Here is a 70,669-nt window from a genome sequence, read left to right as displayed (position 1 = left end):
AGTGTATTCGGTAAGGACAAGGAGGTGGCCCAGGATGGGCTTCAAAAGGAACTGAATCCAAGGGTCAAGCGGCCCACCAGGCCTCCATGTAGCGGTTCTTTGGCCTCATGACCTTTTCTTCTCAGGCCACCAGGAGGTAATAATAATAATAATAAACCATCACGGTAGCAGCAGGCGCCATGCTATGCAAACTTCAGTACATCACCACATCAGATGGGTAGCATGCAGATGGGGACATGAAGGGCCTGGGAGAGGAAGAGACTCAAAACTAGGATTACCAACCAGCGTCAGTGGCAGGGCCAGGCTGCACAAGATCTGGTTAACCACAGGATGCCTGGCCCTCTCAGGCAGCCCAGAGCAGGTGCACAGCAGCTGCTGTGGTATTCGATCCCCTGGAGCCTCCTGCAGCTACCGCCCCCTCTGCCCACCTGCCCTCCCAACTGTCTCAGCCACACCTGGCACCCACATGCCCTGTGGAAACCGGATTAGGCTTGTCCTGCCCTCCAAGGAGACAGCTGGTCCAGATGGGGGTTGGGAGACGGGGGAGGGGGAGGAACAGAGCTGCGGCCAGAAAGCGGGAGCAGCTCTGGCCGGGCAAGGAGAGAGCGGCAGCCTCTACTGCTGTGTGACCTTGAACTCCTAGGCCTCTCTGGGCTAGGGCTGCTCTGAGCCACCTGGAGCTGGGGCTCCAGTGTTAACTGTAGGCAACTTGTGGCTGCCTGGGCTCATCTGTCCATGCCTGGAGCAGTGCACTGACTCCTACAGGCACCACCTGGTCCTCGCCCAGAGTCTACAGAGCTGACAGGCTGCGTGATCCCAGGCCAGCCTCTTAGTTTCCTCATCAGCAAGTTGAATGGGTTGCGGCTGGGAAGCCCTGTAGGCAGCAGCTCCCTCCTCCACTTGGGGGCTGGTCACGACAGCCCCTCCTTCCCCCCAGGCCTGGACTTTACTCAATGGCCATTTTGTGTCATTGGCAGGGAACTGCTGTTTGCTCAGCAGTCCCCACCCCTGAGACCTCATGATAAAGGACTCTCCTCAGCCCTGGGGCCTCTGTGTCTGGGAGCCAGTGGGTGAGAAGCCCTCTCCTTCAGTCCATCTGGGCCATTGTCCCTTCCTTCCTGTCTGGGTGGGGGTGGGAGGCATTTGTGATCATTTCCTCTCAGGCTTGTTTCCCTTTCCAGAAGCTCAGGCCTGAATCTCAGTCTGGTGCCATTCCCAGCTGTGTGTTCCCATGCAAGTCCCAGCAGCTCTCAGCCTCAGTTTCCCACTCTGTAAAGGCTTAACACCCATCTAGACCTGGGTTCAAATCCCCAGTTCAAATCCTACCACTTACTTGCCTTGTACCATAAGCCTCAATTTTCTAATCTGAAAAATGAGAATATCAATTGTACCAGCTTTGTAGGTAATTAAAAACATGGAGTCTGAAAGCCGTAGGCTGCTTTATAACTGGGTGACTTTGGGTGAGTCACCTGACTTCTCCAAGCCTCGGCTTTCTCCTCTGTGGAATGGAGATGATAATGGGAACCGCGGTTCGTGGTGAGAAGTCACCAGAGAGCTAACAGACTGGCACACACTAGGTGCTCAATAAATGCTGGCTTCGAAAAACAGCTCAGAAATAATGGGGTGAGATGGCCACATATCTCAATGTCCCACCTAACCAAGACTGATGGGGGGCCCAGGGAGCTGCCCCTCCCCCAGGCTCCAAGTGGTTCTCTCTACTTCTGTCTGTTTTTGAGTTTTTCATCATGATTTCGTCCTTGAAGTGTGTTTTTTAACTTCCAAATGTGTGGGGATTTTCCAGTTAGCCTTCTTGTAATTTATTTCTAGATTGAATGCATGTGGTCACACCATGCTCAGAATGAATTGAATGCTTCGCTTCATGGCACAAATGTGGTCACTTGTTTCATTGTCCTTGCAAAGGGTGTGCCTTTTGCAAGTGTGGGCTGCAGGGTTCTAGATGGATCCATTAGAACAGCTTTCTTAATCTAGATGCACATTGGTTTTTTTCTCCTACCTTTTCTATCAATTACTGAGGAAAAAATCTTACAATCTCCCATTATGACAGTGAGCTTCGTCTGTCTCTCCTTGTATTTCTTCCAATATTTGTGTCATATATTTCTAAGTTACTTTATTAGGTGCATATAATTTTTAAATTGTTAGTTTTCGTGATGAATCAAACCTCTCGTCTCTATGAAATGTCTAGTTCTGTAATGATTTTGGCCATAAGCCTATTTTGTCTGCTATTGATATAGCTATGCTGGTTTTCCTTTTGTTGTTATTTGAATGGTGTATCTTTATTTTTGACTTTGCTGTATCCTTTGGTTTTAGAGGCATGTCTTTCAACTGGATCATCTAGTCCGTTTACATTTAATGTAATTACTGATTTACTTGGGTATTTAAACTTACCTTCTTTTGTGCCTTCTATTTATCTTGCTTTTTGTAAGTTTCTTTTTTTCTCTCTTTTCTTACTTTACTCAGATTACTTGTTTTTCCCTCTAGAGTAGTTTGGAAATAAAAATTTAGGGCACTTTTAATGGTTCCCCTAAAGATTATAGCCTGTAATTATTAACTTATTAAAATCTGACGTCTTTCCTCAAGTATCCGTCATCGAGGTTGGTAATAAATGTATGTCCCATCCACATCGACACCTACTCCCCTCTTGGGTTATTTTAAATTTTTACTCTCTTGACCAACTATTTATTTGGAACATATAAACTCCCAGAAAATTTCCAAATATAGTACAATGAATACCCATTTATCTTCCACCCCGACTTTCCAATAGCTAAGCTTTGTCTCATTTGTTTCGTCTAAGCTTTTTTCTGAATCTTTTGATGATTAGTTGTAGACTCTGCACTGTTTTTGCAAACCTATTTTTAAAATGTTTTATCTACCTAGGATGATATATTCTCAGAAAATGTCTTATTTTTTCAAAATGAAAAATCATTTAATGTTTTTGTGATTATAAATTTATGCATGTGCAATTTTTTAAAATACTAGACGATAGGAAGATATAAAGAAAGAAGTAAAAATCACCTCAAATCCTACTCCCTAAAGGTGTTAACTGAGACATATACATGGACATGGGTCAGATTTCTCACTTTCCCAGTGGGACCTGGGCTGTTTGGTCACCTCTCCCCATCCTATTGGTTCTGTTTCTCTGAAGAACCATGACTGATACAGAGGGTAATACTCGTTGTCCCGGATCCCATCTAGGGGATGCAGGCGGGGCTCACCTTCACTGTTGGAAGGTGGTCCGAGGTCACCAAAGGGGGAGGCAGAGCCCAGGCCTACGGACTCCCAAACCAGTGCTCTTCCCACAGAATTGAAGGCAGTGCGGATCCTGAGCAAGGGGCAACTGGTCTGCCTGGGCTGGACCCTTACTGTGTGACGCTGAGTGAGGTGTTGGATAGCTCAGAGCCCAGGAATGGGATCACAGAGTCCACCTTGCAGGACTGTTGTTTATTTTTCATGCAAGTAAGAGCTTAGTTCAGCGCCTAGCACTGGCTCCAGGGAGGAACCTGCGCTGATCTGATAGCAGCTGGGTGGGGGAAGGGCCCAAGGTGTCTCAGGAAGAAGAAGTTTGCAGAGCATGCGGTGGGGGGTCCAGAAGGCACTTGGGAGGGCAGCCTCACTTACAGGGCCCCTCTCCACTGCCCACTGGACCAGGCCCAGGCCCACTGTTAGGCTGGAAAATCTGTTTTCCCATGTAGGACTTCAGGGGAACTGCCCAGGTCTGCTCAGTCTGCAGTGGGAGCCAAGGAGGGAAGCCCAAGATGCCATAATGGCCAGGCTCAGGGGGCCCTCCATCCCAGCCACCTGCCTGGGCTGTCTCAGGTACAGTCAGGTGCATCTGTCACCAGCTTCTCCCCTGTCAGGGCTTCCAGGTTGTCATAACAGCCCTGTTACAGAGCACCTACCTTGCACCTGGCACAGAACGCATATGTACTCTTTGAATCATTCAGCGCATTATGACCCCACTTAACAGATGAGGAAAGTGTGGCTCAGACGGGCAGGGACTCGCCTGAGCTCATGGCCAGATTGGAACCCTGCCCCTGTCCCACCCACGGGCTCAGATTCCAGGCTGCCACACTCCACCCGGCTCTTGGCCTTGGCAGTAGCCTCACCCTAGCCTAGTCCCCGAGATCCGCAACTGACATCCTCCCAGCTGCTTCCACTCCCAGAATTCCCTGTTGCCAGCTGCCAGCCTCTGCATGAGAGCAAGCTGCTTTTCAGCCCATCCATGGTTCTTTGTCCCTGTGCCCATCATGTGCCATTTACCAAGGTGCTTACAGGGCCTCGGGGATCCTGGACACCATTGTTCTAGAAATTGTTAAATGGCTTGGCTGTGCCTCTCCTCTCTCTAATTTAATTTTTTACCCTTCTCAGGCAGTTTTTCCAGAATGTGAGGCTCCAGAAGGGCTTTGGAATAATCACTAATGATTTCGTCGAACATTCAGTAATTGCCAGGGTCTATGCTAAGCGTTTGTCTTGCATCATCTCATCTCATCTGTCCATCCATGATCTGATCATTCCCATTGTACAGATGGGGAAACCGAGGCTCAGGGAGGTGAAGGAGCGCTGCTCAAAGACACAGGAACAGTACTAACCCACATGTACCAGGCACTTTGTGTCAGACACCGTTCCAAGTGCTTTATGCATATCGGGTCATTTAACGTTCCCCTCGAGCCTGTGAGGTCAGTACCATTCTAACCCTCATGTGAGAAGCGAGGAAACTGAATTGCAGAGGGCAGCGAGTTGCCCAAGGCCACACAGCCAGGAAATGGTCAAGTCTGGGTTCCAAGCCAAGGTCTGGCTCCGCAGCCCATGCTCGGGGCTTGTGGGCCTCGAGGACGTGGAGGTGGGATTTGAACCCAGGACCTGCTGCATCCAGGCCCCAGTTCTCCTCTAACCTCCCGTAGGAGGCGAGGAACCAGCCAAAGCCGGCCCCAGGCCATGGGACGGCTCCCAGTACATCAGGGCAAAAACCACAGCTGGGAAGCAGGCCAGCTTCCAGGCGGGCTCAGAACTCCCAGCTGAGTCTGCGGAAGTGGCTTTGGCCGGGACCCCTGAGGAGGTGGGGTGCTCCCCAAGGGTTGCTCTGGGGCAGGGCCTGGAATTGGCAGACATTTGTTCCGACCAAGTGCTTTGCAATAATTACTGCTTCCAAGTTGTTACACTTAATATTTTTAGCAGATGAGCCTCACAACCTCCTTTAAAACAACAACAACAACAACAACAACAACAACAACAACACATTTCTTAAACGTAAAATTCAAAGCCACATGTTCAGAGATGACCTCTCTTTATGTAATCTCTGTGCTCGTGAGAAGTTATTGTCAAAGTCAAATGTAGATCACCCAAAGAAAACTTGCAAAACCATCAGAGCGGTTAAGACCACGGGCTCCAGTGTGAGACAGGACTGTCCAACCAACTGTGTGTCCCTAGACAAGTCAGCTCATCTCTCTGAGCCTGGAGAGACATACACACCTGGGCAGTGGGTCTTCTTATTATCACCAAGAGTGAAAGAGTTGCCAAATAATGCCCATGTGCTTGGGCTGGGCCAGCTGCAAGATGATGAGCTGTATCCTGGTGACCAGAATGTTTTCCTGGAAGGATGAGCGCCCTTGGACCTATCTCTGGGTGCTGTGCCTTAGCTGGGCCTCCCTTCCTTCCACTTCCTTACGCTGAGGCAATGCCCAGCTGGCAGTGCCCCACCCAGGCTGCACTGGGACTGAGTGTGACAGCATCTGTCACCAGTGCATAGAGCTAGCAAGCCCGATACACTTGGTGTGGCAGAATCCTGGCAGGGCCTGGAGCCGGGGTCCTCGGAGCCTATGAGGCAGGAGATGGGAGGGGCGGAGGCTGGCACAAGGGCTCACAATTCCTCCCCTGGGTTATTTCATATTGCGGATGTCTCCCGCAAACAAGCAGTGGAGTTCGCCCTTTTTGCGTCCACACCTGTCCCATCTCAACGATGGTGCTTCCTTCTACCTCTTGTGTCAGCCAGAATCCAGGGGTTTGTTCTCTCTGCCCCTTCACTCCCGCATCCAGGCAACCCCCAGTCTCTTCACTCCACCATTGGACTCTATTAGTTTGCTTGGTCGGCCATAAGGAGGTACCACAGGCTGGTGGCTTGAACAACAGAAATCTATTGTCTCACAGTTCTGAAGGCTGAAAGTCCAAGATCAAGGTGTCTCAGGGTTGGTTCCTTCTGAGGTTTCTCTCCTCGACTTGTAAAAGGCTGCCTTCTGGCTGGGTTTTCACATAGTCTTTGCTGTGTGCTTGTCTTGTCCTAATCTCTTCTTGTAAGGACACCTGTCATAGGGTTAGCCCCCACCCTAATGACCTCATCTTACCTTAATTACATCTTGAAAGACTCTATCTCCACAGTCTCAAGCGTTAGAAGTTAAGACTTCAACATATAAATTTGGAAGGAACACAATTCAGCCCCTAGCAGACTCTCTAGAATCTTCCACTTCCCTGTGCCCACAGCCTCACCCCTGGGCTCTGATCACTCTATCGATGCTCTCTGTACACCCTGAAGCCCACCCTCCCCGCTCCTGCAGTCACCCTGACCTCCATATGCCATTCTCCTGTTGAGAACTTGTAGTGGCCCCATCGACTTTCCCAGCCTCAGCTCAGTCTCTCCACCCCTGTGCCCCACACTCATTGCACAGAACAAGGAGCTAGCAATTTACTAAGGTCTACCACAGGCAGGGGCTGCTCTAAGCTCTTTGTGTGGTTTTTCTGGGTTAATCCTCATCAGCTCTGTGGGGTGGGTGCTGTCGCAGATGAAGAAACTTAATAGATGAAGAAACTGAGGCAGAGAGTAAAAGAGTTACTCCAGATCATCCAGCTAAGAGATGGGTAGGGCAGGAGTCAAGCCCAAGCAGTCTGGCTATACTTCCATGCTCTGCCCCACTGCACTCAATGCACTAGGCTGTGTCAGCCTCTGAGCCTTGGCACAGCTCTTCTCTCTGCCCGAAATGCCTTTCCACCCCTTTTCTGTCTGGCAAACTTCTATGTATCCTTCAAAACCCATCTGAAATTGTCCCTTCCCTTGGGTGATAGTCAGCCTTTGCTCTACTCCATGCCCACCCAGCTCTCATCAGATCACCAATCATAGCTTGAAGTGATTGTTGTGTCTGTGTCTGTCTCCCTGGGGACAGGCACCAGATCTGATCCATTTTCTATTCCCCCACACTCAGGATGGGCCAGGCATGGAGGACATACCAGTGAATGAATGAGTGAATTAACAAATGAACAATTCATAGCATACAAATTATTAACCTGGGCATATCTTTGATATTAGATTCCCATTCTTTATTAAAAGAGCCAGATGTTTCAAATTCCCCAAATTCCTGCTTTTAGAGAAAAAGAAAAGTAGAATATAACCACATGTATCATCTCATGGAAATATACCTTTTGCCTCACTTTTAATCCTGAGCCCAGCCCAGTCTTTCGGGTCTTTGTAAGAAACTCATACCTACTCTTCCAGAGGGAGGAGGAGGTTATCTAAAGCTCCAGGAGAGAGGTCAGGGAAGGGAGGAGGGAAAATAAGACAAGGGAAGGAAGTTTTAGCACCCAATGAACTCAGAATAACGACACTCATAATTATTTAGTGGCAATTGTGGCCAGAGCTATGAAGAGGGTGCTGGTTCTTTGACTTAGCCAGTGAGAACACGGAAGGCTTTCTGGAGGAGGTGATGGATTGGTGTGAAGAGGAGGCATTAACCTGGAGAGATTGAGAAAGAGCACATCAGGCAGAGGGCAAGGCCTCTGGAGAAGGAATTTCGATGTGGCCGCCAGAGCTAACTGTTGGTTCTCCATCCTCCCTCACTGCAGAGAGCAGATTTTTTTTTCTTGAGCAGATTTCTTTTTCTCATGTCACCCCCTCCATTAGCTAGTTTACTAATTTACTCAGATAAATACTGATGGGTCTAAGCCAATCACGGCGGCCCTCTTCTCCTTGCTGTTGTTTGGGGATGGAGGAAGGCACATGGTCCGGTCCTGTGAGGAGGGAAGGAACAGTCGATCTGCAGGAAAACTTCCGGGAAGAATCAGCCAATCTCTTTTCTGCCTCTGGACACTGATGGTGACGATGTGCTGTCCAGAATTGTTGCAGGATGAGACCAATATGTGAGAGTGGCCAAGTGAAAAATGAGAATCTGGGTCCTTAATGATGTCATGGAGCCTTTGAATAAACAACTCTGGACTGTCCTACCCAGGACTTCCTGTTGTTTAAGTGATTTTGAGCTGGGTTTTGTGGATGTCAGTCTAGTTGGAAGTGGGAGATGAAGCTTTGTACTGCAGCGATTGCACAATGAGATGAGCACATGATTTTAGCTGGATCGTGGGTTTCGTGGGGTGGGGATGGGGGCTAATGGAGAGTATGAAGCGGGGCTAGAGCTTCATATTCTCCTTCAAACTGTCCTTTAGCTACACTAGAGCCCGTTAAAGAGAGTAGTTGAAACTGCTGTTGGGACTCGAACGTAGAGAGTGATGGGGGGAGTGCCAGGAGATACGGCAGGGAAAGTGGGTACATCTGTGGGCGTGGAAGCCGCAAGTCAGCCCCAGCTGTCGCTAAGTTGTTCAGGCCCCGTTTGATAGCCAACTAACTCTAGCTCTTCTTCCCATACACTGTGGGAAATCCCCTCTGCTAGTCCCCCAGGTTCCTGGGGGGCTAGATTTTCTGTCATGTCACTGGCTTCCTAATCATCGCTTTGGATTTGTCAATTTCTCCCTGCAGCTCTGTCAAAATTCGTTTTACCGAAATATTTTTCACATACTACAAAATTGAATAGTGTACAATTCAGTGGTTTCCAGTCCATTCACGAGGTTGTGAAACCATCCTCACTGTCTGATTCCAGCACGAACCCCACACCCGTTAGCAGTCATTCTTCAGTCTCCCCTCCCCCAAGCCCTAGAAACCACCCATCTTTCTGTCTCTATGGATTTGCCTATTCTGACAGTTTCATATAAATGGAATCACACAGTGTGCAGTTTTTTGCCCCGGCCTTCCTTTCACACCAAGGGTCCTACCAGATAACGTTTAAACAAGTGCGAGAGCTACCGCCATCACTTCTTGCAACAAATGGCACTTTTCCCCTTGCTATATGTACACAAAATTCTACAGAAGTAAAACCATACCATGCATGTGGTTTAAAAAAAATTTTTTTATGCAGTCAAGTATCAAAGACATCTTTCTGAGTCAACACAGAGCTGCACAACCCTTTCTAATATCTCCAGAATAAGTTATGTGGTTAAAAACATCAGTCTGGCTCAAGCTCAGGGCTCAAGTGCCCGGGAGCCGGAGGAAGCCAGGCTCGTTCCCTTTCCTGCACTTCCAGCTCTTCGTGAGCCTAAGTGGTGAGATGAACATCCCTGTGTGTACATTTCTTTTGAGTAAAGTCCTAGGCATGGTATGCACGTTTGCTTTTTTTTTTTTTTTAATGTTCTGCCCAACTGTCCTCTCTGATCAGGTCAGATCAGATGAGTTGGCCACTAGAGTGAAGCTTTGTGGCCTCTGGACTCGAAGGGTTTTGATCCCTTCTCTACTGCTCATTAGCCATAGGATCGGAACCTAGCTGTGCCTCAGTTTCTTTATCTGTAGATAGGATGGTCTCCTAGGATTCTTGTGAGAATTAAATTAGTGTAATACATGTAAGCAGTGGTTCTCAACTTGAAGTGACTTCTCCCCCCCAGGTGACACTTGGCAACGTCTGGAGACATTTTTGTTTGTAACAACTGGGGTGGGGAACTAGTAACGTCTAGTGGGTAGAGGCCAGAGATGCTGCTAAACATCCTACAATGCACAGGACGGCCTCCTCCCCCTTCCCACAAAGAACGATCTGGTTCCAAATGTCAACAGAGTTGAGGCTGAGAAACCCCAGCGCAAAGGGCCTGGCCCAGACTATGTTTTCATCAATATTGACCGTCATTATTTACACTCCCACCATACCAAAACCTTTAAATCCACATTAACTTCGATGAGGAAGACATAATATGGTAGCTGATTTCTAAGTCATCAAAGGAGCGTTGCCTTATGAGCTCATGGGCCTGACTTCCTGACATGAGCCTCCATTTGACCGTGAGTTTCCAGGGAACTGGCTGGCAGTCGGGTCCAGCTAAGAAACCTTGACCTTGTTAGTAAGAGCTTCCTCCCCCCGCACCCCACCCCAGAAACCACTGTCTCTATGGATTTGCCTGGATTTGTTCCTGGAATTATTTCTTTAAATACGTAGAGGCAGGGACATGGGGTGGGTAAAGGGTGGATGTTGAAGTCAGATCTGGATTCAGATTCCAACTCAACTGCTTCCTTGCTATAAAAACAACTCAGTACTTCCCTAAGCCCCAGGTTTCCCCATCTGTAAAATGGGATTATTGTGAGGATTAAATAAAAGAATGTAGCACCTTGCCTGATTCTTAGTCAATGTTCGATAAATAATAGTTACAATTTATTTAGTGATTACCACATCCAGGTCCTTTGCTAAGACTTTTTATAATTATTCAGATTAATGGTAACTGCTGAGTTAGTCATTGTTATCATCATAGTAAGGTCAAGACCCTGTGTCTATCTGTCCAAGTACAAGGGAAAGCCACTTGTTGAGCTGTCAGTCAACACTCCACAAATGTTTGGTGAGCGTTAATATGTTGCAGGCCAGGTGCGGGGCACTGACAGATAAAAGAAGCTCTTAATTCTCTCCCATTCATATTAAAAAGGTAAACAAATTGAAAAAAAAAAAACATGCACATGATGTCAGGGAAAAGACCGGACGTATTAGCTGTCGCTCGTCATGTAAATGGATTAATTTCCTTTATTAAAACAAGAACAACAAGACAAGTTGAAAAAGCAGGAAAAAGAAAATTTTGTTATGCTATTTAGAGAACTAAAACAAGCTGTGGGGGGGGGAAAAACACCTAAAATCTCGAACGAAGAAGCTCCGTATTTATAAATTATTGAATTGTATTTGAAATGAATAACAAACCACACTGAAGGGGCAAAAAGAACTAACCTAAGCAGTTTTTGAACGCAGAACTCTGATAAGTACCCCCCAGTCTAAAGATGAAAAGAATTGCACATGAATACTGAACTCTACCTAAGGGGCTTGTTTTTCAAAGTAGCATGGATTAGCAATTGTGAAACACTCTCTGTGATTGGAGGATTGAGTAAAAGATAAAATATAGCGAAGATGCTAAGAGCCAGGTTTCTCACTATTGTGGAAGGAGATACAAATAAGCAATAGAAAGGCCAATGAGCTGTGGTTTCGGACTGGAATTGAAGGTATCAGTAAGAACTCCTGGATTTACTTTATGCGTATATGTATTTCCTAGTTCCATCCACTGAGAGGACCCAGAAACAATATACTCTGGAAACAATGAGCCCATCTAGAGCCCGGCTTCTTGCTTCTAAATATCCTCAACCAAGGAATCAGGGCTCCTTAGAGAAATGGCTGATTGCTGTGTGAGAACAGAAAAAGTACAAGGTGAGCCTGGAGCATCTTTTTTATACCAGAAAGTGAGGAAGTGCTTAGTGAATAATAGCGATACATCAAAAAAGACAAAGCTGCCGGTGAAAATGAGCTCTCACTGGCCAAGTCTGGAACAATTTTGATGATAATAAGTTGTGACCCATTGAATAAGATAAGAATCTCTGGGCACATTTTTTGTATGCTCTGCTTTAGAGTAGAATACTGGCCGATAATGATAGAAATTTTAAGTTATAATTTTGATCATCAGAGTAATAATTAATACAGGTAAGAATCATCAAGATGCTAAAACTAGAAGGTGAAAGTATGATGGGAATATCTGTAATAGTCTCAAAGTATTTCCCCACAATTTATTTATTAATTATAAAGAGAAAAGAGTCATTGTACAGTAGATAAAACTGGCAGACATCACCTAAACCGAGTGGTCGAAGTAACCATCACTAATAATAAGACAAACCAACATCAAGTGCTGAGAAAGACATTATCATTTCTGTAGCATCCCTGCTCAAAATGAGGAAATTTTATTTAATCCTCACAATCATCTCGTTTTACAGGTGGAGAAACCTGCGGGCTTAGAGAAATAATGAAATAAAAACTGAGGAATATTCAGTGTATAGCCATGCTACCCTGAACAAGCCCAATCCCGTCTGATCTCGGAAGCTAAGCAGGGTCGGGCCTGGTTAGTACTTGGATGGGAGACCACCTAGGAAGACCAGGTGCTGCAGGCATGAAAAATAAAAAAATAAGGGATTGTAAGCTGACAAGGTCCTTGCAATCTGTGAGGTCAACCAAGGGTTGCCTTGCCTAAAAAAATAAAAAATAATAAAAATAAAAAATAAAGAAAATTGAGGAAAATTCTACAAAACGAATGAACCATACTCTTCAAAAATGGCAATGTCGTGAAAGACAAAGTCTCAGGAGCTGGTCCAGAGTTAAGGGAGACTCAGGGGCGTGATAATTTAATGCGATGTGTTATTCTGGACTGGATCCCGAACTAGAAGAAAATTGCTCTCAAGGGCACGATTGGGAAGTCTTGCCAGATTTGAATTAGATCTGTAAATTAGATATTCTACTGTGTCAATGTTTAATTTCCAGATTTTGCTCATTGTGCGGTGGTCATGTGAACGTCCATGTACTTGGGAAATAGACACTGAGGTGTTTAGGGAAAAAGGGCATCAAGTCTGCAACTTCCCCTCAAATCGTTTAGAAAAAAGATGTACGGAGAGAGAATGCTAAAGCAAAGTTCCCAAAATATGAATAACTGGAGAATCAGGGGGAAGAGTATAAGGGAATCCTTTGTGTTCGTTTTGTAACTTTTTTATAACTTTGGCATTATGTCAAAGTATAAAGTTAAATGAAAAAGAAGAAGGAGGAGAAGAAGAAGACCTGGTTGGATTCTTTTCTTTAAAGAAGCTATTTTCCCTCAAGGAACACATTCAAATGTTTGCCTCTTTAGCAAGCCTAGACTCTTCCTTAGAAATTTCAGTAAAGATGCCAATTTTTCAGAAACAAACTGAGATTTGTTTATGAGATCCTTGTTCCCCAGCCATACCATGCAGGTGGTGCTTCCCAACCACCATCCCTCCTGTCAGGTTCATTGACAAATCCGTTGGATGCTTTTGCATTGGGCCATCTCTGAATCTCCAATGCTCAACCCCACGCTGGGCCAGGGCAGGAGCTCCGGGTAGGAGTTGGTGCAATTGAAAGATTGAAGTATCTGATTGCCTTCAGGGGAATAGCAAGAGTTGGGACTGAGAAGGAATGGAGAGGAACCCCACTGGCCTCTGCTGGGGCAGGAACCCTCGTGCATGTCTGGACCATGGACAAGAAAGCTTTGGACACAGCGGTGTCTGGAAGCCTCCACCCTGTGTCTTGCTGAGGAGGGGATTTGTCTTGGAATAGGCAATCAGGAGAAAAAGTAGGGAAAATTCCCCTCTGCAGGGGCCACTCAGGACTAATCCCATCAGCGTTGTTAGGGGTGAACAGCATGACAGCTTTGCTAAACTGCACGTCAAGGTTCAGTGGAAGTTTATTAGCTCCCTCCAGTTGGTTAAACTCACTAAACAGATGCAGTGAGGTCTCTGTGCTGCCCCTCTCTGATCTTGATATGACCTTGTGGGTCTGGGCACGGGGTTTTCAGTGCATCTTTCCAAGCTGCCTTAAATCTTCATATCTCACTTCTTAAAGGCCCTCAGGTCAATGCGGCTTGAGGTTGGGATATTTGCAAGTGAGTGGCCATGAATGAGACAGCGAGGGTGAATGGAAGCCTTGAAGGTGGCCTTTGGGAGCGTGGTTTGATCCTCAGAGCAATGGGAGGAGCCAGGGGACAGTGATAGGTAAAGTAGTGAAATGGTCAGATTTTCGTTTTAGGAAATTCACTCTAGCAGCTGAAGGTGAGGATCAGAAGGTGGAAAGAAGCAGAAAGATCAGTGTCACACTGATCCAGGCAAAAAACTAGAGTGAGAAGTATTATTTAGACCTTGCCCTAAAATCGAAATGGCGAAACATAGCATACGTTCCAGCACCGGAACTTCTTATTCTTGTGGCAGACATTGCTAATCAATCCGTGTTCTCCCTGGTGCTGGGACTGGTGGGCAGCTCCCATAGACAGGCACTACCAATCAATCCGAGCAGACACACCGGATGAAAGAAATTTGGCCTCCCTGCTCCCTGTCAATGAAGGCAAAGAAAGTCATCCGTTTTGAAGATATGCTCGGGTTTGCTAACGATCCTCTTTGGGTCTGCCCCAACCTGAGGCCACGGGGATCAGACCGAGGGTGATGCTTTACGTTAGTCTTTGAGGTCTGTTACGGTGCATTGTGCCTCACTCTGCTGTGTGCCCTTCACGTTCCCACTTAGAGCTTTGTCACGTTCATTATCTCATTTCAACCTAACACATACCTGGAAAGTCAAGGTTGTCATACCCATTTTATAAATGTGGAAACTGAGAGCAGAGACTTCGAGTCGAGTGCTCACGTTCTATAGGTGGCAGGTAGCAGAACCGGGACTCAAACCGAATATCTATCTGGCTCCAAAAGCCCTGGCTTCTTCCATGAGAAGCTCATGCCAGCTGTTTGCATTTGTCAGGATCTCATGCAGAAAAGCCAGAACAGGTTTGGGCTGACATCTTCGTAACAATGCCTTTCCCTGTTGCTAAAATGCCTGGCTTAAAAAGACCTGGGAAACTTGACTTTTGAATCACCCTTATCTCATCCTCTCTGTACTGAGCCATGTAGAAGAGAGGCACTGGCCCCTGGGTGGGGTTGGGGTGGGGGCTTGCTGAGGGGGTGCAACACAGATGGTGAGGGGTGGAGGCCTCCTGCTGTGGAAGAGAATAAAGTTTCTGTCCTTGTGAGGTTGGAATGAAGGCCCTGGAGCCAAGCAGCCAGAACCAGGGAGGGGCCGGCCAACCTTTGGCACGTGAAATGCCACCCCGTGCTCATGGCGGATAATTCTCGGTAATAACTCATGCCCCCAGCAGGCGTGCATCCTGAAAGCCCTGTCTGTTCTTGCCTCATGGGGTCCCTGCTGGAATGTGAGGGTCGAGGGGTTGGCCACAGACGTGGGCAGAGTTCAGACTGGGCTGGGCGAGCGGGGCAGTGTCTGGGCACCGCCTAGGGCAGAGGAAGCCTTTGTGCTCTGGGCCCTAGGGGCCGCCCCCACCGCAGTCGCCCCGCTGGGGAGAAACAGCTGACACACGCAGGCTAAGGCCTGCTCTGTCTGCTCCCTCTTCTGGGACGCCCGGGGTGGAGGATGCTTTCCTGGGTGTGGCCCGGCATGTGACAAATCTACCCCAACCCCATCATGCCTGGGGTGCTCCTTCTGAGCTGCAGGAGAGTGAGGGGCGGGAGGCTTTGATCCCAGATGCATGGCACAGTCTCCCGGGGAGCTTTGAAAACACACCACCTCTCATTCCTCGTCCCCAGGATCTGCGATGTGTCGGTCTGTGGTGACACTTGGGCAGTGGCACCTTTTAAAACTCCCCAGTGATTCTGGCGGGAGCCGGAGTTGAGAATGACCCGTGTGGTGTTCTGAGAGGATGGCACTGCAGCTCAGCCGCCACCAGCCACGTGACCTTTACCATGCGATGGAGCAGCTGGTGCCTCAGTTTCCGCATCCGTGAAACATGGACAGCAGCAGTGCTACATCATGGGGTTGCTGGGAGGGTTCAATGAGATAATGTTGTAAGGACTCGGCACCGCGACCGGCACAGCACACGCTTAGACATTGTAGCCTCTCTAGATAGCTTTTACTATCTTCTCGGCCAAGGGGAGATTTTAGGGCTTAAAGTCCCCGGGAGAAAGTCAAAAGGGCAGAGAGAAGACCACAGCATCAGAGGTGACGATAGGAGGCTCTGCTGTGACATGAAGGCAGGTTGGGAGGTGGGGGTCCTTCTGTGGCTCCAGAAGCCCACGCTCCTTAGCAAGGACATGGAGCCCCCACGGGCGCTCTGCTCTTGGAGCGCCAAGAATACCATGTGGCGATGATCGCATCTGGCTTCCCCACGTCCCAGCAAGCTCGCAAGTGGGCGGGGTGAGACCTGCTCTGCTAGGTGCCCTCAGGCCGGCACATGGTGTCAATCATGTTGGATAGGCCGCAGTGCACAGCAAGGACCTGCCAGGAGAGCAGGCGGATGCTCTGAACTCAGCATTCACTGGTCACAGTGGCAACAGGAGCGACCGCTTCCAGGACGCCCGCGGCGTGCTGGGCATCTCGCTCCGGGGTTACAGAATCCCGCCAGTGTTGCCACGGCTCTTCCTGGCAGGTGATGCCATTAGCCAAGCTGTTAAGGGTGAGATGTCTGTCCTGTCCTCAGATCCACTGAACTCAATGGCCTCTGCCCTCTGTCGGCCACTGAGAGGCCATGAAACTGAATTGGGGTGCTGAGCCAAGCGTTATGTCCAGCGCTGTGAGAGTATTATTGCCACAGACGACAGAAAGGCCACAGCTCCCTTTGCCGAGCGAGTCCCTGGTTGCAGACCAGGGTGGAGTGCTTAGTCAGGTATTGCCCCCTGAAGATGGGTTTTCTCATTTTCAGAGAACTGTAGGGTAGAGAAAGTCAATGGAAATATCCCGTCTGATCTAAGATTGCATTCTAGAGATTTCCATGTGGAACCTGACTTATGGATGGCCTCAGCAAATATGCTGCACGAATAGATAGAAGAAGTATGTCCTATTCAGTGGCCACAACCTCAGAGCCAAAGGTGGTTGGTGCCTCAGTAGACTGTGCATGAACTTGCCCGAGGATCGCTCATTTATTTGCAGACGTTTGTTGCAGGCGGGGACGGGGATTCCCCTGGGTGCTGATGACATCGTGGGAAACAAGCTCTGCTTTCTGGGAGCTCAGATTCCAGTGAGGGGAGACAGACCCTAAGTAAGTAAACCAATAAATACCTGCTAGTGAAGAGCCAAGAGAACATGTGGCTGGGGATAACTTTAGACCCAGCACTGAGGGATAGCTTCCCCGAGGAGGTGACATCTCAGCTGAGATGGCCAGAGGGAGGCAGCCATACCCAGGTGCAGGTACCAGTGTGCCAGGCAGAGGGACTAGCTGATGCAAAGGCCAGGGAAGAGGGGGCAGTGGGGAGCAGATGAGACTGGGCTGGTGAAGGCCAGAGCAGGGAGGCCACGGTCCAGATGACCCAAAGCCCACTATGTTGGGACTCCTTGGGACTCGGGTCTGCCCCAGTGGGGTCTGCATGGTGAGAGGGACACAGCCCTATGAGCCCTGCCATGGCAAGAGTGGTACTGTGGGGAGTGGGATCCTTGTGATGACCAGGGGCCACAGGGACAGTGGCCAGTTCCCATGTGAGGCAGGGGCTCTGTCGAGGCTGGCCTGCAGCTGGGGGAGGCTGGGGAGGGAAGGCCTGGTTGAGAAGCTCAAATGACTTTTTGTGTGTGTGTGTGTGTGTGTCTGTCTGTCTGTCTGGGGAAAATGGTCTCAACCCAAGTCACCCATCAGTGATTTGAGAGCTCCTTGGAGGTGCCTAAGCCACCGTGTGAAGGGCCATCAAGTCACATGGGAGAAGCTATTCCCTTCCAAATCCATCCCTCTGATGACATCAAGGACAATGTCCACGTGCTGCTGGTTGGCCCTTGACATCCCTTGAGCTTTTGCTAATCTTCTTTACACAAAAAGCGATTGGGCGGGGCTCACAGGCACAGTGTCCCCAGAATGCAACAGTGCTGCTCGTTTTCAGTGTCATATCTGGTCCTTGTATTTGTGGTCACTGGCTTTCTTTTTACTATTGTGCTACTCCTTTAGGAAATTTAAACAAATTTGTTTTTGTTTTTGCTAACAGCTGATAAAGCTTCCCTTTGAAATAAAATTATTTTAGTCAAAAGAATGAAATCATCTGAAAGAGAAATCATAAAGCGTACTAAAGATGGTAAAGGGAAATAGCAAAAATCGCAGAGTCCATAAGTGAATGACGCAAGTTTGGAAAATTGGGACGGCGTGGTGCTCAAGGCCCCAATGCCATGATGCTTTTTCCCCAGGAAAGCATTTCTTTCTGTTCTTACCGCTCCCTCAGCCCCACATTCTCTGAGCCAGGAGTGAGTGTAAACAGCACTTTTCTCTCTGCAGCCCTCATGGGAAGGTGGGGCTTCAGGATAGTGTCTGGAACACCTTGGGAGCTGCTGGCTTCTCTCCACCGGGAGGGGTCTGATTTTTCAGCCTGACTTGGATTCTCCTGCCCTAGTTCATCATTCAGATCAGTTTCTAGCAACAGCGTGGTGACAAGGCCAATTCTCCTAACAAACTAAATATTTTTTAAAAAGTTATTAAGTGTCTGTGTTACGAAAAGGATGGAGACCATAGCATTTAGCCGAGCCTTTTAAGTCAAACTTTTGATCATGTATTTATTTAGCTATATGCCACCTTGTTGCAAAAAAAAAAAAAACTTACAAAAATAGATTAAAATACAATACAATAAAAATAAAGAGATCAGGGTAAAGGTAAAAGCAGAAAGCTAGAACGAAGCCAGAATCCAGTAGGAGACTTAGTACAATTGTTAAAAATAATCTCAAATTTGACTTTGAGCTTCCCAGAGGCCAAAGCAAAACAGAAAACATGTCTAGTTACAAGATCCCTAACAATAGTTAGTTTGAGGTTTTGGTATAAATCCAACTGTCTTAGCATTTTCTTTTCTCTGTTAATTTATACTCGACTTTGTCCCAAATGTGACTGTGACTGGAGGCAGTTACTTCTTGGCTTTGCATTCAAGGCTTTTTAAGAGCTGACCCCAGCCTCCTTCTGGGGGACTCCTGTGTGGACGCAGTTTGTGACCTAGCCACACTGAATAAAAATGACAGCCACCATTTCTGGAGCGCACACAGTTGGCAAAGGACATGTACTGACCAGTCCTGAAACCCCAACCCTGCCACAGACTAAGTTGCTCCGTGACCTTGGGTAAATCCCCTCACCTCAGTTCCCTCACCTGTAAAATGGGCACATTCAGAGTACGCACATCCATTGCTATGAAGACGCCAGAATACGCACAGGGCACGCTGCACACTGCTGATCCTCAGTCCACGATGCTGGTTATTTGACCCGATTTTCAAACCTGGCTCTCTCCTTGACTGCCTACATGACAAGTGACTTCACTTCTCTGGGCTGCAGTGTGACTATTTGTAAAATGAGGAAAATAACTGTACATACCACATAACCCACAGACAACAGACTGAAAACAGAAAGGGCTTAGTGAATGTTTGGAGGCCGCAGCCAGCATCATCTCCCCCAGAAAACAATTTTGCTTGTCTTTTTTCGAAATCGGTCCATTCTATTTTTCCCTTTTCTCAGACTGATGGAGAAAGAGGAGCCTGAACACTTCTCACATGGTTGGGCTGTGATATCACGAAAGACAGTCTTGTAAAACCCACACCCAGGGTCAAGGGAAACGCAGCCCCCCTGAAGAGCCTGTGAGTGGAGCCGGTGGCTGGGTGGGTGGGGGAGGCTGGACGTGTCCACTACTATGAGTCAGACCTTGCTTGGCTGGGCGTAATCATTCCCCTTCATTTCAGGGGTGAGTTACAGCTTAAACAAAACATCACCTGACAATGCTTGACAATACAGGAATCACCTGATGATATAAAGAAATAGATTCCACATAAAATGCATTTCCTTATACTCTTAGGTATGCAGCTAAATTTCCTGACATGGCAGCTGGGCATTCAAATACACAGATATCTGGGTGCTGGCGTGGGGATAGAGTGAGGAGAGTAGAGTCTGGGGGTTGTGTAGGGATCAGCAGTAAATACGCTTCAGAGGTGTTAGGATGGCTTGGGTGCTGGGTAGTCTATTGCCTTCCCAGGCAGAGCTGCCTCTAAGCCGGGAGAGTAAAGGATATAGACAAAACCCTTCTGGAAAGAGATTGGCTGTGTCATGTTCCCACTGTGGTCCCGAGCAACTCTCTAAACCTGTCTGGGCCTATTTCTCCTTTGGTGAAACAGGGAGTTGGACTGGAGAACTTCATCCCAGATCTAAAAATTGTCCAAAGCAGATGAGGGACAGGCTTAAAGGTCTTGTTCCCTGAGCTGCCTGGTTCTAAGGCTCAGGGTGAGCCATCAGCAGCACCAGGTGAGGTGGCCCACCTGTGCTGCCTCAGCCCCAAATTTTGGGCTTGGGGCAGCCTTGGCACCAACATCTCTGAAGACGAGAAAAGCCTTCTGGCTGTTTCTTGCAATCAGAAGGTTCGAAGCCTCCCCTAGACCCGACTGCTCTGATCTCAGCCTTCCCCAGCCCGCCAGGCTGCTGGGCCATCCCACCAAATGACTAAGTCAGGACTGACAAGGACGAGGGAACCTGCTTCATCTTGCCCCACCTCAGCCTCGGGCCTTGCTCATGGCAGACCCGGAGGTATCCCTGAGTGTGTGTATAGGCCGTGAGTTCAAAAGTCCAGAGAGAAAGGACAAAGTGGACCCCAGGCCCAACGACTCTGGAAGGGACTGGGGAGTGGTCTCACAGCCTGGGTATGAGGCCAAAGCCAGCAATTCTGGCTTTGAGGGAGCCTTGGCTGCAGCTGCCTCCAGCCTTCTCAGCTGCTGCTGCAGAAACGAATGACAGCGCTGACGAAGAAGAGAAAATAAAAACGAGAACAGAGGGAGGGAGGACGTGGAATGGGGGCCGGTATTTTTTCTCGGGGTGTGGTTTCAGCTCAGTGGCTGGGTGACCATGGAGGTTTGGAATGTGGTTTGACAGCGGGTGGGGTAGAGTGGGAGGACCGGCCAAAGGCAAGAAGCAAGGACATTAGCCAAGGGGCCCGAAGCCTGGGGCCACCGACAGGTTAGCCGGAACGGAGGCCTGTGGCGGCAAACGTAACTGGGCCTCCACTCGACATTAGGGCATTGGTTCCCAAGGCGCCTGGTGTTGAGGAGCCTTGGAAGGGGTGAGTGGAGAGAACAGAGAAACTGGGGGAGAGGGATGGGGACAACATGGCCAAGTCTCCTGATCTGTAAAATGGGGCTGCTGTGACGGCATGGCCCGCTCCATCCAAACTGAGGCTATTTAGGCAAGGGACGTTGTCTCTCTGAGCCTTGGTGTGCCCATCTGTTAAATGGGCTTAACTCTCTCTGCCTCCGAGGGTGCTGTTGGGAGGATGAAGTGGGTTAGCGCACCTGAAGCTCCTGGCATAGTGCTCTGTGAGTGGAAGCCACGATTATCCCACTGGGTGCTGAGGAAGCTTTAGGCTGGCTCTCGCCACCTGCCTAGCACCCAAGATATTTGCTGATGGAGTCCCTTGCAGAAGACCCTCTGGGGAGCCCCCGTGCCCACTGCCACTCCTCTCTGGTGAGCGCAGGTCCCTGCTCAGACCACGAAGTGGAGGGTGTAGGTGAGCTGGTGGCCGTTGTCCCAGGCATACAGCACCCTCTCCTTGGGGTTGTAGTCAATCTGGGTGGTGTAGGCGTGTTCATTGAGGAAGGGCAGCTGAGGGCGGGCGTCCGTGCCGGTGTGCGTGTCGAAGGCGTAGGCCACCTGGCCTTCCCGCTGGTTGTACGTGTCCACCGCGTACAGGATGCCGCACACCAGGAAGCAGTTCCCGTAGGAGTTCCGCCGCAGCCGCGTCTTCCACGTGGTGTCGCGGTGCACGGAGAGGTCGCCGGGGTCCAGGCGGCTCAGCACGATCACCTCGGGCTGGGCGCTGTCGCGGTCATCCACTGCGGGGTAGATGACCCACAGGCCGCTCTCGTCCACGGCGAAGTCGATGTCCGAGTGGCCGCGCCACTTCCAGGGCGTGGTGTCCTCGTACACCGCATCGGGCAGCAGCGCCCAGGAGGCCACGAAGCGCTGGCGCAGGTCGTACTTGATGATGTTCTTGGTGAAGGCGCGGTTGTAGTAGAAGGCGCCCTGGTACACCACGTGGCCGGTGCCTATCCAGTTGTAGGGCAGCTTGTACATGTTACTCCAGCGGCCTGCGTGGGGAGAGCGTCAGGTCACACCAGAGCCTCCCTGGCAACCCCCAGCCCACCCAGAGGCCAGGGAGGCCACCCAGGGCTCTCAAGTGGCCCAGGGAGCCACGGATACTAGTGTGCTATGGGCCTGAAGCTGGGCCGATCATCTTATCTGTTCACAGTCCCATGAAGGGGGAACTTGATGATCCCAACTGCCAAAGGAAGAAACAGATTCAGAGAGTTCAAGGTCACCCAGTATGGAATGGCACAGCCAGGAATGAGAAACAGGCTGACACCAGCCCCTACGCTTTGTCCCATGCTGTTCCTTCTGTCCGGACTGCCGTTCACCATCTGCTATCTGCCTGGGGAATATATCCTTATCTTTCAGAGCCCTTGGCCAATGTTACCTTCTCCAGGAAGCCTTCTCTAACCACCCTTGCTTGAGTGAGGACCTGTCCTCTGGCCTCCCATAACCCTTTGTCCTGGCACTTTGCACTGGCTTCCTCCACACCAGCCTGTGAGCCCCTTGAGGCAAAGACGAGGTCAGTTAGATCTGGCAGAGGAAGGCTTAAGCTGTTCCAGGTCGTACCCTGTGACCCCACAGCTCTCAGGGTGAGTCCAGACTTTTTCACGTGGCTCAGAAGGGCTGCCTCAGCCCACCCTCTCATTACACTCCCCCTACCTCCTTTCTGTGCCACCGTGCTTCCTCTCACTGCCAGGCCTTCGCACACACTGGGCCTTCTGCCTGGAACTCCTTTCCCTTCTGCATGGCTTACTCATGCTTTTCCTCCAGGGCTCAGCTCAGCATCACCTCCCTTGGGAAGTCTCCCTGATCTCTAGGCTGGGTTCTCAAGCCCCCTAAGCTCTCCCTCTAACATTATGCTAAAATTGTTTCTTTAAGTCTCTGCCTCCCAAATAATACCCTGCGTATCTGGAGGGTGGTTCATGTCTAAATGACCCCTTTTCCCAACTATGCCCCAGATCTGATAAGCAGAATTCTGCCCTTCCCTGCCCAGACCTGCAGCTCCTCTAAGGCCTGGGGCCCTGCTCACCTGTGAAACAGGGTGATAACCCCCACCTCCTGGAGTTATGAAGATAATAGAAGCTGACTCACACAGGGTGATTAGCACATAATAAGCACTAGTGGAAACTGTAAGTTTTGTTTCCCTTGACAGTAAGTGGCACTCGTGAGGGCAGGACCACATCCATCTTGTTTGCTGGGGCATTCCAGCTTCTGGCACAGAACCAGCATGGAGGGGGTGCCCTCAGACTCCCCTCCTTGGGGTGGCTGGCCATTCGGAGCTAGGCCAGGCTGGGGAAGTCTGGATCACAGGAAACCACAAAGCAAGGAGGACAAAGTCTCCAAGGGGGACCCTCCCCAGGCCATCCACACCCTGTCCTGCTCCCATCTCTGGGGTCCCCGACCTTGCTTGAAGTTTTCCAGGTTGCGGAACTCCACCAGGCTGTTCCCATAGTAGTAGTTGGTGATGTAGATCCTGTCATCCCGAGAGGCGGGGTCCTTCATCCAGGCTCCCTCATGGCGCCCGTAGCTGTGGTGCCTCACGGGGGGGTCCACGGCCCGGAGGGTGCCCTCACAGCTGGCCTCGCTGCCTGTGGGGAGCGAGAGGAGCAGCATTTGGACAATCCCGGGGACACTCTCTGGGTCTAACTTAAATCCCTTCTGATGTTTTGTTTGTAGCCTTTTGTTTTTTCCTTCACGATCAAAGCAATGTCTGATCATTGTCAACAGACAAACAAGCAAAACCCAAAAACCAAGAGAAAAAAACACGGAACATCAGAAAAGGAGAATGGAGAAAATAAAAATCATTCAAAGTTCCATTATCCAAAGGTTTTTAGTATGCTGAATTTCCTTCCTCTTCTTTGCATGTACAGTCATGAAGACATACTTTTAAAAACCCTGGTTCTTCTGAATATACAGTGTGGAGTACCCTGTTTTTTCCCTTCACTGAGCAATTCTCACATCATTAAGTGGCCTTTTAATGATGTGATTTCAAGGTTCTACCAGGCCACCAGACAGCTGTGCCCTCGAATTTCTTTAGCCAATTCCCTTGGTGTTAGACCTTTAGATTATTTCCCGTTTTTTGACATTAGAAATAGGCCGCGAGGAAACCAGTTAAGTTGCAGCTGTTGTCCACATTGCTGATGAATCCTGAGGAAAGATTCCTAGAAATGGGGTGTGCTTGGACCGAAGGAGGGGATGGCTGTAAGCCTTGCTATCACGGGTAGCCAGGACGCCCTTGAGAAGGATGGGCTCGATGACTTAATGAGGAGGAGGCTATTGAAAGGCACAAGCCAAAATCACAAATGTGGACATAAAAACAGGGTCAGAGACTGGGCAGAAGAAACAAAGTGAAAGCACTTGTTGGATTTGATGATGGGATTCTAGGTGATGTTTAAAGAAGAATTTCTTGAAAATACTACCTGTTTTACTATAAATGTCCTCAAACTTTTTCTGTAAAGGATCAGATAGTAAACATTTTAGGTTTTCCAAACCACATACTTTTGCCCCATATATTTCTATTTTACAACCCATTAGAAATGTAAAAACAGCCTAAGGGCTGTACGAAAGCAGGCCGAAGGCTGGATTTGGCCCACGGGCTGTAGTTTGCTAACCCCTGTGAGGCTTACTCACCGTGGCTCGGGACTTCTGAGCGTGAAGGTGACTCAGTGGGCAGGGGACTGGTGGTGGGCATGGGGGTGGGAGTGGCTGCCGGGTTTGAGGAGGGCGTGCCAGGGGCCAAGTCCGCTCCATCTGAGACCCCGGCTTCGGCCTCCTCATGTTCTGCCGAGTTGGGCTCGGGTGGTCTGCCCTCTACCCTGGGCGGCAGCTGTTCCAGCCAGGAAGTGCCCTTGAGGGCATTGTCTGTGGAGAGAAGACCCTGAGCTCACATCCCAGTAGCACCCAAGGTTTCCCCCAGGCCCACCATGCTCCCAGATCTGGGGCTAGGGCGGAGTGGAGAGGGTAGGCCCTGGGGAGTGAAAGGCCTCGAGAAGTGGGCTTCATGGTCAGCAGACCAGCTCTGAGTCCCCTCCTCAGCTGAGTGGCCTCGTCCAAATCCCTTGCCTCAGTGGGCCTCCGCTTCCCCTTCTGTGCAATGACAATCGTGAGGCCCACTGCATTAGGCCGTCATGTCGACTGGAGGAAAACGTATACAAAACATTCCCACAGATTCTGGTAAATATGAGGTGCCAAATATGACTCCCCTTTCCCTCCTAAGTGTCAAACACCTTGTACCCAGTCTTTCATTGCCTAGATTCAGTTCCGGGATGCAGAAACCCTTCTCCCATTTTGCGGACTTTCTCCTGGTCTTTTCCCTTAGAAACCATCCCCTAGCTTCTCTTGCTCAGCATCTGACACTTCAGGTCGGAGGAGCAGATGCAGCCAGCTTCTCATTACCTGTGGACGCCAGCTCTGTCTCTCTCTGTCCCCTCACCTCCCAATGTCTCAGATTTTCTGGCACCCCCTCCCCCTCTTCTCCCACACCTGCTGGCATGGGGCTTTGCTCACAGGACTCTTAGCTCCCATGATATCTGGTTTGGTGCCATCTAGGTCATCCCTGATCCACACATTTCTCTGGGTTGGGATGAATGGGACCTGCGTAGGGAAAGTAGGAAGACTCAATGCCACACAGCAAGGGACAAAGACTCCTCAGTTCAAGTGACTGAGCCGTGAAGGGGTCTAAGGCAGGCTTTGCAGCCTGCTGAGCTGGGTTCCAGTCCCACCAACTCTCCGTGAAACATGGAACCAATCACTTCACCTCTCTGAGCTTGTTTCTTCACCCGGATCAGGTGTGATACTATGTGAAAGTACTCAGAACACTATGATGCCAGGGACAGAGGAATGCTGTTGTTACTGTGATGGCGTGGCCCGAGGCCCCTTGACTCCAGTACAGTGACCTGATTTCTTCCTGTACTTTCCCTGCTGGGTTTCCTCTTTGCACAAAGGTTTCGCCAGGCCCCGCTGTGGGGCAGCTCCTGGGGGCTCTCAGGGATGAGGGCACACCCTCTGGTCAGGGTTGTGGATCTCAGGCGCAGCTTGCCAGGGCAGGGGGCTTGTTCCCACAGGCCTTGCTGGCACAGTCAGATGCCTGCAGCTGTTCTTGGGCAGTGTCCCAGCCAGGGGTCAGAGGCTTTGTGCTGTAGTCAGGCTGAGCTGGCAGGACTCAGGGCCAGCAGCTGGCACCAGGGGTGAGAGAAGAGGCCCCTGAGCTCTGGGACCAAGAATTGAGGGGGCTCTTAAAGGAGACGAGTCCCTCACAGTTCCACTTCCCAGCCTCCTTGGACATGGGCTGGGCAGAGGGCCTCACAGGAGGAGGTGGTCAGCAGGACCCAGGAAAGGTGCTGAGCAGGCTTGGGACATCTCTCAGGGACATGGGAGGAAAGCAGGCGTCTGGGGAGGCGTCAGAGGAAGAATTAGGAGTCACACTAGTGAGGATGGCCCAGAAATCTGGATACTACTGGAACTGTGGTCTCGTTTCTTGGTTAATTACTTTGTTGCCCTTCACTGTGACCCAGCAGGGGGCTGTGAGAGATTACAGGTGTCTGTGAGCTCTCCTTTGGGGAGATAGGAAGTGGGAGGTACTGGAGAGGCCATTTATCCCAAGGCCAGCATAGAAACGTGAGGTCCCCCAAAGGCCCCATGTCACTTGCCAGCACCCTGGCCTGGCAGCGGCCCCTACATTGTCCTGCCCCACCTGTGGCAACTGCCTGGTCATGGATATGGTTTTTCCCACAAGACTGTGAGCTCCGAGTTAGGCAGAATCTCTGAGAGATACGGCAGGTACATGGTGGACCTCTTCGAATAAAGGAGGAAAACTCCAGCGAGGGTGGAGACGGCTGTGAATACTGGAAAGGAACTGAGCAGTCTGTTGTGTTGATTATATCATGTCAGCCCCAATAACCCCATGAGGGGTAATTATCCCACTGTGTGCATGAGCAAAGGGTGCTGCAGTCAACCAGTGGAGCTGAAATCTGTGGCTGACTGACTATAGCGAAGACCCTGGGTCCCTGTGGGGGATCCTTGGGGTGTGGCCATCCCTCAGCAAGTCCCCACTCCCCAAAGTTCTAATTCCCCTCCAACTCACCAGCCTCGGTCACCTCCTTCCTGCTCGCCTTGTAGTAGGTGATGCCTCGGATCACCGCCTGCTGCTGGGCCAGGGCTCGGGGCTTGGCTGTGGGCTGGAGGAATCGGCCCTGGCCGCCCTCCTTCCTCAGCTTCTCCACCTTCAGCAGCTTCTCCTTAGGAGGTTTGGGGAGGGCCCTGTCTACAAAGCTCTTCTGCACGCTGCCATATTTGTTGCTGTCTCTGCCTTTCCCTCCAGCGGTGTCCTGGGAGAGAAGGGAAGTCTCAGACCTGGGGGCTGGTTAGAAAGGATGTTGTGGGCGGGGGGTCATGGAAGCTCAGCAAGTGGGGGCTGGACATGATCCTGTTGCTCCAGACCCTATGTCCTAGGTGCTCCTGAAGGCACAGCTTTCCTTCCGTAGTGGCTACATCCATGACTGGGGTGTGCCTCAGTTTCCCCACTCAGCTCTCTAGCTCCCTTGCAGGCTCGAAGGCCAGGCTGATTGGTCAGATTCCTCTCCTATTTCTGAACTCCTGCATAATCCCCAAAGGGGGTTGACTATAATGGTCAGCTCCCTGGGGAGATAGCTGACCACCAGGTCGGCTTCTCATCCCTGTCTCTCTCACTGCTTGCGATTTATTTCTGGGCAGAGGAGAGGTTCTCAGGCCTCTGGGCAGGGTGACCAACTCGTTCCACTGTGCCCTAACTTTCTCAGTTTTAGCACTGAAGTTCCCACATCCTGAGAAACACTCCAGTCCCCGGCCAACTGGGATGTTTGGTCACCAGGGCATTGCCCTTAGGGTGTGCAGTTTCTAACACATTGTGAATTTTGTTACTTTCATTTCCTTTTAAATGCCTCTGATGCTGGCTTGGCACAAGAACACAGGGCCTGTGACATCAACCATTGTTAGGCAGAATCTCCAGGAGATACAGCAAGTACAGTATCTAGACCTCCACAGGGTTCATTCGTGCCTGTGGCCCTGGCACAGGAAGGAGCAGGAAGCCAGCTCTGGGCCAAGGCACTAGCGGCATCTAGGCGGTCCCAGTTGCAGACGCAAATGGTGTCATCATCACAATGTCAGCACAGGAGGCTGACGGGTGGAGACAACGAGCACGGGCTTGGCAGGCCCAGCACCCTGGTTCCGGTCCCCGCGCACACACCCTCTCCCTACATGACCTCACTCCAGGTCTTGTCATCTTCCAAGTGGGTGATGATCATTGGTCCTCGCAGGTGGTTATGGGATGAACTGAGATAATGTCTGTGAGGAAGTCAGGTCCAGAGCGGGATCCTACAACGCCAGCTCCCTTCATCCCCCACTCACCCAAAAACAAGGCTGCTATGGACAGTGGTGAGGTTGTGTCCTGCACGTGGGAGACTAGCCGACGGGCACGCATGGGGCTGAAACCCAGTCTTACTCCATTTGCCAAGCCACACACCCTGGTGTGTGTCTATCACAGGAAGGAGCCTTTGCACAGTTTATCTAATTTATCTGCCCAGAGGGTGAGCCTTTCCTGCAATTTGCCCAGGAGAGGGCCTTTGTCAACTTTGCATGGTGTGTTACATGTCCAGGGTGGCTCTGCCTGGTGACAAAACCTCTGCTCGCTTTGTGGTCTGACTTTGAACATGGAATGTCTGGAGGTTCGTTGCTGTTATCCCCCCACCAGGTTGGGTTCGAGGAAGTGGCATTCGTCTGCAGGGGTCCCCGAGGCATTGCCTATCTACCCCCGAGCAGGCCTGACCCAGGCAGGGGTGCGGTGACAGCAGGGGAGGCTCGAAGTGGTTTGCTGCAGCAGACTCGGTCTCCCAGGGCCAGGTGGGGAGGGTCATCTTCACGGCCTTGTTCCCACTAGTTTGGAAACGTGAATGACAACACTGCCAGATGCCTGCTCAGGGACAGACCCCTTGGCTGGATCCCCATGTCTGTCCCCAGCTCACCTTGCTAATTGTGCTCACGGCACAGCAGACACCCTCTGCCACCCGCCTTGCCACAGACTCTCCAGCTGTGCCAGCCCTCAGCCCCGTTCTACACCCTAAACCCCGCCCAGCTGGCCCTCAGGGCTGAGGTCCTCCCACACTGTGCTGCCAGGCCCACCCACCTTCTGGCCTCATACTCAGAACCATGGCCTCACCTGAGCCTTGCTACCAGGGCCGGTGGCGGGGGCGGCGGCAGGAGCTGCGTCCTTCTGCAGCAGCTGGAGGCCCAGGCTGGAGAGCTCCTTCTTGATGCTCATCATGATGGCCGACTGGTTCTCATAGCGCTTCAGCTGCTCACTGAAGTGGCGCATGCTCTCCCTCACAGCCTCGTTCCCCTGGCTCAGGTTGGCCCTGATGCTCTGTGGGGGTGGGGCTCGAGGTCTTTCCAGCCTCTGCTGACTGCTTCCCCCACTCCCAACCCCTGTCTTGTGGGGGACACCCCAGCTTCTCCCATCAGGCTTTGCTTTCCTGAATAGGGCCCAGGGGTGCAGCCAGGGGCAGCACCAATGAGCATGGGTGGAATAAAGCATGCTGCTAAGAGATCCTGTAGGTATTAATTTTTTATTTAAAAAGTGAATGAATGAAAAAAATAGATTCTATGTTCATAGTACTAAATTGAAAAGAAACTAATGGGTATAAAAAATATGTTTTCCTCCCACCTTTGTTTGTCAGTGCCAACAATTGTGATGGGTTTCTTTCTGTCTTCCTTCCTTCCTTCCTTCCTTCCTTTCTTCCTTCCTTCCTTCCTTCCTTCCTTCCTTCCTTCCTTCCTTCCTTCCTTCCTTCCTTCCTTTCTTCCTTTTCCTTCCTTTCCTTCCTCCTCCTCCTCTTCTCCCTCCTCTCTCTCCTCCCTTCCTTCCTTTCACGCTTTGCTTTTCCACTCGAGCCTGTTTGGGGAACTCTTCCATATCTGTACGTACAGTGCTCCCTATTCCTTTTACTGGCCATGCCATCGCGTAGTTAGCCAGTTCCTATGAAGCCATCATTTAAGTTGCTACCAATCTTTTACTACTTTAAAATTACATTTTAACTTCACAAGTGATACACAAATACCTTATTTTAATCAAACGCCCAAACAGTGAAACTCTCTGGGGTTTTGTCATGGGTGAGACTGAGCCCTCTTGGCCCCCAAGTCTCCGGCTTCTCTACAGGGTGGTGTTGGCACCTCCCACAGCTCTGAGACCTGTCTTTCCTCCTGGGATTGTTCTCCTCCCCAGGCCTGTCTCTCTCTTGCAAGGGACCCTGCCTGGCTTTAGCAGACTCCAGCCACCCTCGTACTGCCCCCCAATCTACTCTTGGTTCCGAAACCCCCTGGAAACAGATGGACCGCTCAGAGCCACCGTGCTCCTCTCTGTGGATCCGGCATCCCGGAGATCCCCATTGCTGGGCCTTGTCCATTGGGCAGGACTCAGGAAAGCTGGGTGGCCTGATATCATCCCCAGGTCCCCAAAGCCCCAGCAGGTCTGCAGTATGCATGGAATTCCTTTGTCTGAAACTACTTCTCAGCTAAAGCAGGGGAGACTAGAGTCAGATGCAAGAAGCGCCTCTTTGCTGCGAAGTCCTGGAGCATCAGGATTATGAGTTCAGAATTTCATTGACAGAAACTTTTACAGAGGAGAAAATAACCTGAAAGTGCTGTATGTTCGGTCAGCCCTGGGTGTGAAGCGATTCGGGGACCAAGAGGCAGTAGGTAGGAGTTGGACGGAGCTGGGTTCAAATCCTTCCTCTCCACTTCCCGGCTAGGTAACTTTGAGCTAATAACTTTACCTCTCTGAGCCTCAGTTTCCTTGCCTGTAAAATGAGGATCTTTATCATAATAACGACTAAATATCAGGGTGACTGTGAGAACCAGAAAGGCTAAGGAACGAGAAAGTACGTTCTAAACTAGATCACAGGGAAGACAGAAGGCAAACTGTATAAGGCAGGTTTCTCAATCTCAGCACTGCTGACATTTGCCAGACGCTTGTGTGTTGTGGGGGCCTGAGCTGGGTGCTGTAGGATGTTTAGCAGCATCCCTGGCTTCTACCCACTAGAAGCTGATAGCATCCACCACCCACCTCCCCAAATGGTGATAACCAAAAATGTCTCCAGATAGTGCCAACTGTTTCCTGGGGCACAAAATCACCTCTGATTGAAGCTGTTCTCTCCACCTTCTCCAAGGTTAGCAAAAACTTTTTTTTTTCCTTCATAGAATTATTACTTAGTGAACAGAAGCAAAGCACAGATAAGGCAAAACAGAAGATAATTTAAAAATCATTGCTTCGTGGCTGTGGAAATGGTTTCTGATCTGTTCCTGACCCAGCAGACGTGGCCACTGGATTGTCTGGCTCATAGTTACATGAAATAAATTAATAAAGGTCAAAGGATAACTGCAGAGCTGGCAAGAGGACAGCTTGGCACGTACTAAGTACACAGGGAACACTGGAACACAGTAGAAAGTCAGCCATTGTCACCTTCCTCCCATGCTGGCACGGGCCTGGTACACAGTAGATTTTCGTCAAATACTTTTTGAATCACTAAAGCCACTGTGACCCCGACTTTGGGGTTAATAAGGGGTTAATCTCCCACCCTGGGGCACAGGATGCCCAGGTGCCCCCTCCCTCTGGAAAGGAAGCTGGGAAAGGAAGCCCCCACACCCGCCCCTGGCAGCCGCACGTCCCAGGCTCCCAGCGGAGTCCGGATGCAGGAAACAGGCGGTCACGCTGTGCCAGCAGAGACGCAAACCTCAAACCGGAAGCCTGGACCCCCACGCTCGCCCAACTCTGTCCCTGTCCTCAAGGGGCAGTCCCAGCTGCCTGCTCAGCTCTCCAGTACGACTGCCCTGACCAGGAGAAGACACTCAGCACCTATGCCTCCAGCATCCATGGGTACTGGGACAGCCGTGCTGCCTTGAGCCTGGTCCCAGGGGGTTTGGCCAGTCCTGCACCATGCTACACCAGAGGGCATCACTCACACGGTACTATGAGAATGGTGGCCCCAGAGTTGTGCAATATTTAGGGTCTGGTCTTGGAGAACTGAGGCCAACTGCCAGGTCCAGCCCCGCTCCACACTCTTCACACAACCAGCAGGTGCCTCGGTTTCTCTACCCAGCTTCCCGGCTTCCTGCAGGCCCTCAAGGCCCCATCAGACCTCTTCCCCACAGTCTGGACCCTGGGGCTTGCATCTCCCTCTCCCGGCTCCCTGCTCTAGTCCAGCTTTCAACAGCCACCAGGGTCAAGACAGAATTGCCTGGGCCACTTCAGACACTGCCCTTGGCTGCCAGCAGCGTAACAGCCTGGCCTCTGGCCTGCGTGCCCTGCCCTTACCTCTTCCAGCGTGTTCATCTGGGAGGCCACCTTGTGGACGTAGGCATGCACTTTCATCAGGTCCATGCTGTACAAGGCGCCCTCCAGGAGATCCACCATGGACTGCAGCTGCCCAGGGAAGGGTGAGGGTTAGGGAAAAGGCAGAGCACAGGGCGTGGCACTAAGGGCACTAAAAGCAACAGATTCCATCTTTTAAGCACTTGCCATGTGGCAGGCACTGTGCCAGGGGCTTTAACGAGCTACTTCACTTAATTCTCACAACCCCCTGAGGTAAGTAGTGGACACCAGAGGTGCTCCATCCATACCCCCCGGGGTCCCTCCTACTGTTCCTGTTGGCCAACCCTGACTTCCACGTGTCTCCCTCTAACGATCTGCGTCTGTAACTTCCTTCAAAGAGACACTTTGGTCTACGGCCATGCCACCCTGAACACTCCCAATCCCGTCTGATCTTGGAAACTAAGCAGGGTCGAGCCTGGTTAGTATTTGGATGGGAGACCACCTAGGAAGATGGGGTGCTGTAAGCGTAAAAAAAAAGAAAAAAAAAAGCCACTTGTCCCTGGGAGTACACGTGTTCCTACATGGCCATTAGGAAATGTCTGACCGGTGTGGGCATCCGAACGCCAGCCCCAGTGGGACAATTAAGCTGTCATTCACACTCCAGTGTCCCCTGGGGCTGAGGCTGACACCTGGCCTGAGACCACAGCCCTGCTGGGCTTCCTTTCCTTCCCCCCATGTCTCCCAGTTCGGTACCCGTTTCTCCTGGGAGCACTTCTGTACCAAATCAACTGCGCAAGAATCACTCGCCTCAGGGTCTGCTTCTAGAGACCCAACTGAAGACAAGGTTTAGATGCCTTTCATCTTCATCGTACTGATTGAGAAGCTGCAGCTTAGAAAGATGCAGTGACCTGCCCAAGGCCACCCAGTCATTCAGTGGTGCAGCCGGGAGCAGAACCCGGCTTGGTAAAACCCAACCTCTTTCCTGTCATGCTTTACTGCTCCTGTCTTATGTTCAGAGAGGGAAACTGAGGACAAGCAAGGGGGAGAGACTTGCACAACAGGTCCGTGGCAGATGCTGGGTCTCCCCTGCCCCTCTCTTTCTCCTCTCCATCGCACCTCATCAGCAGATGACATTTCCCTCCGGCTGGCGAGGATGCCAGCGAGAGTGTCAGTGACGCCCTGGCACAAAGGTCCGGTTGGGAAATCAGCTTCCCCTGGCTTCCTGGGCAGGGTGGCTCCTCCAGCACCCCCTCCAGCAGGGCTCTGCCCCGGCCCTGCCACATTTCTCAGGGCTCCTGTCTGGCCCTGGCCCGCTGTTTCCAAAACAGTTTTACTCCCACTCTCCCAGGGGTGTTCAAGCTGTTTCAAGCCAGAGGACTTTTCTCTGAGTAGACTCTGATCTCTAAAACAGAAAAAGGGAGTGGGGGTTCCGCTGGAAGCAGGGCTAGAGCCTTGAGTCTTCTCTGCTCCCCTTCGACCTTGCTCAGGCCTGAGGTTGCACGGTACCCGTAGGGCTCCATGGAGCATAGAATGAGAACCAAGCACATAGACTCTCCTGTGCCTCGGCTGCCTTCTCTGTGAAACGGGGTGATGGGGTTGTGGTGAAGAGCAGTGACGTCTGGCAGGGCTCAGCACAGACGGGGCACACAGCAAGCGCTTCATGAACATCAGCGGTAATGATGACTTACCAGGGGGGGCTCACTGGGAACCTTCCAGCTTCACTCTGCTGACTTCACGGCCACCAAAACTGGATTCCCAAAGCACAGCTTTGAACTATGGGTCTCTCCCCTGCTAGAGTACTTCCTGTGGTGGCCCCCCCACTGCCCACATGTGGCTCCTCATCTCCTGAGCCTGGCATTCACACCGTCCTCAGTCTGCCCCTGCTACCCTCTTTGGCCTCGGCAAATGTTTACTTTGGGCCAAGCACTGAGGACATGATGAACGAGACAGACATGAGGCTTCATGGTCCTTCACGGGCTGTCAAGGAATGCAGAGACTGACAGAGAGGCGCCCGGGTCGGGGAACGCAGATGGTAACACACAGGTGCCCAGACCATTCGTGATGAGGCGTGACCTTGTCTGGGAGCAGGCGTGGATTAGGAAACCTGCCGGGGAAGAGGTTTTGCTTGAGCTGAGTTCTGAGGGAGCAAAGATGGCACGAGAAAGCCATTCCAGGCCAAGGGAGCAGCCTGTGCCAAGAGCTGGACGTGAGTTTGAGTCTTGCTACTCAAAAGGTGGCCTGTGGACTCACAACAGTCAAACTGCTCCTGACTAGTCTGTGATAAAATAATTATAAAATGTGAGAGTAGGTTTTTATAGACTTTTGGAGCCATCTGACAGAGCAATTTTGTATCTGTTGACTCTAATAATCCAACATTAGACTAGTACTTTGTGTGTCTGTTTTTGTTTCATTTTTCTAAGAATTCATTTTTAGAGTATTTTACAAAAGTATTAGTTCTTGATGGATTTTTAAACAACTGGTCTTTCACCATAGATAGTATGAGAAGCACTGTTAGAGACATTGGCAGGTGGCACCTTATGCCACACCCACTCCACTGCTCACCCAGCATGCCTTCGTTCCTGCTCTGCCAGAGGGACTCCTACACACCCCTCAAAGCCCAGCCCTAACATGACCTCCTCCTCTGGCTTCCCATGGTCCCCGGGACATCCCTCAACCTAGTGCCAATCACACTGCCATTGTCGGGGGCAGGAGCTCTTTCCCCATGGACTGGGGATTCCTCAAGGGTAGGGCTGTGTTTGGTTTCTATCCAGAAAGGAAGGGAGTGAAGAGGTGAGAGGCATACCCCTGTTGCAAACCTCCCCAAGAAAGGGGATCTAGAATCCTCCCTTTCTACTCAGTCATTCAACTAAGGCCACACACAGCTGGCGTTCTTAGCTCAAGAAGAAGGGCTGAGGTAGAGTCCAGGGGTGAGCATAGGGTGGGTGCACCCAGTCCCCTTCCCCCTCACACTACCCCTAACCTCTTCTCCTGGAGGCCTGCCCAAAGAGAGCCTTCTGCTGAGGGAAAGGGAGCCAAGCCAAAAGAGAGAAGCCTTAGCCCTGTCTCATACTACCTCTACTCCCTTTTCCTCTTGAGGTTCTCTGGGTACCTCTCAGGTACCCGCCCCGACTCCTGCAGTGTCAACGAGGCAGAATATTTTCTCTTCCTCCTCTAACCCCACCTGCTGGGTCAATTCCGCCACCACCCCACTCCAGTCCTATCAGGCTGAATGAAATCCCCCAAGACTGCTGTGTGCTGATGGGCTCCTGGCTGAGACAGCTGCCTAGGGACTCCTGTGGGCAAGAAGACACAGCAGAGAATTCCTGGGTCAACTCTTAGTGCTGCCAATTTCTTGCTGTGTGATCTTAGGCAATTCACGATCCCTCTCTGGGCCTCAGAGTCCCCCACAAGTAAAGCTGGGACCATAAATTCCCTCTCCAAAGGTTTGTGGCAAGGATTAAATTATATCCTCATGTGCAATAGTTTGAGAAGTTATTTAGTTATTGAGAAGTGGACTTGAGCAGAAGTTGGGTTTGTCCCTGTAACTGAAGACTGGTCTTCAGTGCCTGGAGTCTGCAGGGCCCTAGTGAGGCCCCAAGGAGACAGTGTGGTCCAGGGTCTGCCAAGTTGTCAAGAGGCCACTTAGCCTAAAATTCAAACCTTACTTCACCCCCCAACTTTGAGAGTTTTGGTATCCATTCAGTTGTTATAAAAATAAAACTAAAGTTAAATTTAAAGAAAACATTTTAAGCCAAATATTGGCAGAGGATTCTTCACAGATCTCTTGCTTTTCTGCATGTCTTGCATGCAGAGGCGCTGACTGTCTGTTCCGGGCCATCTCGTAAAACGAACAACCTTGGATAGTGTTTCGTTCTGGAGCAGGGAGGGTATACTCAGTGTCCATTATAAAAGAATTCATTTTTAGAGTATTTTACAAAAGTATTAGTTCTTGACGGATTTTTGGATTCTCTAAATTGGAACTCCTATCTTGAAAAACACCCCAAGGTGTGTGGAGGTGTTATCTGGCATTTACTGCATCCCTCTGTGGGAACCGGAGTGTGAGAACCAGGGCAAGAAAATGTAGATACGCTGGCTGCTGTGAGGAATAATGTCTTTTGTTTCTGACCCAGGAGGCTTGTGTCTTCTGCCAGGGTCCATGAAACTGGCAGGCTAACGTGTTAGCTTCCATGTAGGATCACAGTTCAGTCACTTTCACAGTTCTTGACACCAAAAAGGCAAAATTTATACCCACGTATTTGGAAGAAATTATAAAAGAGAAAGATTCAAAAGCACCAAATTATCTGGTCCATTACAAAAAGGAAGACAGGAGAGCAAGGTGGGCAGAACATGCTTTGGCCACATTAGGACCTAGGTTCAAATCTCATCCCCACAAAATATACGTGGTATAAATGGCACAAAGGTGTCTGGCTGGCTGTGAGGACTGCGATCTAACGTGCACATGCCTATCCAAGCCATGGGTCTTGCCACAGGGCTGTGTTCCCCCAAAGCTGGTGCTTCTTTCTAATTTGTCTATGGTGTGGGCTGGAGGTGGGGGGAGGGAAAGCACAAAATGCACATGCGAGTACGGTATAGACTTGGGGTTACATGTCATTATTTGAGCATGTGGGCCAGTGACCTAACTTCTCCAAACTTCAGTTTTCTTGCCTATAAAATGAGGACAAAGGTCCTATTTCCCACAGAATAGTTTATGAATTTGGAGAAATAATCTATCAAAACACCCGAGCATAACATCTGCCATGCAGGCGGCACTCAAGTATGGAAAATATTATTACTAATTACAAACGATAAAATGCCACAAAGTTTAAAATTTAAAATACTATATAGAGGGGCCGACAGATGAACCGGTTTGGGTAAAATATAGGAGACTGGACTAGATGGTAAGGGGCTATATATTCAGGTAAACTAGCCAAAGAACGCTGCCTGCATCACTTACTGGCCAAATAGTCTCGGGCAAGAAGTGGCTTCACCACGGGAAGCCTCCATTTCCTCACCTGTGACATGGGATGATAACAGCACCTGCCTTAGAGCACATGGACTTTTCACTGGAAGGACATCCTGGTGCCAGCCCACGCTAGGTATTCATTCATCCAAGAGGTGTTCCCATCCCCACTATCCACCCGCAAAGTCTACCTTGAGGAGCTCAGGTGCCTGCTTCTTGAGTTTCTCCATCTTCCACTCGTTCTCGCAGGGGTTGAGCGAGGAGGGCGGCGCTGTGCAGGAGCAGCGGCAGTCGGTCCCGGAGCTCACGGTCTCCACGGTGTAGAAGTCCTCCACCCGCGCCCGCCCGCTGCGCACCCGGCTGCACGCGTCCTTGCTCAGCGGCCGCATGATGCACTTGCAGCGGCAGTCGGAGCCCTCCGAGGTCATCCGCACCTGGTCCACATCGCCAAACACCTGCAAGACGGGCTTGGGTGAGTCACAGGCCAGTGCTGGGGAGAGGGGGATAGGACAGGAGAGGTGGAGAAGGAGACAGGTAGCAGAAAACAACGTCCCTGGCCTTTGGGGGCACCCTTAGAGTAGGCTGAGAAGCCAGCAGCATTTGCAAGGAAGGAAATAGAGGCATTATAATAACAACAACAAATAAAATATTAATGGCTGCTGTAGAGAACAATTTGGCTGTTCCTCAGATGGGGTTAAACATAGACTTATGGTGTGTGTGTGGGGGTACTAGACTTATGGTGGGGGGAATCACTTCATAAGTTACATAAATGTCTAACCACTGTGCTGTATATCTAATGTAACATTGTAACATTGTTACAATGAAACTAATGTAACATTGACTGTCAACTGTAACTGAAAAATAGATGAATAAAGTAAGGATATAATAAACAAAATTACAACATGACCCGATAATTCTATTTCTAGGTATATATCCAAAAGAATTGAGTATTCAAACAAAGACCTGAACATGAATGTTCATAGCAGCATGATTCACAAGAGCCGCAAGAAGGGGATACCTCAAATGTCTATCAACTGATGAATGGCTAAACCACATGTGGTACATCTATGCAATGGAATATTCTTCGGCCATAAAAAGGAATGAAGTACTGATACATGCTACAGTGTGAATGAGCCTTGAAAACATGGTGCTAAATGAAGGAAGCCAGACACAAAAGGCTATGTATTGTATGATTCCATTTATATCCATAGAGACAGAAAGCAGAGTAGCAACTGCCAGGATTTAGTGGGAGGGAGAAATGGGGAGTGGCTGCTTAATTCGTATGGGGTTTCCTTTTGGAGTAATAAAAATGTGATAAAAATGTTCTGGAACTAGACAGTGGTGATGGCTGCACTAAGAGCTACTGAATTGTATATTTTAAAGTGGTTAAAGTGGTAAAAATTGTTTTATGTATATTTTACCACAATAGTAAAAAATATGAATGGAAACCTTTTATTGGGCACTTACTACATCCCAGGTTTCACACGCATCACACCCTTTAATAATATCTGCATATGGAGGGGGTGATTTGTCATCTCCAAAGTCCCTACTGTGGCCTTCGACGCCTGTGTGAGCTGTCACCCTCTGCTCAACCCCTCCTCCTGCCACCCTTTCCTTCACTCCCCTGCAGCCTCAGGGCCTTTGCAGATATGGTGCCCTCATCCTGAAACCCTATCCCCTATATTCCCTTGGCTCATTACATCACATTACTTACACATCACCTCCTCCAAGAAGCCTTCCCCAGCCACCCACCTCCCATAACTCTCTGTCCCCGTATCTAGTGACTTTATGTTTCTTTATTGCACCTATTACCATCTGAAATATTATATCTGTGTTTGCTTATTTTTTGTCTCCCTTCTCCTGGGGTTTTGTCTAGTTCCCTCCTATATCCGTAGAATAGTGCCCGCCTGGCCTGTAGTAGGAGCTCTGTAAATGTCTGTTGGATGAATGAGCCTGCATTTTGCAGACATGTGAGAGCGCAGGGCTAAGAACATAGTGTGCAGAGCTTGGGATAGTAACTGTGAGTTTGTGGGCAACTCAACCTTTCTGTGCCTGTTTCCTCATTTGTAAAATAGGCTCCTGCCTCGCAGAGTTGTCGTGAAGATTAAATAGGTTAATATAGGTAAAGAACAGAGCCTAGCACATAGTGAGTGTGTCTTAAGTTTGAGCCATTATTAATACAGCTAAAGAAACGGGGGCTCAGAGAGGTGAAATCATAGGTCCAGGTCACATGGCTTTGACTGGGAAGATCAAGCTGTGGATCTGACTCCAGATCAAAATCACTGGTCTATGTTGCTTTTCCTACAGATCTGTTCCTCTATACCTGTGTCACCTTAAACAGGTTACACAACCTTTCTGAGCTTCATCCTCTCAGTGGTAAAATGGATGACTCTCCATATTCACCTCCCCATAGTGAGGCTCAAATGAAATAACATGACCTCGATTTTAGTGGTCCCCCCACCTTTTTCTTTCAATCCCACCCTGGGATGCCACACACCCAGCTGTGGTCATTGGTTACTGGGGGCAGCAGGGCTTTGTGCCTGTAGGAGTCAGTTCAGTGAGATCAGCGCCAGGTGCCAGGCTCAGTCACCGCCTCTGGCCTGCCTTGCCCTGACACACCAGCTGGGTTCTGGAAGCCCCAAACAACCACTCCTCCCCTAGCTGGCTCAGCCAGCCCACTCTGAGCTCCAGGCTCTTGGGACATAGTTCTTCACGGCCCGATCAACAAACAAATACCCCCAGACCCATGGCTACCCAGCTCTTGCTGAAGTCACTAAGAGACTACTCAGTTCTGGGCTTTTTGCCAAGCCCCAGCACCCATGAGTGTCTCAGAGCCCTCTGAAGAAGAGCTGTAGACACTCCATGTCTGTTTTGAGCCTGCAGACACCTATGTGAGCCCCTGGCCTCTGCCGGGCTCTGGGGAATAGCTGGAGGTGTAGAAGAAACAGACTGAGGTACATTCTTGACCTTTTCAGAAACGAGAGAAGCTGGCACAGGGAGCGTTGAGAGCACAGAGAAAGGTACCCACAAAGACTGCTCGGAGGACACTCCTGAGGGACATCTTTAAGGCAGAGCAGGACATTCCAGGGAGAGCAGATCAGACATGCGAAGACAAGCAAAGGCCTGGCATCTTGGGGGCCTGAAAGAGGCTCATTCTGGCTGATACTTGCAGGGAGCCTAGGGTGGCAGGAGGTCAGGCTGGGGGTGGCAGAGCCCAGCTCGTGGAGGGCCCTCAATGCTGGCTGAGGATCTTGGCTTCTTTCCGAAAACACTGGGGCATCATGGAAGGGTTTTAACCAGGGGAAGCCAGATCAAATCTGCATCATGGGAAGCTCACTCAGTTGCTTTGTTGATAGATGGTGGATGGAGGAGGCAAGCCTGAGGAGCTGAGTCCAGAGAGGAGACATTTATTGAGAACTCACCCAGTCCTGGGGAAGTGTGGAGCAGTGGTTAGGAACATAGCCGTGGGCCACCTACAGCTGCTCTTGGGTGGATGACTTAATCTCTCTGTGCCTCAGTTTCCTATCTGTAAAATGAGGGTACTACTAGTGCCTACCCAACAAAGGACTGTGTGAGGACCAAGAGAGATGGAATACCAGCAATATGCTGAGCCCAGCCCAGGAGCACACACAGCGGTCGTATATAGCTGTTATTAGTACATCACTAATCCTGAAAGGGGGCTGTTTAGCCTATTGTTTCTCCACATGGCTGGATTGGTAGATATGTTAGCAGTGTCCTACAGATGAGAGCGCTGGGGTCATCAAATGACCAATTCAAAGGCCCCTTAGGGATGAAGAAGGTGGTGAAGGGGGCAGCTGTGGGTGGAAGCTTTACCCTGGGTTCTCTATAGGCGAAGTGTATTGTGGGCACTGCGGGGCAATCTTCCTCTGGCCGTGAATGCTGCCAGCCAGGCTCGGGGTCCTGAACATTCATTCTTTAGATCACCACTAGTACCTTAAGTCTGCCTTCTCTTGGAGACTCCTGGGCCCCCTTCCCACCTCTGCTGGGACCCCAAGAGGGGTTAAGAGCCCGATGGGTGGATATGGGTGTGTTCTGTGTGGTCAGGCCAGAGAGGCCTCCTAGGGACCCACCCATCAGCCCAACACCCTCCCCCAGCAGCAGCAGCCTCCACATCAGACTGCAACATTCCTTCCCTCCTCAGATGAGGTGCTATGTCCTGATGGGGGTGGCCAAGGCCCTGACCAGCCAGGCCAGGAGTGGAAAGGGCCTCTGCTCCCAGCCCCAGTTGCCAGTTGCCAGGAGCCCAGGCAGGGCCCTGTCTTCATGGTGTGTGACCGGAGGAGACAGAGCACCGTGGTGAGGAGCCAAGCCCGGACTCAAACCCCAGCTCCCGCATCTCCCTGCGTGGCCTTTTCCCCTCTGAGCCCCAGCGTCCTCCTCGGCAAAACGGGGAGGACGACAATCTTTTCCTCGTAAACTTGTCCTGAGGCTCAAACGGGCCAATGCATGCTGAGCGCCTGGCAGCAAGCCTGGCACAGAGTAAATGCTGTCTGAGTGGCGCTTGCTATTCAAGTTGCTGCCAACAACCCTCCCTCGCATTTGCACATTATTGTCTACCTTTGCTCTCGCCACAACCCCATCTGAGAGAGGAGAAATCTGAGCATCAGAGGAGACTAGGGGCCTGCCCAGGGTCACACAGCGCAGCCTGACTTCAAGATTTGGTTTACATGCTGCTCCCCCCGTAGCTCCCATGTCACCGGGCAAGGGCTTCTCCACCAGCTGAGACAGAGAAGGGAGCCCGGGGTGGGGCCCTGGGGGAGCACAGGACCTGGGACTCCCACCGGGCCTGGCCCATCCCTTCCTTGGTGTGAGGGCTGGACTTGCTGCCAAGCAAGAAAGTCCTAGCCTCAGTCCCCATCTCTCTGCAGCCTCGCTCAGCACACACTGCTGCCAAAGCCCCCAGAAGTGTAGGTGGATTGTGTTTAAAAAGGTCCCTAGGTATTTGCAAGGAAATCCCAAAATAAGATGGTGAGAGGGGCGTACGTGAGATTTTTTTCTGAAGGGAGATGGATAAATCTGGCCAGAATTGAGAGGAGGGAGATTAAAGCTGTGAAATGTTCTAGAAATGGAACAGGTTCGAATTGTGTCACCTTGAGGTTGAGTCTTCCCTCTTCTCTGGTGGCCAGCCCCAACTCACTGAGAGACAGTTTTCATGTCCTGCAGGCAAAGACCTCCCCTAGAGCCCACTGCCAGCGGAACACCTCCCCCTGGGTGCTCACAGGCACCCCAAACTTAATCCATCTGTAACTGGATGCAGCATCGTCTCCTCAACCCACGTCTACCTACCCTCCTGCCCAACCCAGAGCTCCGAGCCTCGTTCTTACTCCGGATAACCCATCACTCACGTTCTTGATTCTTCACCTGAAGTATTTCCCACCCCTCTCCCTTGCTCTCCACTCCATGAGTTCAGCCTGAGTTCAGGCCACACCAACTGCTACCTGCATAACACAGCAGCCTCCTCTCTGCTGGGTTAATCTTTCAAAGGCTCCTCTTTGATGATCTGCTACTCTCTTGCTCTACGAACCTCCGTGGCTCTGTCACCTCCATGAGATCTCAACTAGAAGATGTGCCTCAGAATTAGCTGGGGTGCGCATGGAAAACGCAGATGCCCTGGCCAAGCTCTACACCCCTGGACTCAGACTCTCAGGCTCCTCAGGCCATCTAGATGCCCACCCACTGAAGGCTGAGAACCCTTGGACCCCAGAATTCAAACTCCTCAAGCTCCGTGTTCAGGATATTTTGAGCGGCCCCATCCTGATTCTATTGCCCCTCAGTGTTCAAGTCTGTCACATGGGGAGGGGCCAATGAGTGTTGGCAAGAGGGTTGTGTAAGATCCTGAATGCAAGGGCTAGGCACAGGGGTTGGCACACAGGATGTTCTCGGGTGTCCCAGCCAACGGTCTCTTACATGGAGTACCTTCCCTGTAAGAGACCCATGGGACCTCGCCCGGCCCACTCTGTGTGCAGGACTCCAGCACTGTGCATCCCTTGCCTGCTCCGGAGCCTGTTTCCAATTACACCCACAGGCGGAAACTCCCAGAGCGAAGGCACAGCAACACCTAAGCCCCAGGGACCAGTCTGGCCTGGAACATCTGATCCCGCCCGAGACAACACCGCACACTTGCTCCAGCCCCTCCTGCTCCCTTGGCCCTCTTCCCTCAAGTCTTGGCTTTCCCCTGTCCTCGGGCCCCGGCAGGGGTGAACAAAGAACCCCTTCCCATATGTGAATGCGTGGAAGTGAGGTGCCTGCACCCCTTTCGCAGGTGGGGAAACTGAGGTACGATCAGGCATTCTCAGCCACATTCCAAGGACACAGCACAAAGAGCAGGTTCCCCGAGGTCTCTGGTGCCATGTCTGGGTTTCGTGTGGTTACTCGCCTGTCCTTCTCAGCCTCCACGCTGGGGAGCCCCTCAGAAATGCCAGGGGAGCTGTGAACTACCTCTCTCATTATCAAGCTGGACAAAGCACTTCCTTAGATGGAAACTCCAAATACTGTTTAGGAAAGCCCTTACTATAAACACAAAATTAACACTCGCTGAGAGGAGCTGGCAGAGACCAAAGAATTCTGTGGTGAGCACTGGGGATAAGCTACCCCTTGTCCCCCAGAAAGTACTGGACAGGAGGGGAGGCTGGACATCCTAGGAGCAGGAAGCCTGAAGAGGAGCCAGCTTAACCCATTAGAGCCCTAGATAGACTTCAAGTCCCAGGCCCTCTTAAGGGCTCCCCTCAACCTGCAAAAATAGGACAGACTTGGAGAGGAAAGAGGGCTGTTACACAGAGGGAGAGGGTGATAATGAAAACAGCTCTCTCTCTGCAGAGCCAGAGGAGTCTAGCTGTGCTGAGGAATGCGGAGTAAATTCACCCATCACTTGATTTTTATTTTTCCCAGCTGGCTGAAGCCGTGTGGAGTGGGAGGTGTCTGGGGGAGGGCTGTACTGAGTCCCCCAGCTGCTTCATTCTCCAGACTCTAGGATGTGCCTCCCCACTAGTCTCAGCTTGCCCTGGGACAGCTAAACACACACACACACACACACACACACACACACACACACACACTGCGCGCACACCCAACCTAGCAAGTGTTTGGCTGACTCACTACATAAACAGGGTGTTGGGTTTTCTTTGTCTTTGCTTTGTGTTAAGTGCTAGCCCTCCCCCACAAACTCTAAAGTCCTCTGTGTGGCTCAGAGGGTGCCTAACACCAAACATTTCTCCAAGCCAGAGAAATGAGAGGGGCAAAACAATGATCAGGTTATCTGGGGGGTTTTGTTCACTTGTTCCCTTACCTGAGCCAGGTCAGGGAATCCTAAAAGGCCCTATATGGAGAGGAAGTTGAGGAGACATTGTCATTCGGATGGGGAAACTGAAGCCCAGCAATAGGCTCGTGACTTGCCCAAGGTCACACAGCCAAAGAACAACAAAGGGCCAGAACCTAGGTGTTTTGATTCACAAGCCAGCTGCCTCTGTATATCTCCTAGTTTCCCCATCTGTAAAATGGCGATGTTGCTCATTCCCTTCTTGTCTTTGGAGCACATGGTCAGGACTGCAGCCCACTTGTTTTCACACTCTGAGCTGAATCTGGGTCTGCCAGTGCCCACTGCTCATAATCTTACCATGTGGTGAGTGGCTTCTGCCCTTTACCTGCCTGTGCACAGGGCAGCCTCACCTTCTACCCAGGAAAGAGGCTGAAGAGACATCAAGAGAAACCATTCCTTTGCTTTCATGCTCCATGAGCAGGGTCCTCTCTCCCTCCTGCCCGCTACTAACCCCAGTCCAGTCCTCATCCTCACTGGGTCATTTCCAGAATGCCCTCAAGGGACCCATGTTCTGACTGACCATTAGTGCTTGCTCTCTCTACATTCTGGATCTCACCTCTTTCAGGGTCCCTGTGGTGAGACTTTCATAATCAGAATATCATTTATTGGGTACCTACTAAGTGCCAGGCGAGGTGCTAAACACTTTCCAGGCATGCTCTCCCTAACCTAGACGTCATCGATGCAGTGTAGGAACCATTATTCTTTCCGTATTTACAAGTGAGGAAATGAAGGCTCAGAGAGGTAAAGACGAAAGGTCACCCGGCCGAGAGGTGGAGGTGGGATTTGAATCCAGGTGTGCTGGACACCAGAACAGATCGTTTAAGCCACAACTGAAAACAGCTCAGGTCACTTCTGGAGACACCGTGTCCTCCACAGAGTGCGTCAAGTCCCTGGTAGGCAAGTGACCAGTTCAGCTGGGTTCACTGGGGAGGGACTCTGGGTCCCCCTCATGGCCTGAAAGCCTTAGCCCAAGGGCTAATGCAAACCTAGGAGTCGCTGGGCAGCAGTTACCCAGAGGTCTGCCGGCGTGTAGGTCAGTTTTCCATGGAAACTTTGAACCAGCTCTCCAGGCTCCCTCTGCTCAGCGCTCCCGAGAATCCCTACGCCCGGCATCTCCCGTCTGCGCCCGCTCTCCCTGACTGTGGGATTTAGAGCTAACCGACATCCCGCTCCGGACTGGGTCCCAGCACCCCTTCTTCAGGCTCCGGGTCCTAAACACCACTATCATTTCCAGCATTTCTTCCCCTACGCCCTCCTCTCCCAGGGTCGTGGACCCAGCGGCGTCCGTGTTTTAAGACCAAGATCTGGGCTCTCCCACTCCAAGTCCTCGGCTCCCGGCCTCAGGCACCCTCTTTGGCGCGTACCCCCAGCCACAGCGCCCCCTCGCGCCCAGCTCCCCACCGAGCTGCGCCCCGGTCCGAGGGCCGCGCGTACCTTACTGTCGGCGCGCGCCGAGCCCACGCGCAGCAGCAGCAGCGGCAGCAGGAGCAGGGGCAGCGGCCGGGGCCGGGGCGGGAGGGTATCCGCGGCCATGGCGGGGCGGGCACGGTGGGCACAGACAGCCGGGCGCGGACGCCGGGAAGCTCTGGCTGCACTGCGCGCTCCGAGCCGCCGCCAGCTCTGCCCGCGCGGCGCGCCCCGCGCGGGCCCGCCCGCCGCTCCCCGCCCCATGCCCCCTCCCGCGCCTCTGGGGGGGCGGAGCTAGGGTGGAAGGGGGCACCCCGCCCCGCCTGGCCCGCTCGCTGTGGGGCCTCTTTGCCACTGGGCTGCTATCCAAAGGGCATCCTTGCGAGGACACAAAAAAGGGTCTTATTCGGAGCCCGCAGGAGCAGCGGGGGCAGTAAGAGCCGCGCGGAATCCCCGCACTTCTGAGATGCGGGACCTTGGGCGTGTCTCTTCACCTCTTTGAGCCTCAGTTTCCAGCCTATAAAATGGAGAAAATAATGCTTTCCTTTTGGAGTGATGTAAAGTCAGACACGTGAAGTTTCCAGGGCAAGCGAGCATCTGAGCGCTCCAAACACCCCGACACCACCAGCTTTAACTTTCTCACGGCTCAGACCGCTCTCTCCTTCATGTTCCATTTCTTCCTCCCTCCAAGATGCCTCCCGTCAACCACCAACTGAACTCCAGTAACTCCTACCCTTTAAACACCCTTCCGCTTCCTCATCCTCTGAGACGGAGCGCCTCATCTCTAATTCCTAGGCAGCAAAGCTTTCCCAAGGAGCAGTCTGTAGTCGCCACTGCTCGGAGTCCCTGCCCATCTCCTCGCTCCAGGGGTCTTCGGGCTCACTGTGGAAATGCCTTGTTGGGGTCCCCGGGACCTCCTGTAACCGAACCCTGCGCGGCATCTCCCTACCCTCCCAGGATCCACAGCTCTTGATCACGCCTCCTTCTCGAACCCTCTGTAGGTGATCCTCCCTAGCCCAACATAGGGTATCCACTTGTGTCTATTTACCTGACCTTGTAAACTTCAAGTGCTCAAAAAGTAACATTTATTTGTGCCTCGAATGTTGCTACCTCCAGTTCTACCCTTCTCCTTTCAAGCACTTCTCCCTCACACACACTCCTCCCTCTTCATTTCCTTCATAGAACTTATCACTCTGTGAAACTATCTTTCTACTTGGTGTTTCTTTGCTTCTTTGGTGTCTTCTCTTGTGGGAGAGAAAGAAAGCCACCGAGTGCACATCCTTTGCCTGTGAGCAGCTAGCTCAGTGGCCTCAGAGTGTGGTCGGGGGAACAGCAGCCTTATCATCAACTGGGAACTTGTTAGAAATGCAAATTCTCAGACCTCACCCCAGACCTAATGATGGGGAAACTCTAGGGGTGGGGCCCTGCAATCTGTATTTTAACAAGTCCCTCAGGGGTTTTAAGGTTTTCCAACCACTGGCCTAGCACAAGGTCTGATGCTCTATAACTCAGCTGAATTAAAGAATCATGTGCAGTAGGTGTTCAGTACAAATTAGCTTCTTTCATTAACTAGAGGTCCCCTGGGGAGGTGTCAAAACCAAGGCTAGATTAGTGTAAAAAATATATATGGTGTGTTTTTATGTGCACAGACTATCTGAGAATGGATGCAATAAATCGATATGGAAGTTATCGCTAAGAAGGGGAAACAGCTTTTGAGAATCAGAGTAAGGAGAAAGGCTTACTTTCAATGAACATTTTTTTTTTCATCCTAGGGATTTTGTAATGTGAGTCATATCTATTCAGATAATAGACAAGATGTACTTAAAATAAATAACCTGGCAGGGGTTTCCCTTTCCCAGCCCTTTCTCCCCGTGCTGCCTGGTTCTGACTCTGGCTAGGAGGTCCTGGAAGAATAAGGCTGCTGTCACCAGAGAACTCTGCCCTCTGCTGGTTGTTTCCCCATATGACCCCATGGTCTCATGGTTTCCTCCTTTCTACCCTTCTCTCCTGCCCCTCTCTCAGTGGGCTCCAGTCACAATGGATTTTCTCAGTTCCAACTCAGCCTTAGGACCTGTTTACATGCTGTTCTTTCCAGCCAAAACTCTCTCTCTCTGCCCAGTCTGACTCACTCCTACTCATCCTTCCCATCTTATTTCAATGCTCCTTAACCCCAAAAGCCTCCCCTGATGAGCCCTGGACCCAAATGAGTCCTGTCAAATACTCCCATAGCACCAGGAACTTCTAAGGGGGTTCTGTTGTAGCACTTATGTGCAGTTGTGAGTTTGTGTGATTATTTGAGTCTGTCTCCCCCACCACAGGGCAAGGCCCCCACGATGGGGCTCAAACCTGTCCTGCTCTTAGCCGTATCCTTGTTTCATCTTGTTTGTCTGTCTGCCGCTGGCCGCAGGACCACTCCCCACAGGTCCCTCCTTATTCTTATTTTCCTTTCTAGCTCTTCTGTCATGAATCCTGCTGTAGTTGGGAGTCTTTTTCATCTGTCTGTTTTGTCTGTTTCCTCATTTGTAAATTTGGGGGAAAGTATTGACTTTTCAGGATTGCTGGGGGACGCTGGTGGGAAAAAGCTCTCTGTAGTAGGTGCTGGACACACAGTAGGTGCGTACCTCACAGGATCTATACACTTAGGAAAGTGGCTGGGGGCTCAGTTCACCATCATTTCCCTCACCTTTCTTAATTTTATGATAGTTGATTCTTCCCAAGAAGTATTTTCAGAAGAGCAGTATCTGGGGATTAGGACCACTCTTTATGTTGGTTACATTAGTAACAGGTCCCATTTACTAGGCCCCTTAATTGCTTTGCATGTATCATTTTATTTAATTCTTGTAAAAATCCTCTGAGGCAGCTAGTTTTATAATCCCTCACCTCTTAGAACCAGGACTTTGAAGCTCAGGGGTATTGGGGTTCTAATGATGAGAAGAAAGGGGTTTGACTAGTCAGGGAGATCCAGGAAGGCTTTTCGGAGGAAGAGATGACAGAGCTGGTCTGAAGGAGGAAGAGTTGTTTCCAAGGGCTGAACCGGAGTGTCTGGCTGAACTCTTTTGCCCACCTTTGAGAGCCAGTTTAGAATCTTTGTGCACCAATGAAACCCCGGGACTGCAGGAAGTTTCTGCAGTGACATTTAGCCCCTAAGTGGAACTCCAAGGAAGGGGCGCTCACTATCTACAGAAGCCTATGATAGAAAAGGAAGTTCTGGCCCTGGGAAGGCTACATGGTCCTAACACATTTTAGAACCCAGAGTAGAGGGTATGGCTCAGAGGGCCCATCTCCTCTGTTCCCTGTCCCCATCCAACACACGCACTATGGGCTCTCCTCCCCCTCTGGGGCTGGGGAATGGTAGTGGGGAAGCAATCAGAGAGATCATTTCTCACAGTCCACAGTGAGCTTAACAGAGCTACAGAGACAGAGCCATAAGGGAATACAGAAGGGATCTAGATATCCCCTGGTGCCTGAGGAGCTATTTCGACAGGACTTTGAAAAATGAATAAAGGTTTGGGAGTGGGGTGAAGCAAGCAGCATTTCAGCTCCAAGGAACTAAGGAGTTGCGTTCTGGTGTCTGACCCACTGGGTTTGGAATCCCCATCTCTGCTGGGTGACTTCCTCAGTGTATGTATGATAGGGACAATATTGGAGCTACCTCAGAGTGGGTGTGAGGTTTAGACAACATAGCGTTAATGTAAATCTCTCAGAACAGCGGCCAGCACAGACTAAGGAAGCAATACAGGTTAACTAATGTTGGTAAGAAACCGGCAAGTGCGGAAAAGTGTTGCAAAACATCCTGCGTAGCAGGTGACAGAAGGGGTGTGATGAGAAATGTGGGCAGGGGTCAGACTAGACAGGGATGCAAATGCCAGAGGAGGACTATTAAAAAATTAAGGAACGACAGTCGAGCCAACGGATTGGTGGGGCAGGGGGGGGAGAGAGCGGGAAACGGGCAGCCAGTAAGAAAGCCACGGCATAACCCAGCAGAGCACAGGCGTGCAGCGCATCAGTGTTCTTTGTCTTCAAGCTGGCCAGGTAGGACTTAGACCTTGGGCGACAGCCGCAATGAGTCCTTCCGTGAGAGTGTGGCCGAAGGCGGATGCCGGGGCAGGCCCAGAGGCTGGTAGCCGCGCGCCACCTCGCGGCCGCAGGAGGTGGACTCAACCGAGAGCCACAGAGACGGCAAAATCCAGGAAACTGAGGCGGGAGCGGGGGAAGAGGCTTGAGGATCTTCCTATTGGACCCCATCTCTATTCCAACCCCTTTTACAGATAGGGAAAGTGAGAAATTAAGGAGAAGAAGGATGGGTGAGGAGCCTCTCAAACCGAGAACTTCAAGAAACCAGGAGTTAAAGACTCTTGAGAGTTTCTTTAATGGCATCAATGGCCTCGAGCTCAGTGTGCCATTCTATTCTACCGGCAGGCGGAAAAATGAAAGAGGAGGAAACTTTAGTCTTTCCCGCCCACCCGGAGGTAAAGGCTTTAAAGAATAACCCGGAAAGCAGAGTTTTATAGATTCCATTTGCATACGAACGCAGTCACCTCGAGTTAAACTCCGGTCCTTTAATCTCGGGTCCAATTTGTCCCGAAGCCGCGGAGGAAGGCCCCGGTGAATATCCCCAAACTCCGCCCCACTCTAGCCCCGCCCACTAGGCTGGGCTTCGTTGCACGTGCTCACCCGCCTCCTTCGCGACCCGCCTCCTAGGAAAGACTCATTGTCAAGGAGGGGGGATAGGAGGAGTCGTAGGAAAGGTTGACCACGGATAACCACAATAAAGAGAAGCTCTAAAGTAACCTTTATTATATTTTTCCCAGGAGTTTTTTTTATCAGGGTTCATGATCTTGAGGGGCCTTGGATTTCCTTTCTTCAGGGTCGCTTATCCTTCTTCGCATCCCTTCAGTTGGTGGAGTCCCGCGTGGACGGCCTCGCGGGGCGGACTCCAATACCCAGCGTTCCCCGCGGGGCCGTGCGTGGCAGCGGCGCGTGACGTCGGGGGAGGGAGCTGGCCAGTGCTGAGGGGGCGCGGCGCGCAGGGGCAAGGAGCCGGGTGGCTCGGGGCCCAGAGAGCGCGGCGGCCCGGAGCCCGCCAGCCCCTGACAGCCCCCTCCCCCTGGCGGACGACGACGACAACGGCGACGGCGCGGGTCATGGCGGAGCAGCGAACCGAGCGCGGGCCCTGAGCACCACCGCATGGAGCGGGACGAACGGCCGCCTAGCGGAGGGGGAGGTGGCGGGGGCTCCGCGGGGTTCCTGGAGCCGCCCGCCGCGCTCCCTCCGCCGCCGCGCAACGGTGGGTGAGGGGCGTGCAGAACCCGGGCCCAGCTAGAACCGGTCCCCTGTCTCCTACCCCAGGGATCTCCTCTCACCCTGCTCTTTCTCCGGGAAGCCGCAGCGGCCCCGGGTCCCCTCGGCGTGGACCTTCACCTCGGCGCCCCTCAAGCGCGGACCTCCCTTTCCTCCTCCGTCCTACAGCGCGGACCTTCCCCTCCCTCCCTGTTCCCTTCAGCGCGGATCCTCCCCCTGCCCAGTTCCCTCTGCCCCGACCTTCATTTTCCCCTCCCCTGGCCCTCTGCAGTGGCCTCCTCCCCCAAATCCTCTGTGCAGATCCTCCCCTCCCAGGTCCCATGTCGGACCCTCTCCCTCTTCTCTGGTCTTCTCTGTGCCTAGCCCTCACTTCCCCTAGGTCCCCTCAGCCCCCCACAGCAGAGTCCTAGCGTCGTTTGGGGGCTTCCCGTCCCCTCATCATTCCCTCAGAAGAGGGGTCCTTTCAGCATGAGCCCTCCTCTCCCCGGTCCTTTCTGTGCTCACCACGCGGGTTCGTCCTTCCTCGCCCTATCCACGCGACGCCACACCCTCGTCCTCTCGGTTCTCTGTGCTCCACACCTTTTTGGAGCCTCTGCGGTCCGGAGCTTCCTGTGGCCCCCGCACCCCACTACTGCGAGCCTCCGCTTCTGCGCCGAACCCCAGATCGTTAGCTACCCGCCCAGCGTCTCCTTTTTTGGACCCCTTGGTGCCTCCTCCGCACCCGATTTCGCTCTGCTCCTTCTTCGCTCAGCTCTAGGCGACGACTTTCTGCTGGCTTAGATCTCTGGTCCGACCGTGTTGCTGGGGACACCTGTCTCTCCGTCTACCGACCGGTCCTGGTCCGCGCTTGTCCCACCTCAGTTCTCCTCGTCCCTTTCGCGGTCTCGGACTGCAGACCGAGAATTCCTCCCTTGGCCCAGCCTTTCCTACCGTTCTCCCCTTGCCCCCAGGTCCCGGCCAAGTCCTCAGGTTCCTCGGGTCTGTCTCTGGGGCTGCCCCGTCCTACGCCCCCTGGATCTCTCCCCCTGCGGGATGTTTTATTTGTATCTGTTTGATATTTCTCCCCTCGGTGTTTGTCGGGGAATGTTTTTATTGGTAACGTGTAAGGAGCTTTTGTGAGGTCGTAAAAGGTGAACTTTTGAACTTGGAAAGCGCCCTGGAGCAATTAGCGCAGGCGATAGCCCCGGGAGGCCTGCATTACAAAGGGTGCTCGTACGGGCCGGCAAACGCTCCGGCTGCAAACCCAATTTATTTATTTATTTGCCCTGCCTTCCACCTTTCACATCTCCTCATTTCCGAATAAAGGGCAGGCTCTCGCAAATCGTGCCTCCTCCCCTCTCTGCGCCATAAACTCGCAATTCTCTGAAAGATCTAGGACCGAACAGTGTCTAACAAGTAACAGATTTCAAATTGAATGCAAACACCCAGGACAGTTAGGAGGCACTAAAAATTAATTGCTTCAGCAAGATTCTCAATCAGGATAGTGACCTGGCAGGTGTGAGGAAAGTAACCTGAATATAGGTCACTTAGGCACTCGATTGTCGAATGAATGAGAAGCTACAAGAGAGGCATCTTGGGGTGGATCTGCACCTTCATACGTTTATTGCCAGTTCAGTAGATATGCATTTTTACCAGTTAAGGGAAAAGTCTGTTTAGAGGAGAGCCTGGTTAACTTCACTTGATGTTGCTGACCAAATAGTGATATGCTTTCAAAGCTCTTGTCCTTTTTTTAAGATGTCCGTGATGTGTGGTATTTAGGTGGCTGGCAGTCCCGTGGGATGTCTTTGGAGACTAATTTCTGAATGTGAACATGTTTGAGATCAATAAAATCCGGTGTCACAAAGGAGGAGGCTGGAATCCAGTTAGGGTAGAAGGAGACAGTATCATAGGAACAAAGGATTTCTTTAATGCTTTTGACTTTTTAAGCTTTTTAAGTGGAGATTTGGTTTGGTATTAATGTGTGAATGTAAATCCTGATCTAAAATTTACCATGCTGATTTTCTACCCAAGCCCCAGATCTTATAGTCCACATTAGTGTATTTTCATAATGCCTTTCTGTTTGTGTATGCTTCCTGTACCCACCTGTGCATAGATGGATTTTGCTGTAGACTTCAGTTCTGCTTGAGAATATTGTTGTAAGGGAAACCTAGGAACTGCATTTGTTATTAATTATTCATTAGTACATTTTAAAGAACTCAATGGTAATTTTAATTCTTAATCAAATTTCCCATTCATAGTCTCATTTCCTCAATTCGTCAGAACCATTTAAAATAATGTTATGAGCAATCCATTTTGGCTAAGGTGGCTTTACTATTTTATATTTTACATCAGTTCTGTTTAGTGCTACAGATTTTTTTTTTTTAAATTGAAAACAGTGAGAGTTTTGGCAGTTTGATGAGCTTAAAAAGTACATTAAACATTAGACTGTTGTGGGATGCTTCATTTTTCAGTGTAAAAATGAGCAGCGTCCTGTTTTATAATTTATGTTCTTTATCTCTTATAACTTAATATGCTCTCAGAATTCACCCCACTCCTAGCCCTCCAAAAAAGGGAAAGTTTATCTTTGGAATGGTGGGGATTTTTTTTCTTTTATACTTCATTGATATTTTTCTCTAAAAGTAAATGAAACTGCTTAAGTTCTATGAAAAAATGAATTCTAACTTTTTACCCTACTGACTGATTTTCATTTTGTATGAAATATTTGCAATAGATAGCTATCTAAATAGGAGGGTCTTTTGGTTTGTGTCATGAAGAAATAAACTGTAGGTGGAATTTTAGAAATGTTTTCCTGCCGGAAACGCCATTGATGCTGAATTTACAGTCCTTTAAGTGGTTTTTATTATTCCATTGGAATACAGTTGCTTGCCTTTTGATGCACCATCACCTTTCCAGTAATTTCTTGTGCTGACTGCGCTAGATGTTTTCAGTCGTTGCTTGTAGGTTTTCATAACAAAAATGAACCCATTTAGTCATAATAGAGGACTGCTCCCTCTTGGGGTTTCAGAGGAAGATGAATGGTTTGAGGAAGTATGTGCTGAATATTGCATTTGTTCATTTTATTTTAAGAGAATGAGGGAGTAGACTTTTAAATTAAATATTTCGAGCAAAGGAAAGTTATAAGCCATTATCAGTAATTAATATCACAGCTTATATAATTAGCTGGGAGTTCACTAACATCCCTTTCCCCCTCTATGATCATGCCATCCAAATACTTATCCCTGAAAAAAATTAGCAGATGTTTTCTATGACAATTTAACTTCAGTTTTGTGACTTTAAAAATTAAGTTAATTCTGAGTGCCTTAGACTTTTCTACTTTAATTTAAAAAGATGCATAATATAATATTGTTGTTTTTAGAACAAACAACACACAATTTTTTTTTTTTAGTAGGTTTCCAAAAAACACTGAAAAGCAGTAGTGAACACTGCTGGTTTTAAACAGTTGAGATGTGAGATGACCACATTTCCAATCTTAGATTTACCATCCACTGATTTTTTTTTAGTATTTCTGTTCCATGTAATCAAAATATGATCATGACATGCTTCCTACGTCATTCTGAATTCTATAGCAAAAAAGAGAGAGAGTGTGTGTGTGTGTATGTGTGTGTGTGCGCATGCATGTGCATGTGTTAGCACATTAAAGGGAGTTGAGGAGGGAAGGAGCTAATGAAAAAAAAACCCTTGCATTTCCTAAAGAATGCCCAAATCATGCATTCCCATATTTTATTCACAATTTCTTCATTTCTCATTTTTTTCCTCCTTTTTTTCCTGGGGTTATGGGACAAAGGTAAGAAATAAACTTTAGATTAATAAAACCTAATTTTAGGTTAGTGGAGGATGGAGGGTAGAAATCCCAACTGCTGCTATGATATTTACTAAGGGAAGTTTTTTACACTACTTGTAGTGTTTGTTGTGCAAGTTGGCTTTAAATTGCTAATGATGCTTGTGGGGGCTTGGGGCTATGTAAGTGAGTTTCATCCTGTATTCAAGACCATCGCTTCGTTTCTATAACAAAGTAGATATTTATTGGTTAGTGTTGAATAAATTGGTCCATTAATGAATTGTGTTCAGATGGCAACTTCTGGCTTCAGAATTCGGGATAGCACCTTTGGCATATGAGACTTTATTTTTAGCATGCTCATCTAGATCTTGGCATTGTCTTAATGTTTTGTTCTTATGTTTATTTTTGTGTCGTAGCCAAGTTAAATGACAATTCTCTGTGTAAGTATTTTTTCCATGTATATAATTAGGTTGAAAGTTAAATTTGGGGAGATACTTTTTAAGAGTAAATTTTATATTGTTGGTCAAATCTATCTCTTTAAAGTAGTATGGTAAAAATGTCTTATTTTGTATGAACCAGTCATTTATGTGAAAAAGGGTCATAGAGAAATCAGAGTTCTAAATCAACAGATAAAGCTTGCATTTCAACAGAGAATAAAAGTGTCCTTGAAACAATTTTAAACAGAAGGTAGCTATTGAATATGCCCACACAAGTAGTGATCTAATATACCCAACTCTTTGTACACTTGGAAAGTATTTCTAAAACCAGCAAATTATGAAAGAAAATATTTTCTTTCAAACTTTCATATTCTTAAGATCAACTTTTTCCTGGCTCAGGTAATTTCTTACGGGTTTATGGATGCCATTGATTGATAACTAAGGTTTAGAAATACTAAAATTATTAGAAGTCGGCAAGAAGTACAGAGCAGGTAATTCTTTTTCTGGTGTTGAGCCGCTGTTAGAGCTGAAGTTTCAGTTTCTTGTGAGCTTAATCTTAAAAAAAAAAAAAAAAAAAAAACCTTGATATAACTTTGATGTACAGTATAGAATCAAGCCTAGTCTGCTATTGCTTGTTCTCTAACATGGCTTGTCTTTACAAAAAAAAAAAAGGCTGTTAGAGCTTAATTTCCTTAAAAATGAGAAATCAGAAGAAACCCGTTTTAAGATGTCTAACTGCTTTTAAGTGTGGTTTAGAACTAACAGTAGAATAGAAAACTTTATTTTAAAGACTAAAACATTTCCTACTTTATTTTGTTCTTTCCTTATTACCTGCTGTTAAACAGTAGCCTGCATAGAACAGCTTCTCAAGGAAACAGACTTTTTCTCTGGTTACGATTATTTAAATAAAACTTTACTATGTAACCCAGTAATTCTAATTAGCAGTGATTTAGTTGGGGAGAGAACCAGGATTTCCTCAGCTGGCTGTTGGGGACCCGAATTGCTTTTTACCCCACCCCCAGCTGCACCAAATCTTTTGATCCCTAAGCTACAGTGGTTGTCATTTGAGAAAGCAAACTGAGAGCAAATAAGTTGTGAAAATAGCCTACTTTGAGGCTTCATTTGCATTTTGGAAGTTTTGTTTAAAAAAAATTATAGGAATAATTGAAGCTTCAAAATTTATCTTGAAGGGAGCAAACTGACCAAATTCATGTGCCTAAGTAAGAAATTCCTGTATTTTTTAAAAATACATTTCTTTAAAAATTTCAGGAATATTTTAATATCAACAATCACTATTTCAAGAGAGAAGTGATCCTAATTATAAATTCACAGGAGGCATTCAGGTATTTTGAATTTTTTGAGATTGCGTGTTTGGGAAAAACAAAAGCTAGCTCTTATGAAATGTAACCATTTTCATCATGGTAGTTTGTGGAGCATTATAAGTTCAAAAAAAGAATCACAAATTCTTATGTCATACTAAGTCAATTCTACAATTTGTTTTATTAAGAGTTAACTTTAAAAAAGTATCTTCAAATGATGAAGTCTTTGGGTCCTAATTTTGAACTGTACACCCTTCAATTTGTTTACACCAGAGAAGCTATTCAAGCATAAACCACAGATGGCAGTAGTAGGATATTTTTCTATTTTCTGGAAAGATTCTTGCCTTTAAGTTGGTGTCGATTCTGTGGGCACTATTGATAAGTCAGCTGGCAAGTGTAATGTTTCCTAAACCAATTCCCCAGGCAGCAACATGTAATGCATTCTGGAAACAAATCCTGGTGGTTTGATTTGAAGATACGTTCTGTGGGTGGTTTCAACCAGAACAGTGACTTTGCTCTCATTGTCAAAGAGAGAAATTATAAAAAGAATTTGGTAATAGGGATAGAGGGAATTGTTTGCACAATAAGCGCTAGCTCATTGGAACTGTAGTAATGGTATTAGAAAGGATGAATCAAGTGTAGATACTTGCTTGAACAACTGTTTGCATTGGAATTGATTTATAATTCATTTAAAAATATACTCGAGTCATATTTGAGAAAAATGAACAACTAAATTCTTCGTGTGGAAGAGGTAGATAGTCTTCTCAGTTTTTTATTTCCAACTCTTATGTTTCATAGTATCAGATAACTTTAGATTTGTCTATAAGAGCACTTCAAAAGTCTATAAGTGGTTTCTGCTTGCTCTTTCAATCCATCATTGTATTGTCAAAATTTGTATTTTTAATTTTTTCCTCTAAAACCATTGAAAAAGGATGTAATTGATTAAACAGATTTTTAAACTTCCTGTGATATTTCCTTTGAATGCAAGGGAAACAGAGGTATGATCCCATAGTTTAAGACTCAGGAAACATTACAGTAACAAATCTGTGCCAAAATGAAGGAGAGACTGATTCAGTGAAGGGGACTAGCTTAACCTGTATAAAGTTTTCATTAAAAAAATTAATTTTAACTCATGCACTCATTTCAGTCGTGAAGCTGTGTCATCCTGGAATGATTAAAAATTCGGTCTTGATCATTTTTGTTAATTCCTTACACTCTACTGGATTAGATGCAGTGTTCATTTTACCACAGTTAACTCCAATTTATGCAATTTAGTTTTTCTCTCATAAAAGAAAGAGGACACAATTCTGTGAAATCTTACATACTTTTTATCTTGCTTCCTTATCTCTTGCCTTTTAAATTTATAAATGAATAATAAAATAATACTCAGTTGGATTTTATTATTTTCTACCATTCATCATTCGTGTATCATTCTTTATTGGAATATTTTAGACTTAATCTCTTCCCACTTATTTGAACCATTAAATTAGTTATTTACTGTATTATCTAAACCAGTAGTTTTCAAATTGTGGTTCATGAACCTGTGTGTGTGTGTCGGGGGGATGTCCCTGATACCCTTTCAGGAGGCTCTTGAGCTCAAAACTACTTTTATAATCTGACATTGTTTGCCTTTTTCACCATGTTGAAATTTGCACTAATGTTGCAAAAACAATGGTGAGTAAAAACTGTTGGAATCAGTAGAAATCAAGGAACTAAACTGTAGTAGTAGTCATTGTATTCTTCATGTTCATACACTTATACAACAAAAAAAGCCATTTCACTTAAGAATGTCCTAGGTGAAGTAGTAAAAATGATTAACTTTTTTAAATCTTGACCTTTGAGCAGACTTGTTTTTGATATTCTATGACAAATACACACAAAGCATTTTTGCTGCACACCAAAATAGAATAGTTGTTTTAAGGAAAAGTGCTTGTGTGATTCATTATATTGTGAGCTGAACTAGCTGCTTTTTGTCATGGACTAACATTTTTGCTTGAAAGTGCAATCGACAAACTATGATCTGTTTAGATTTGGGTATATGGCATACCGTTTTTTTGAAAATGAACAGTGAGCCTATTACTCCAAGGAAGACCGACAATATTTGTTGCTAGTGAATAAAATTAGAGCTTTCAGACAACAATTAGAATTTTGGAAATCTTGTACCTGTCGCTTAGAGATTGACAGCTTCCTAATACTTAAAGCCTTTTCTGATGAGACTGATGGTGATATTAACAAATATGATTTTTTGATATTGTGTAATGAAATGTCAACATTTTGAAGATCACTTTATTTCAGTGAAGCAATTTTTCCAAATCACTGGGTATATGATATTACAAAATCCTACATGCATAAAAGATCTGTTCAAAATGCCCTATAGACAGATGGATTTTAATGTGTCATAGTACCCAAAGTTCATTGATAAGGTTTTAGATTTCACATTGAACTAACCTTTAAGAAACCAGCACTTACTAAGGTGTGTTATCAAAGAAAAACATCTACAATTATTTTAATAAGCAAATACTTCTTCCTTTTCCAATTATAAATCTGTGTGAGGCCAGATTTCCTGTCTCTATACTTCAACCAAAATAGTATATCACAACTGAATGCATATAGGAGAATCTAGCTGCTGGAATTAAGTTGGATATTAAAGAGATTAGAAAAATATAAACGATGCCACTTTTCACTCTTTGTTTTTTGTTTTTTTTTTTGAAAACATATTCTCCATAAAATTATGTTATGTATATTAATATGTAATGGGTTAAGACCACTCAGACTAAAACATGTGAGAACCCCTGTTCTAAATGAACTAACTTAATGTGTAAGGAAATGGTAACTTTACCAGGTAATATTATTAGTACCCAATTACTTTGGGTTTTTCTTTTGTTTTCTTTTTATTTTTTCCTCCATCAAAAGGCTACAGAGGAAAAAAAATTGAAAATGAGTTCATATCATTTAAGTTTTCTTTGCATGAGACTAAATGAAGTGTGTCATAGTTCATCCTCACTGAATTCTCTGATAAGGCTTTTGTTACCTGCTACATGAAACCTGTTGCTTAACTGTTGATTATCTTGTGGCGGAAGTTTTCCAATAGAACCTGTTAAATCACAAAGGCTAGATTTATAATTATGGAAATAAATTGGACAACACAATACTTTCTTACTATTAAGAATCATTTCTAAAAAATAATGAAATATTTATGAGGTAAAAAATCCGATCTTGCTTTTTAAAATTTCTAGCAGGAATGACTTGCTCGTTAGCTTTTAGTAGACATGTTTGGCTTTCACTGAGTCTTCTAAAGTTGTGATTTTGGCAATGTCATTTTGTAGATTGGTTTACCTTTTAACGTGGTTTTCACTGAGGGAGGTGCTAATAGTCTATATAGAAGCATCTCCTTTTCTGTCTTAAGAATACCCTTTCATAGTGTTAACATTTTCGTATAAGTCAATCGCTGTGTTGTTAAACAGGGATTTATTCCGTAGTACAGTCGCTAGATGGAACGCATTCTGAAGTGAGATTGCTGGTAAAAGAAATGTCACATAACAATATGAGTAACAATAAGGAGTTACTGGATTGGAATTTAAGATGAAGCTTGGTGGGTGACGAAAGATCAGTGAGATATTTGGGCTTCCTTCCTGAGAGCTCTGTAATTATCTTGATGTTCTTGGAGTGTGACGTAATGTACCTTTTAAAGCATTTTTTTGTGTTCTGTGGGGGGTTACAATTTAGTTATAAGAAACAGTCCTTTACTTTTTAATGCTTGCATTTTATTTTAGATTTCAGATGAAATCTTTAAATGCATTCTTCATCAAGTGAGTTAAATCGCTTCAATTACTAAATAACTGAGGCAGGTTTTTTTTTTTTCTTCCATATTCTTGCTGTACTGTTGAAATCTAACCTTTCAGGAAACTACCTTTCTAGCTTTACAGTCCTTCTTCCAAAATGCCCTTTTAGCAGGATAATAAACCACCTGGGGGAAACCCCCCACCGATATCTATTTGGAGGGCTTTGTTTTTTGGAAGTGGCAGTAGTGGTCTCAGCCAGGGAGGAAGGGTTTTGGTTAGATGGTGTGAGAGAGGAAGAGCTGCGACTCTGGAGTGTGGCAGAACAAAGATCACAGCTATGTGACTTTGTCATTGACTTCTCTGAACTTTAGTGTTCTCATTTGAAAATTAGCAGCTAACATTTGCATTATGCTTGTTATATAATTTCTAAACACCTTACTCTAACTCACTTTAACCTCACAACCCTTTGAGGTAGGTGTTTTGTTACCATCTCCATTTTACAGATGTGAAAACTGAAGCCCACAGAGGTTAAGCCCTAGATTTCACTGTAACAATATTAATAATTTGTTTCCTAGATTTAATTTCTCCCTCCTCCCGCACTCTCCATTATAATGTTTCTGAAGTTGACTGTAGGGTTATTAGGATTAGTGACAAAGTCTGTAAAGCATAGTGTCTGCCCCAAAGCAAGCACTTGTGAATCCAAGCCATTTATATTTGTTGAGGAGACCCAGAACTCCCTGTAGATTAGTCACAAAGATCCCCTCTCAGAGTTGCAAGCGACTTTTCTCTTTCATGTTGGCCTTAAGAAGCCGACCAAAAAACAGTTTTTGAAAAAACAGTTTTGCAGAATCAGGGACAATCCTTGGCGAATCTCAGGGATGCTAAGGAAAAAAGGGGTTTAGAGCTACTCAAGGCAGGGGTACCATATGTATCCATATCATTGGCACTAAGCACAAGGAATTGGTGTTTCATGAAGGAAAAGAATCGTCAAGTCAGAAATCTGAGTCCTTCTCTGGTAGTCAGAGAAAGTCTACAAAATATAAGGGAAGGGAATGTGCTTTTCAGTCACTTGAGACAGATGGGGCCAGTATGTAATAAGTCAGAGTGTCTTGAAGCTAAATCCAAGCTTTGTTGGGTCCTCCTGGAACCAGAATGGAACCAGAATGGGCCCTCAAACAGAAAGTTTCTATTTGGAAATGTGGCTCTCCTTGTAACCAAAGTGACTAGATACACCAAATTAAGAAGAGATGGCCAGTAAACTCCTGGCTGTTTGCTTGGTTGCTTTGGGGAATGCAGTTTAGGAAAAGGTAGCCTTTGTCTCTTCTACTTTTTTTAAATTTCTGCCACAGAAAGTGGCTATATGAGAGGAGCATGAATCCAAAAAGGTTGATGTGACCCTTTGAAAGTGAAAATATAATAGCCAGTTGTCCAAAGCTTGTAGAATAGAGAAGGTGATTTCCTAGCACAGAGAGAGAAAGATATGGCAGTGTGGATTAGTAGATTATGGTAGCAGTATAGTTTGAGTAGGAAAGGATTTGAGAGAGGAGGCCATCCACATTATTTGAGGAAGTATGAGGCCCATGATGGGCCTGGGTTTTGCCCCGGTTCTGATTCTAGGTTTGTTACAATGGCATGTCTCTATAAAATAATGGTACTGAATTACATAATCCCTGAAGGGGATTTTTCAGCTTTATGTTGGAATGAGTTGGGTAAAACAGGAAATTGCAATTTAGGAAAGGCCTGCTTGAAGCACATAGCTATGGTGCCCACAGCCAGGTTTTCTGGGATGATTTTGATCTCAGATACTGTTCAATCATCCCTCAAAGAACATTTACACTCATATCCTGTTTTATTTTTAGAACACCTGATTGCTCTAAAGTCTATAGGATTACATCATTTACATGTAAATTCCATTGTCTGGGTTCATGTTATAGAAATGTTTGCAACTAAAGTTCTAATATTTTGATAATTTGTGATGTAAACTTGAAGTTAGATGTAGTTTTTTTTTTTTTCCTTTTTAACATGATCACTTTTCGTCCTATTTATAATCTCCTCTATGGCATACTTCCTTATTTGTAGGTACGATTTCTCTGAGTCAAAACTATAGTTAGTTTCAGAGTTTTCCCTCATTTCTTTTAAAGGGATTTTTATCTGCAAAACTCATTCAGTGTTGAGAAGAGTCCTGTCTATCCTCTTGAGATTAAATACCCTACATTTGAGAACATGGATTCATTAGGAGAAATTGCAAAACCTCCTTAAATGTGTTGGTTTGTAAAAAGGGAACCCAGCAGGAAAGGGGCGGCAGCGCATGGGGGAGGGGCGGGATTGGGGGGGTGGTGTAGTGAGGGAGCTGCAGTTGAAATATTCATCAATCATTTTACTGGCACCAGGAAACCAATCAGCCTTTTAGAGGAGAGAACTTAATCAATCACCTAATGTGGGAAATTACAATTGCTTTCCCACAAAAAAAATATTCCCTTGCTGACAGATCAAATCTAGAAGGATAGTTGGGCTGGCTGGAATTCAGAGCTGATGGCAAGCAGTTACTGAAAGTACTACTGTGATGAAGAAATGCATTTAACATTTGAAGATAAAATTTCCTATCTGCTGTGAGCCTTTTCAAAATATTTCAAAGTAAGTTTGCTTTTCATGTAGTGTGCCCATTAATAAAAAAAACAGTCACTGAGCATTTGTGGGTAATTCTCCAAAGCTGTTCTCCAAAGCTAGTTTTCAGAAGCATAGAAAAGGGCTTCCTGGCTGGAGCATACCCAATGCTTCCAGTGCCTTGTTTGTAAAGCAACTTTAGAGCATTGTCTAAAGAACGCATCCAGGGAAACACAGTTGGAAGTGCTTACATATAAATAAAAGCAGGAGGGATTTAGCTGTATCTTGTATTTAAATTTTAAGTGGTGTGATCTCTGAGCTCTGTGCTTGAATTGCTTGTGGCCCTTAGGTCCTTAAGTGTGAGCTGCTTAGGAATCTAATGTTTTTAAAATTAGAAATGCATGGTCACTTTTGAAAATACAGAAAACAAAGGGGAAATTACCTATAATCTTGCCTCCAAGCAACTCTTACTAAAATTTTCTTAAGTTTTTCCTTCAAATCCTAGTTTTTTGCTTGCTGTCATCATACAGCAAGCAAAAAGGTATGCAGTGTATACCTTTATGTTTTATGCTTCTTGTTAAAAGCTTTTTTTCTTATGTTACAAACTTTAGTCATTCAACGTGACTTTATTTAAAACTTTTAATTGCTCTATGACATGACAGCCCTGACAGCCCATTGTTTGTCATTGTTGGACATTTACTCTGTTTTACTCTGTTATAGCAATACCGCCCAGACCATCTTGTGCTTGCTTTTATTTTGACTTATTTTAGGGGGATAGATTTTTAGAAATATGTAGCTACTTCAGTGTACCTTTGCCATCAACCAGTTTAATTTACATTAAGATATCTTATATACTAAAACCTAAGGTTGTCAGCAGTACTTATTTTTTTAATAAATGTCTGGTACTTGAGATAGAATTAAGGCACTGCGATAGGCTATTCTGTTCTCATATTTTGGAGAGATATAGTCATTCCTATGCCTTTTGTCCTCTGAATCTCTTAGATTTCCGGCACACATGCATGTTGCCTTCCACCCGCACCCCCATCCCGGTATCTCCAGCCTGGTCCGAGCGGTGCTTAGGGACTCTTCTGCGGTCGCCTTCTCTCTATTATAGATTATGGTGGATTGGGTGGCAGAGAAAGTCTGGAGCCTTCTCTGCTTGCCTCTAAAAATTTCAGGAGATGGAGTGTGTGTGTATTTTTCTCAAAGTCTTGAGTAAGTCCTAAAACTACAACTGAATTTGATGAGAAATTAAGTGCACAGAGAGTGAAGTTAAATTTACTCCTTTAGAAATCTGCATAATCTGCGTGGGTTCTTCAGGACTGACTTCTGTGCTGATCCTGCGCAGGGTTTCATAGTGAAGAGATCTAAGAAAGTACATGTTATGCTAATTTGGAAGGCATTCACAGTTTTTAACAGCGCTGGTTTCAGAATGGAAATAGAAACATTTTGGAAGTCTGGCTATCTACAGATCTTGAATTAAAGCATAAATCATATTTGTTGAAATTAAAATTAAAGAGTCTTTTAGTACTTTTTAAAGTTTATGTTGACTAAGAGTAAACATGAATATTTAAAGATTATTTGCTCTGCTTCTTTGTGCTCACCATTGGTGGTCAGTGAAGTTGCACTTCACCAAGACACATTTTTTCATAATGCTCTTTAATAAGAAAATGAATAAGCCAGCTGCTCTTTCCCTCAACTATACCAATTGTAAACGTCCTCAAATCCTGGTTAGTAATTAAAAGCCTTGAGATGACCTTGAATCTAACTGAACTACAAAAGCTGTCTTGAGTTAAATTTATAGCTTTTGTTGATTTCAAACGAGGTTAGGTAGAATCGCATTCTGTTTGCTAAAACATTAAGGGTAGCCTTGGGTATATACTGAAGATCAAAAATAATTAAAAAGAGACAGTATTAAAGTGCAGAAGAGATGCCTGAAATGGACTTAAAAAATCAAGTTTGTCCTCTCTTCATCAAGCATTTAAAATACGTACTTGAAAGAGTTTAAGGTAAAGTTACATTTTTTAATGTCAGTTTGCAATATTAAAATTTGCTGAAAAGATCTCTTTTCCCCATCTTAATATTAAAGAGATTTTAGAACCCAATGAGGAATCAGAACAAATGTTTAATACTCTTTAAAAGTATCAGTTTAATTGATTCTTAAAATATTTTATAGGAACGGGAACTTTATTAGTAAAAGTTTCTGATTATACTCAGGCACTGTCAAAGTAAAAATATTTGTATTTAAAAAATAACTTTATATATGGATTGTAGCCATAAAATCCATATAAAGGAAAGAATATATTTTCAGTTGTTTAGAGTTCTTTGAACTACTATCTAATCGATAGGAGGAAACTTAATTATTACTGTAAGAAAAGTCAAGATTTATGTGTCAACATTTGAGATAAGACATGTCTCCTAGCATCATAAATGTGATAAATCCCTGAAGAGTCTAGGAGTAAGGCCAACAGTTTGAGCAGGCTCTAATGTCTTATATAAATCTTGTAGATTTTAGGATTATTTTAGTTTTTATATTTATTTAATGAGACTAGCCTAGTCTTTGATCAAAATAATTGATCAGAAAATTGTATACTCTGTGTGTGTGTGTGTGTGTGTGTGTGTGTGTGTGTGTCTATGAAACCAAGATAATGAAAGAGAAAAAAGTTGTAACATACAGCAGGGATTGCCAGTCTGGGATCCCTAAAGATTGTAATCAGGATTCTCAAGCAATTTTAGTTTTGCAAAATTTGATCCAAAGTCATGTATAAAAGGTGGTCCAGGCTAACTAAAATAATTAGATCTCTAAAAGTTTTTACTTTTTCCTGACCTTACTCCAATTTAGTCTGGCAACAACGCCATTCAACCTCTGAATAGCAGATAAACATTTTTGCAGAAAAGGGTAGAGTAAATAGTTACTGTATAATAGTAGACAAAACTGCATAGGCAGGGATGGCAATTAAAATTATTTCAGGGAATTGTTACTATGATGTAGTGGTAACTAGGTGTGTTAGAGTGTGTGCTTTAGAGTTAGACCTGGTTTTAAATCTTTTGCTCCAACTTTAGTGACTTTTTTTGGGAAGGTGGTGGTGAAAGGATGTGGAATCACCATACAGAGATTACTGGAGAATGAAATGTAGTATATGAAGAACCGAGAGTGTAGCTATTACTACTTAGGAAAATTATTTAACATTTCTCAATTTTCTTATCTGTAAGGTTAATATCACCTGGTTCATAGGTAAGCAAGCCAGTTTACCTGAAATCTAAGTCATTGAAACTAGTTTGCCAAGTGTTTAACTTACCCAATATCCAATTCAACAAAGTTCAGTTTGCTGAATCTGATTTGTTGAACTTGGATTTTGTTGTCACTCTCCATTTCCTAGTTCTGCCCTAGTTCTTCCATTTGCAAGCAGCAGAGAGCTGGGGTGGAGACAAATTGAACATTCTTGAAAATGCTGCTGTACTGTCAATCTTAATTTGGCAGGAATCTTTAAAAGCTAATTAAACCGTCACATCAATAGGAATTATTATAAACTCTAAATTGTTAAAACAGAGTTATGGTAAATTTAGAGAATTGGTTATTTGGAGGTTTGGCCATTTGGTGAATTGACTTGGACTACCTTACAGGTATGTTTGGAGAAATTAGGCAATATATGTATAATAAAGTGCTTGTTACTCCACAATGGTTGAACTAAATAAAGTACTCACTTCCCTTTCTCTAAGTGCTCCTACTCAGGGAAGTGGAAACTCTCCCCCTCCCCCTAAGAATTTTCTCACCTGTGGGCTCTAGTTGGACAATAGCAAATGATGAAGTGATCAAGGTTGGTTTATGGACCACCTAGTGACTTCCCCTCCCATTACAGCATTGTCGAGTTTGCCCAAATGTAATACCTTCTTTTAGCTTGGACATGTGTTATACGATGGCCCTGCCTTTCTTACTACTACCCTTTGGGGTCCAATTTCTCAGTGATTTAAGATATGTACTACTTTTCTGAAGTACTCTTTCCCCGGTCACTTGTAACTAGAATTATGAGCCTTAGGAGAGTAAACTGTAGCTTTATCAGGGTAAAAAGCTAGGCCAGGTCCCTGGAGGTTCTTGTTGGGAAGTAGTATCACAACCCCAGCAAATGCTCCTGTCTCTAATACACAGGAAGCCTGGCTTCCCTACCCCCAACCCAGAGCCTCTCTGGAGATCACTAAAAGGGCTTTCTGGTTATATCCTTAAAAAGGGAAGGAACAAATGGTTGTTGAGTGCTCAGTGTGTGCCAGGCACTGTATGAAACTATCTGATGTAATCCTTTCCACAACTTTTCTTTGATATATGGTGATATTCCCATATTGCAGGAGAATTAACTTTGGCTTAGAGTTGAAAATAACTTAACCACTACTTATACCACGACTCGACTAAACCAGCATTTTTCTGTATCACCATCATGATTTTTGTCATTTCTTAATATATTGTTTATGATTTTAAATATTGAATAGTTAATATTTTTCAACTCAGTTTTTTTAAAAAAGAAATTTTGTCATTATCTTAAACAATCATTTGCCATAAATAGAAGGTAACAGTAAAAATAAATTTAATAAAAATTGCATTTTTATTAAATTTAATAAAAATTTAATAAATATTGCATTAAATTCTAGCTAAGATGTCTGTCCAGATCTCTCTAATCAGGCCTTTTTTTTTTTTTTTTAAGGGAAGGTGATTAGCAAGCATTAGAGAGGCAGTAGACAGACTAGCACCAAACCGAGATTTCTTTTCTGATGTAATTACAAGGATTTTAAGAGAATTGAAGAGGTAATGACTTTGGAATGTTTTAGAATTTTCTCTTTGTACCACTTGAAATCTCCCAATAGTCTCCTCTCTTTAGGAAACACGGACATAGGTGGTGGTGTGCTCATTTACTGCATGAGAAAATGGAGGGGAGGAAATTTGTTCGAAGTTAGTTGAAACACTAGTTTCACAGACCTTATACTGTCCAGGCTACCTACCTTTCTTCTCCTCCCTTTTTCTTCTTTCGTTCCTCCCTTTTTATCATTCCTCTTGCCTCCCTCTCTACCCACCTTTCCTTTCCCCACCTTCTCATCCTCTGCTGACTTCTAGGTACTGTAGAAAAGGTTTTTAGATATATTTTTCTGTCTTTTTTCCCCTCCATTCAATTGCTGTGAGATAGGATTTCCTCTTAAGGCCCTCAGGTCTTTCTCCAAACATTGCATTTCTTGGTGCTTACTGAGTTCTAGAAATTGGGTGTAAAACATATTGTAATTTTGTAGGTATTTGTATGCCTACATAAAATACTTACTGAAATACCTATAAAGACATTATAAACCTTTCTTTGATTTTTAATTAGATAATGTTGGAAAAGCAAGTTGGAAAAAGGATACGCCAGCAGTTTTTAAAACAGATGTTATCTCAAGTGCAATAAAAGGCAGTTTCTTTGATTTTATTGTCTTTCGTAGTTTAGTAATTAACATTTATAATAATTATAAATTTAATTTACTTTTATTGCATTATGTTCCAGTGAAGAGAATAGGCATCTGATATACCTCTATCATAACTGGAGTCTAGATTATAGTTTGAGTTTTTAAAATTTTATTATTAAAAAAGGCTGTTTACATGTTAATTTGATCTTTTCAATCTTACAACTGTTTGGAGAAGAAAAACATTTTTTACTGCCATATTTTTCTTATTCAGTTTCATATCATGTCAGTTGCTTCTTAAAATATATGAGGAGGAATTCTTTAATTCTGTTGTTTAAAAAGTTTGTTCTGCTGGCTATTATGCAAGAAAAAGATCCGGTTCTGAATTATTTTAAATATCACCTTTACAGTTCTTCGTAGAAACATTTTGCACTTGGAAAGAAATTATGAGGAATTTCCTTAGAAATCTTTTAGTGATAATATTACAGATCTAAAGATAGAAGGGTTCTTACTCAGGGAGTTTACTTTGTGAATTGATTTTCCTATATTTATTTTATTGTATTTTGTCTATGGTAAGCATATCTTTTAATATTTCCTGTGGATTCTTGATAAATCATCTTGTGAAATGTATTCCCAGTAGTTTTCTAATCCTAGGGGCTAGACTGGTGTAGTATATGGTGGGCCAAACTTGGTTTAATTGATATTTTAATGAAATTTTTCTAATACTTGGCATAAACCAAAATATATAATTCACTGCTTTATGACACTTTGAACCCAGGGTTTCAACCCCAGAGCTTAGCCCAGTGTAATATTTATCAGCATGTCTTGGTAGGAAGTAATTGAGACTTCAAACCAAGAGTTTGAAATTTTATTACCAATTCATATGTGCTCTATCTAGAATTTTACCACTTTTAAATTGTAAATCACAAATAAAAACTTAATTTCTTTTTCACTTAGAGCACACATCCAACTATTTATGTTCTTCCTGTTAAAAAGAAAAGTTTTTGTCTCAAACTGATCTCTTAGCTGAATTGTGATTTAGCAACTCTATTCATGTGCAAAATTAGCCCAATTAAGTACTCGGTTTGTAACCATTGTCTTTGAAAATTTTGCAGTTAAGGGTTTGCCTTTTCTTTTTTCTTAAAGTGAAATTGATCGTGTGCTCACTGCGTGCTAATTATATGCAGCAATCTTAAAAGTAGTTACATTATTACTGTCATTTTGCAGATTAGAGAATTGATTGCGGTCATATGACTTGGCCCAGTAATGGGAGAGATAGGATTCAAATCCAGGTCTGATTCTAGGGCTCACATTGTTGGAATCTCAGCACCAGTTTCTTGTAGAGGAGGATCCTAACTTTAGGGAGTCTGAGTCTAGTGTTTAGAAGACCTTGCTTTTAATGGCGGATGTAAAAATTAAAACTAAACTTCAGAGTAATGTCTCCTTCATTTTTAGGTGTGAGGGTAGGTGTGCTCTTGGAAAATTGCTTGCTTAAAATTTGTAACTTTTTTCTTGACTGGTCATTAGTTTTTAAAAATAGTTTTTAAAAATTTTCAATTACAGTCGGCATATGATATTATATTAGTTTCAGGTATACAACATGGTGATGAGACATATATAAATTACAAAGTGATAACCCCGATAAATCTAGTACCCATCTGACATCATATATAGTTATTACAGTATTATCGACTGTATTCCCTATGCTATACTCTACATCCCTGTGACTATTCTGTAACTACCAGTTTGTATCTCTTAATCCCTGCTCTTTTTTCACCCCCCCATCTGAAAACCATCAGAATATTTTCTGTATGAGTTCGTTTTGTTTATTTTGTTCTTTAGATTCCACATGTAAGTAAAATCATACGGCATTTGTCTTTCTCTGTCTGAATTACTTCACTCAGCACAATACCTGCTCGGCCCATCTATGTTGTTGCAGATGGCAAGATTTCTTTTCTTTTCTTTTCTTTTTTATGGCTGAGTAATATTCCATTGTATATATGTACCACTTCTTCTTATCCATTCATCCATTGATGGACACCCAGGTTGCCTCCATATCTTGGCTATTGTAAATAATGGTGCAATCAA

The 70,669-nt window shown here is 47.0% G+C and overlaps 2 protein-coding genes, 1 long non-coding RNA gene and 2 pseudogenes across 3 annotated transcripts in view; 4 read left to right on the top strand and 1 right to left on the bottom strand.

The window, feature by feature from the left end:
• Positions 1-12,098: 12,098 nt before the first annotated feature.
• Positions 12,099-12,217, top strand: LOC120601826 (uncharacterized; annotated as a pseudogene).
• Positions 12,218-18,441: 6,224 nt separating this feature from the next.
• On the bottom strand, positions 18,442-46,165 carry OLFML2A (olfactomedin like 2A). Its single transcript, XM_039861742.1, has 8 exons — positions 45,970-46,165; positions 37,391-37,654; positions 32,243-32,350; positions 29,093-29,296; positions 26,984-27,227; positions 24,532-24,762; positions 23,304-23,489; positions 18,442-21,899 (listed from the first exon to the last, which is right to left on the bottom strand). The coding sequence occupies exons 1-8, from the start codon at positions 46,066-46,068 to the stop codon at positions 21,295-21,297; spliced, it is 1,941 nt and encodes a 646-aa protein (XP_039717676.1). The 5' UTR covers positions 46,069-46,165; the 3' UTR covers positions 18,442-21,294.
• Positions 32,648-32,766, top strand: LOC120601841 (uncharacterized; annotated as a pseudogene).
• On the top strand, positions 37,544-38,311 carry LOC120601783 (uncharacterized). The gene is made up of 2 exons (XR_005652556.1): positions 37,544-37,671; positions 38,126-38,311. It is a non-coding gene; the product is annotated as an uncharacterized LOC120601783 (long non-coding RNA).
• Positions 46,166-50,907: 4,742 nt separating the features above from the next.
• The window catches only part of NR6A1 (nuclear receptor subfamily 6 group A member 1), a 185,196-nt gene continuing 165,434 nt past the window's right edge, over positions 50,908-70,669 (top strand). The window contains exon 1 of the mRNA XM_039861459.1: positions 50,908-51,229. Within this exon, the coding sequence (XP_039717393.1) occupies positions 51,130-51,229 (100 nt within the window). The 5' untranslated portion in view covers positions 50,908-51,129. The remainder of the gene's footprint in view (positions 51,230-70,669) is intronic.

Source organism: Pteropus medius, unplaced genomic scaffold (genome assembly GCF_902729225.1).
Source record: "Pteropus medius unplaced genomic scaffold, Ma_sr-lr_union100, whole genome shotgun sequence".
NCBI lineage: Eukaryota > Metazoa > Chordata > Mammalia > Chiroptera > Pteropodidae > Pteropus > Pteropus medius.
This window is presented reverse-complemented; position numbering and strand designations above follow the sequence as displayed.

Excerpts from the sequence above, each read along its gene's own strand:
- OLFML2A (XM_039861742.1), bottom strand. The coding sequence starts at position 46,068 with ATGGCCGCGGATACCCTCCCGCCCCGGCCCCGGCCGCTGCCCCTGCTC. Across the intron at positions 32,351-37,390 it reads AGGCACCTGAGCTCCTCAAG|CTGCAGTCCATGGTGGATCT; the intron begins GTAGACTTTGCG and ends TTCCCTGGGCAG. Across the intron at positions 24,763-26,983 it reads GAAGGAGGTGACCGAGGCTG|ACAATGCCCTCAAGGGCACT; the intron begins GTGAGTTGGAGG and ends TTCTCTCCACAG.